General features: G+C 44.4%; 2 protein-coding genes across 7 annotated transcripts in view; both read left to right on the forward strand.

The window, feature by feature from the left end:
- Positions 1–22,791: 22,791 nt before the first annotated feature.
- rnf103 (ring finger protein 103) lies at positions 22,792–43,276 on the forward strand. The gene is made up of 11 exons (XM_080773682.1): positions 22,792–23,337; positions 24,906–25,097; positions 25,610–25,755; positions 30,648–30,802; positions 31,526–31,641; positions 32,916–32,985; positions 33,838–34,196; positions 36,386–36,518; positions 37,707–37,793; positions 38,619–38,821; positions 40,148–43,276. Exons 2-11 carry the CDS (start codon positions 25,018–25,020, stop codon positions 40,995–40,997), a joined length of 2,199 nt encoding a protein of 732 aa, XP_080629808.1. The 5' UTR covers positions 22,792–23,337; positions 24,906–25,017; the 3' UTR covers positions 40,998–43,276.
- A 4,890-nt stretch (positions 43,277–48,166) lies between these two features.
- Positions 48,167–72,089, forward strand: part of immt (inner membrane protein, mitochondrial (mitofilin)) — a 24,683-nt gene continuing 760 nt past the window's right edge. The window contains exons 1-14 of one of the 6 annotated variants that reach the window (XM_080774317.1): positions 48,167–48,350; positions 50,530–50,594; positions 53,102–53,297; positions 53,912–53,999; positions 59,553–59,651; positions 62,068–62,232; positions 63,071–63,204; positions 65,305–65,408; positions 65,822–66,087; positions 66,662–66,885; positions 67,785–67,916; positions 68,081–68,210; positions 68,384–68,712; positions 70,381–72,089. The exon at positions 70,381–72,089 is cut by the window's right edge and continues 760 nt beyond it. In XM_080774317.1, coding sequence (XP_080630443.1) covers positions 48,309–48,350; positions 50,530–50,594; positions 53,102–53,297; positions 53,912–53,999; positions 59,553–59,651; positions 62,068–62,232; positions 63,071–63,204; positions 65,305–65,408; positions 65,822–66,087; positions 66,662–66,885; positions 67,785–67,916; positions 68,081–68,210; positions 68,384–68,712; positions 70,381–70,659 — 2,253 coding nt within the window. In that variant the 5' untranslated portion in view covers positions 48,167–48,308 and the 3' untranslated portion in view covers positions 70,660–72,089. Of the gene's footprint in view, positions 48,351–50,529; positions 50,595–53,101; positions 53,298–53,896; positions 54,000–59,552; positions 59,652–62,067; positions 62,233–63,070; positions 63,205–63,229; positions 63,260–65,304; positions 65,409–65,821; positions 66,088–66,661; positions 66,886–66,958; positions 66,999–67,784; positions 67,917–68,080; positions 68,211–68,383; positions 68,713–70,380 lie in introns of those variants that run through there. The other 5 variants (XM_080774314.1, XM_080774315.1, XM_080774316.1 and 2 more) reach the window with 5 other exon arrangements.

A 72,089-nucleotide genomic window follows, 5' to 3' on the forward strand; every position in this document is an offset into this window, starting at 1 on the left:
TTCGATGAGGCCTGGTCACATATGGAGCACGTCTTGAGTGTACAGGGTTTGATGAGGCCTGGTCACATATGGAGCACGTCTTACAATTTACAATTTACAATTTAGGCATTTAGCAGACGCTCTTAATCGAGAGCGACTTACATTAAGCAAGAACAAAAAGCATGGGAATACATCACATAAAGACATTTATCATGAAACATGCGTAAGCTAAGAAAGTAACAGTGGAATATCTATAATGAAACTATACATATAAGCTATACATCACGTCTTGAGTGTACAGGGTTCGATGAGGCCTGGTCACATATGGAGCACGTCTTGAGTGTACAGGGTTCGATGAGGCCTGGTCACATATGGAGCACGTCTTGAGTGTACAGGGTTCGATGAGGCCTGGTCACATATGGAGCACGTCTTGAGTGTACAGGGTTCGATGAGGCCTGGTCACATATGGAGCACGTCTTGAGTGTACAGGGTTCGATGGGGCCTGGTCACATATGGAGCACGTCTTGAGTGTACAGGGTTCGATGGGGCCTGGTCACATATGGAGCACGTCTTGAGTGTACAGGGTTCGATGAGGCCTGGTCACATATGGAGCACGTCTTGAGTGTACAGGGTTCGATGAGGCCTGGTCACATATGGAGCACGTCTTGAGTGTACAGGGTTCGATGGGGCCTGGTCACATATGGAGCACGTCTTGAGTGTACAGGGTTCGATGGGGCCTGGTCACATATGGAACACGTCTTGAGTGTACAGGGTTCGATGGGGCCTGGTCACATATGGAGCACGTCTTGAGTGTACAGGGTTCGATGGGGCCTGGTCACATATGGAGCACGTCTTGAGTGTACAGGGTTCGATGAGGCCTGGTCACATATGGAGCACGTCTTGAGTGTACAGGGTTCGATGGGGCCTGGTCACATATGGAGCACGTCTTGAGTGTACAGGGTTCGATGGGGCCTGGTCACATATGGAGCACGTCTTGAGTGTACAGGGTTCGACGGGGCCTGGTCACATATGGAGCACGTCTTGAGTGTACAGGGTTCGACGGGGCCTGGTCACATATGGAGCACGTCTTGAGTGTACAGGGTTCGACGGGGCCTGGTCACATATGGAGCACGTCTTGAGTGTACAGGGTTCGGCGGGGCCTGGTCACATATGGAGCACGTCTTGAGTGTACAGGGTTCGACGGGGCCTGGTCACATATGGAGCACGTCTTGAGTGTACAGGGTTCGACGGGGCCTGGTCACATATGGAGCACGTCTTGAGTGTACAGGGTTCGACGAGGCCTGGTCACATATGGAGCACGTCTTGAGTGTACAGGGTTCGACGGGGCCTGGTCACATATGGAGCACGTCTTGAGTGTACAGGGTTCGACGGGGCCTGGTCACATATGGAGCACGTCTTGAGTGTACAGGGTTCGACGGGGCCTGGTCACATATGGACCACGTCTTGAGTGTACAGGGTTCGATGGGGCCTGGTCACATATGGAGCACGTCTTGAGTGTACAGGGTTCGATGAGGCCTGGTCACATATGGAGCACGTCTTGAGTGTACAGGGTTCGATGAGGCCTGGTCACATATGGAGCACGTCTTGAGTGTACAGGGTTCGATGAGGCCTGGTCACATATGGAGCACGTCTTGAGTGTACAGGGTTCGATGAGGCCTGGTCACATATGGAGCACGTCTTGAGTGTACAGGGTTCGATGAGGCCTGGTCACATATGGAGCACGTCTTGAGTGTACAGGGTTCGATGGGGCCTGGTCACATATGGAGCACGTCTTGAGTGTACAGGGTTCGATGGGGCCTGGTCACATATGGAGCACGTCTTGAGTGTACAGGGTTCGATGGGGCCTGGTCACATATGGAGCACGTCTTGAGTGTACAGGGTTCGATGGGGCCTGGTCACATATGGAGCACGTCTTGAGAGTACAGGGTTCGATGGGGCCTGGTCACATATGGAGCACGTCTTGAGTGTACAGGGTTCGACGGGGCCTGGTCACATATGGAGCACGTCTTGAGTGTACAGGGTTCGATGGGGCCTGGTCACATATGGAGCACGTCTTGAGTGTACAGGGTTCGATGGGGCCTGGTCACATATGGAGCACGTCTTGAGTGTACAGGGTTCGATGGGGCCTGGTCACATATGGAGCACGTCTTGAGTGTACAGGGTTCGATGGGGCCTGGTCACATATGGAGCACGTCTTGAGTGTACAGGGTTAGATGAGGCCTGGTCACATATGGAGCACGTCTTGTGTACAGGGTTCGATGGGGCCTGGTCACATATGGAGCACGTCTTGAGTGTACAGGGTTCGATGGGGCCTGGTCACATATGGAGCACGTCTTGAGTGTACAGGGTTCGATGGGGCCTGGTCACATATGGAGCACGTCTTGAGTGTACAGGGTTCGATGGGGCCTGGTCACATATGGAGCACGTCTTGAGTGTACAGGGTTCGATGGGGCCTGGTCACATATGGAGCACGTCTTGAGTGTACAGGGTTCGATGGGGCCTGGTCACATATGGAGCACGTCTTGAGTGTACAGGGTTCGATGGGGCCTGGTCACATATGGAGCACGTCTTGAGTGTACAGGGTTCGATGAGGCCTGGTCACATATGGAGCACGTCTTGAGTGTACAGGGTTCGATGGGGCCTGGTCACATATGGAGCACGTCTTGAGTGTACAGGGTTCGATGGGGCCTGGTCACATATGGAACACGTCTTGAGTGTACAGGGTTCGATGGGGCCTGGTCACATATGGAACACGTCTTGAGTGTACAGGGTTCGATGGGGCCTGTTCACATATGGAGCACGTCTTGAGTGTACAGGGTTCGATGGGGCCTGGTCACATATGGAGCACGTCTTGAGTGTACAGGGTTCGATGAGGCCTGGTCACATATGGAGCACGTCTTGAGTGTACAGGGTTCGATGGGGCCTGGTCACATATGGAGCACGTCTTGAGTGTACAGGGTTCGATGGGGCCTGGTCACATATGGAGCACGTCTTGAGTGTACAGGGTTCGACGGGGCCTGGTCACATATGGAGCACGTCTTGAGTGTACAGGGTTCGACGGGGCCTGGTCACATATGGAGCACGTCTTGAGTGTACAGGGTTCGACGGGGCCTGGTCACATATGAAGCACGTCTTGAGTGTACAGGGTTCGACGGGGCCTGGTCACATATGGAGCACGTCTTGAGTGTACAGGGTTCGACGGGGCCTGGTCACATATGGAGCACGTCTTGAGTGTACAGGGTTCGACGAGGCCTGGTCACATATGGAGCACGTCTTGAGTGTACAGGGTTCGACGGGGCCTGGTCACATATGGAGCACGTCTTGAGTGTACAGGGTTCGACGGGGCCTGGTCACATATGGAGCACGTCTTGAGTGTACAGGGTTCGACGGGGCCTGGTCACATATGGAGCACGTCTTGAGTGTACAGGGTTCGATGGGGCCTGGTCACATATGGAGCACGTCTTGAGTGTACAGGGTTCGATGGGGCCTGGTCACATATGGAGCACGTCTTGAGTGTACAGGGTTCGATGGGGCCTGGTCACATATGGAGCACGTCTTGAGTGTACAGGGTTCGATGGGGCCTGGTCACATATGGAGCACGTCTTGAGTGTACAGGGTTCGATGGGGCCTGGTCACATATGGAGCACGTCTTGAGTGTACAGGGTTCGATGGGGCCTGGTCACATATGGAGCACGTCTTGAGTGTACAGGGTTCGATGGGGCCTGGTCACATATGGAGCACGTCTTGAGTGTACAGGGTTCGATGGGGCCTGGTCACATATGGAGCACGTCTTGAGTGTACAGGGTTCGATGGGGCCTGGTCACATATGGATTGATAGTCAAGGTGAATTTCCCATTTCAAGTTATCTACCACGTACGATCCGCCGAGATCTTTGGCAGTATTCATAAAACACAATGCAGAAGAAAAATAAGAAGTAAGAAGTGGACTTGTCTCGTCAAAGAGAAATGAGAGATAAAGAGAAAAATGGAGAGAGAGGGAGAGAGAGAGGCTACGCTCACGCAGCCAGCCAGCTCCGCCAGTCAGCCAGTGTAGAAAGTCAGGCTGCCAAGCCAGCGCACATCAGCCCTTGCAGTCAACCATTGCAGCCATACCAGCCTTGCTCAGTCAGCTCAGCCAGACCTCTCTCGAGGCCTGGCTCTCTGTCTGCCTGGCCCGGTCTGACCCGCCCTGCCTTGCAGCAACAGAACAAGCCGGAGTGGCAAGCCAGCCAGCTCAGAATAAGAGCTCAGCAAGCTAGCGCAGCTGGCCAGTCTGGGCTGGCTTGCTGAGCTAGCATTCTGAGCTGGCTGGCTTGTCAGCCCGGCTGGTTCTATTGCTGCAAGGCAGGGCGGGTCAGACCGGGCCAGGCAGACAGAGTGCCAGGCCTCGAGTGAGGCCTGGCTGAGCTGACTGAGAAAGGCTGGTATGGCTGCAATGGCTGACTGCAAGGGCTGATGTGCGCTGACTTTGCAGCCTGACTTTCTACACTGGCTGACTTGCGGAGCTGGCTGGCTGCGTGAGCGTAGCCTCTCTCTCTCCCTCTCTCTCCATGTCCAGGAGAGACAATCTCGCCTCTCACTATAGTCCACTACAATGCCATTCTAGCCTTAAAACCTACATTTATGTGTTATTCAACAATTACTTTAGCGCAAAATATAGGCTTCTCTATATATCTTCATTGCTATGATGGCCTGTTCATCGTGATAGCCATTAGCCCAATCATTCTGTTTAAAAAGAAAAAAGAAAATGTCCCGTTCATGATTCCTGACTAGCCTACAAACTACTCACTCAGACTATACTGTATCAGAAGTATACAACGTTCACTGTAAAATGCATTTGCACTATAGACAGACAATCTTACCGTGCTGAGTGCACTGTGCTCAATAAAACAACAGTTTACACGCTATTTTGTGCCGAAAACCATTATTACATGGGCTGAAAGTACTGCTTTGACGTTTGGAAGGGGGGCCCCTCTAGTGGACAGAACGTGCATCGTCAATCTGTGTATTATTATAGGCTAAATATGAGCTAAAATAAACAATGTAAATATTCGAATATTTTCGAAAATTACAAATAATTAAGCAATGAAATTCGAATTGGATTATAGAGGTGAACTGACAGCCCTAACACACACACACACACACAGAGACAAAATGTGTGTGCAAATGAGCCTGAGTCCGTGCGTGTGTGTTTTGGTCTGTGAGAGATGCACATCCATAATCACATCATTCAACACACAGCTTGAATCACATCCAGAATCACAGCATTCAACACAGCTTGAATCACATCCATAATCACAGCATTCAACACAGCTTGAATCACATCCATAATCACAGCATTCAACACACGCAGCTTGAATCACATCCATAATCACAGCATTCAACACACGCAGCTTGAATCGCATCCAGAATCACAGCATTCAACACAGCTTGAATCACATCCATAATCACAGCATTCAACACACGCAGCTTGAATCACATCCATAATCACAGCATTCAACACACGCAGCTTGAATCACATCCATAATCACAGCATTCAACACACGCAGCTTGAATCACATCCATAATCACAGCATTCAACACACGCAGCTTGAATCACATCCATAATCACAGCATTCAACACACGCAGCTTGAATCACATCCAGAATCACAGCATTCAACACACGCAGCTTGAATCACATCCATAATCACAGCATTCAACACACGCAGCTTGAATCACATCCATAATCACAGCATTCAACACACGCAGCTTGAATCACATCCATGATCACAGAATTCACATCCATGATCACAGCATTCAACACAAGCGGCACATAAAATGATAAACGAGCTCCGTACCCTGAGCTGTCTGACACCCACTGATGACAGTGGTGTCAGTGATGACCATCGGAGTTGGAACCGGAGACAACCAGGGGACTTCCAGACGAGATGGCAGGTGTTAAGTAAGGGCCGCGTGCGACAACCAGACAGCGAAGTCCGATCATCACACGCGCGGAAGGGGACCTTCCGGCATGCCTGAGGGAGTGTGTAGGGTCAGCCTAACTAGCCCATCTCCCAAAGGCAGGGTCACCCCTACACACCTGATCACATCTGAACCTCTCCCACCCTGTACCGCTGTCCTTCCAGGATACCAGCCATTATTTTCCTAAAAAAAGGAAAAAAAATACATAAAGGATTAAAAAACAAGTAAACTTCTTTCTTCTTTTTTTTTTGCTTTTTCTGTTTTTATATGCGTCTATGGAGTTAACGTTACTCTTAGTCTAATAGAACACTGCAGGTGTTTTAAGCATTATGTTGTACTTTAGCTATTGAAAAATAGCAGATCTACAACCTCGTAGCATGGCACAGAGTGCCACGCTACGAGCTTGTAGGTCTGCTATTTTTGAAAAATCCTAAAAATGTGGCGCAAATCTTTGAATATATATTCTTTCAGAGCCAAAGTTTTTAACTCAAATCTTTGCTTCTGGGGACTGGGGAGGTCCCTGGAACAACATGTTTTCAGATGGGGATCCACGACCAAATGCAGATAATTCTAGGGGTCCTTGACATGAAATAGTTTGAGAACCACTGATATAGAAACATTGGCACCCGACTAAGTATAATCATTCTTTAGAGAAAGCCAAGACAATTCAAAGAAATAGCCTAAACATACACACCCACAACACCAGAGGGAGTGCAACAAACCATGTACAACCCAGATTCGGCACAAACAAGGGACTAAATTAATTTCACTCCTATGCCAAAATGGGGAACGCCCTACCAACAGTCATTAAGACATGCAAATCACTTGACTCCTTCAAAAAAGGGCACCTATACGGACGGCTGCAATTCGAAACTGGCCCCCGTAAAATCTGAATCCCCCCCCCCCCCCTCACTGTACTGTATGTTTCTTTTCCCTTTTTACCTCCTTTATGATGATTTCCTGTTTTGACTTATATAGTTGTGTATATTCGTACGTCTCTAAATGTTTTGATGAATTGATGGATGCCCTGGGCCACTGGAGGGCCACAGGAGGTCCACTAGGGGCCACAGGAGGGCTACTGGAGGGCCAGCAGCACTAGTTTCCCTGGCTGGAGCGCCATATATGGAGCTCACCTTTCAGGAGTCTCCCGTCAACGAGGTGGATGCGTGCACGTGATCTCGCCCCCAGGCGTCTTATTGGTGGGTGGGGCTCCATTTTCGTCACCGCTAAACCCCTTATCCCCAAACTTTGCCTTTTTGCAAAACATTTTTGAATAGTTCAACTAGCCAATCTACAGAGACACGTTGTGAGCTTGTAGAACTGGCCATTTTAGCTGAGCAGCTAAAATTAACTGGCCATTTTAGCTGAGCTGATGTAGCTGAGCTTGTAGACTGGCCAAGCATGCACGTGCGTGCGTGCGTGCGTGCGTGCGTTGGCTCACCTGTTGTTGAACCGTTTGAAGGCCTTTCTTTCCTCCTCGTCCGGTGGACCTCGTTTCCCATCTTCCCGGGGGGCCCCGGGGCTCATGTTAGGCGTCTCGGCCGTAGGCCTTGTCCTCACAGAAGGCCTAAATGCACATCCAATCCCCCCCGCCAGGGCAGGGGGGACGGCGGACGACAATCTAGCACGCTCGGGGGATGGCCGGGAGCCCTCGTGACAGGAGGGTCCGGCTTCCCCTGATCGAGCACGCCACGGGCTCGATCTGCCCCCTAAGAGAGACGCCCCCGACGTAGCCGGGGGCGTCTGCCCAGAGGGGACGACAGCGTGCTCAGTCACCCCCGCTCCACTTCTTTTCCCCTGACGGGGACTCTCTGGTGGAGCAGGCATGGGGTTGTGAGGGTCCATACGGCCGAAGTTACAGTTCACCCCCGTGCGGTACTGACGACGGGCGAGGGCCGGAGCCCAGACGCCCGCCGGCCAAGCACAGCCCGGGCGGGCCGGAGCCCTAGATTGGTGGTATATTCCCCTCCCAACGGAGGAGCCTTTCTCGAATCGGGTTGCGAGCGTAAGGCGCCCCTGCAGAGCCCAAAGGGTTGCAGTGAACGTTAGGTCCCCGCACTGCCCTCTAAGAGGGTGCGCCACAAACGTTGCCTGCGATCCGAAGATCCTAGCAAACATGCGGACTTCATGCGGGTTGACACCGTGCTCTTCCCCCCGACCGAAACGAGGCGAACTGCCGATCGAACAAGGCGGACGCCCCCGCACCGACCCCCACGCAAGCACATGGGTCCCCCACCCGCCATGGCGGGCAGGCGGATCCATGGACGGCATGCCGGATCAAGCAACGAGAGCGCCCCTCGCATTCATCGACAACCCTTACGGGCAAAGTTCGGAAATACCACCAAGAGGAAGCAGAAAGCCCCGCTCCGCACCCAAAAGAGCACGGGTTGGGGAACTGCTTAAGGGGCCTTGAGCCCACGCGGGCAGGGCAAAGAGAGAATGCAGCACAGGCGGGCGAGGGCCGAAGCCTAAACAACCGACAGCCACATCCAACCAGGTAGGGCCGGAGCCCTGTAAGACCATTCTGCTTCCTAAAAGGACGGCAGTCACGATCACCGAGACAACTGATCAAGCAGGCAGCGTCCACCTGCAAGAGAGGACACATCATTGATTGATTGATTTATTAACAGTTTGCAGAATTACAGTACATTTCAAGTACAACTCAATACAAAAACTGTTAAGCAGTTAACAGTACATACAGATATACAAAAATGGGACCCAATGCCTCCCTGCCTGGCACTCAGCATCAAAGGGTTGGATCGGGGGGGTCAAATCTACTAATCAAATGATTCCCGAGCGCGGCACGGCTGCAGCTCACCGCTCCTTGGCTGCGGCTCACTGCTGCAAGAGATGGGTCAAATGCGGAGAACACATTTCACTGTGGTAACGTGTGTGACAAATCGTATGACTTTGACTTTTTCCGACCAATGTCATAATTTTGAGTCCGATGCCAGTCTCGGTTTTGTCCTAGACCCCCGATTACTGTAAAAAGTGCAACATTAGAGCAATCAATTTGAAAGAAATATTAAATTTGTTTGAGTAAAGATTGTTTTTGACAACATCTAACTAGAATAGCTGATACAGGCTCACAATTGTGAGCTGGAAGAACTGCTATCTTGGAAGCGTTTGAACATTTTCAGACCCGGAGAACGCTTTGTCCATTTTTTTTTACAGTCTATGCTTCCAACAGCAGAAACAACACTATTCACAGACACACTGTAGATCAATCCCAGAGCCACCCCCACTGGGGGTCATACCTATGTTCCCTCAGCCCTATGTTCCCTCAGAAGGAGCATTGGTCCGAGGTGCGCTGGGGGTCGGGAGAGGGTGGGTGGTTAGGTTTAGGTGTCTGCCCCGGGGGAGGTTAGGGTTAGGGTGAGGGTTTGAGGTAGGTTGTCGATCGGACCGTCGGCATATTGACGCGGACCCGAGGGAACATAGGGCTGAGGGAACATAGGTACGGTCCCAAACACTGCATCGGCCCCAATATGACAGAGGTCCTGCTGCTTGAATCACTTTCAGATACACTGCATAGCAGTGTTGTTTTCCTCGACTACTTTTTTTCACTGACAAAAACGAATGGAAACTAAATGAAAATTAAGCTACGATGACTAAAACTAAGACTAAATATACTGACTATTTCGTCGACAAATATAAACTAGACTAAAATGTTAGGAAGGGATTAGTGATAAGGGACAAGAGATAATATACAAGTAATTTTACACGTTGGTTGCATGCTGAAAATAGCCGATCTACAAGCTCACAGCGCGTCGGCTATTTTCAGCAAATGTAAAAACACTTGACGGCATCAAGGCCCGTCAAAACTAGACTAACACTAAGACATTCCAGGTGACTAAAATATGACAAAAACTAAATGAAGTTTCAGTCCAAAGACTATGACTAAACTAAAATAGAAATTTGCTGCCAAAAACAACACTGCTGCATAGATCAGTGGGTTCTCAAACCCTTTTTGGATCTGGTCAGCCCTCTAAATAACGTCTTCTATTCCACGGCACCCCAGAATTATATTGTTACTTTATAGAACCTTACATTTACGTCATGTAAGGTGTATTCATGCGCTACGTAAATATGTAAACATTTTACCTAAATATACAGCCTGTCACGAGGAAAACTGGAGACTGGAGAGAATATCCGTTTCCATTATTAGGACAGACGGAACTATGCAGGGAGTTCAAACTACTTCCCTCTGGGTAGACGGCACAAAGTCTTTTAATTCCTTCATACTGTCTTCAAATGCAGTGACATTTATTAGGGAAATAGCAACGTTTCGGCCTATGCGGCCTTCATCAGGCTGTCTTTTTGAACACAAATGAGAAAGCATCCTTTTTGTAGGCTGTCTGGCCTAAAGGTAAGCCTATCAGAACAAACGAAATGACATGACATCACTCAACTTAAGGTGACAGGTACTCATGTGGTTAAATGAGAACAAAAAGCATTCTGGATCTTCACACTCCAAACATTGGCACCTAGAGGCCTTAACCCATTCTGACCTGAGATCAGATTCATACGAGGTTTCCACTGGACACACAACTGGTCTGATGAACCCATTCTGACATGAGATCAGATTCATACGAGGTTTCCACTGGGACACACACTGGTCTGATTAACCCATTCTGACCTGAGATCAGATTCTAAAAAAATGTCAGTCGTTCTTCGATTTTTCAAAAATAGCAGACCTACAAGCTCGTATCGCGCCACTCGGTGGCGCGATATGAGCTTGTAGATCTGCTATTTTTCAATAGCTAAAGCATAACATGATGCCAACACCAAAATGGGTGCCCGGTCAGAATGGGTTAATGATGAACTTTTATTAAATGTCATGCTGTGATCCTTGATTTTATCCTTTAGTTTGCTCCATATAGTTTTTAACTTATTGTATTGTTGATGATTTGATTTTGCACCTGGTTTTAACCTCTTGTAAACTGTTCCCTTTTCTCTTTCACAGGGACAGTTTTTCATGAGGTTTCAACCTGCAATATGTTTGCTTGATCATGATGTTTGTATACTATATTTAACAATATTACCATTTGTATACCGTCATGATTAATTTGGATTATAATGATTTTTTCTTATTACTTTTCATGGGTGTATTGAGCTCTTTATATGACTTTTTTTGTTCTCATTTAACCACATGAGTACCTGTCACCTTAAGTTGAGTGATGTCATGTCATTTCGTTTGTTCTGATAGGCTTACCTTTAGGCCAGACAGCCTACAAAAAGGATGCTTTCTCATTTGTGTTCAAAAAGACAGCCTGATGAAGGCCGCATAGGCCGAAACGTTGCTATTTCCCTAATAAATGTCACTGCATTTGAAGACAGTGTGCGGTTGTTTTTTCCTTTTTCAATTTTGGGACACCGTACCCTCTCCTACGCACCTGTCGTTTGTAGGTGTGCAAAAGCTTTGCTTTTCATTAATTCCTTCATACCAAATGCCATTAAGGCACTAAATGATACCATTTCTCGCTAGATATGTTTGTTTTTCCAATGTATTTGCCACTGTTGTCCTGCACTTTTTTTGCCATGAAAAAATAATTGTGTTAAGTGTTGTTGCCGTTGTTGTAACCGTTTGTTTTTTACTGTTGAGACCGAAAACGAATTCCCACACGTGGACAATAAATTAAACTAACTAACTAACTAACATCCCACTCGGTGGCGCGCTATGAGCTTGTAGATCTGCTATTTTTTTTTAATCGAAGAACGACTGACAGAAACATAGCTTTTTCAGAAAACTGTCAGGATGTAGAAGACATTTATAGAATCTGATCTCAGGTCAGAATGGGTTAAGGCACCCACTATCCTGGCATAGAACACAAGCTGCAGCAGCAAACAATAATAATAAAAAAACAAGGTTCCTACTTTGAGCCGTCTTCATGAGTGAGTCTCACTTCTTCGGACTGGAACCCAGACAGAGAGATGTGGACGGTTCTTGCTGTCGACTCGCTCCATATGAGGGCCGGGAGAGAAGCCATACGCCTTGAGTATCTGAAAGAAAGAAGTTCATCATAATTTATGTAACATTACAATGAATGTAGGACCCCTGGGGGTCCCCAGAACCCACTTTGAGAAGGATTGGACCCATGTCATAATTTTGTCTCGATTTTGCAGAGTCCTAGACCCCCGATTACTGTAAAAAGTGCAACATTAGCTATAATCAATTTGAAAGAAATCTTAAAATTTGTTTGAGAAAAGATTGTTTTTGACAACATCTAACTAGAATAGCCGATACAGGCTCACAATTGTGAGCTGGAAGAACTGCTATCTTGGAAGTGTTTGAACATATGGACGCAAGTTGAAAGTGGTGCTAAAAACCAACTTTGAACTAAAGACATCAAACCTGTGAGCTACTTAATGCACTTTGTGTCATTTTAATAACACAATGTACCCTGAATTTACCGGGCAGTCATTTCTTCTACTATGGCATTTCCGGGTTTTACCCGCGCCGATCTGGCTGGATTCATTTTATTTAATGATTAAAATAGTGCATTTTAGAGAGAAACTGGGGACCTGAGACGCTTCCCAGCTACGAGAATAGACTTTTACCTTAAGGTCTAGCAGGCTTTATTTCGGTGAGTGGTTACGTCGTTTTGTTTATTTGCTGGTATTAGAAAAACAGCGCACGGGAGTGGAAATATGACCAGAGGGCTGTGGAAGGTACTTCCACAAGGCGTCAGAGAGAGACACTCGCTGTAAGCATTGGACCAGGGCTATGAGCTACTATAGGCTGCCTGCTTCACTGGGGCTTAATGTTGTGTCAGCATGGCATACATCACAACCAAAACACAGCTCAATGCAACAATATGATTCACTTCACAACATCACACAAAAAAGGCCAACCCCACCCCTAGCCGCAGTTTGCAACTCTAGATCCCATTATAAAAAAAATCTAGAGTTGCAAATTGTTGTCATCTGGACACCTCGATGTAAAAAAATGCCTATTTTGTTCAAAATGGTAAAAAATCAAATAGTTGGAAAATGTAAAGTAAAGTAGCCTATATACATGCGTGATATTAAGGTCTAACATTTCTACAATTCCTACAAAACCTGTATATTCGGTCATTTTGGGGCATAAACAAGAATAAAAGGCTAAGATTAATAGTCTGATAATTATGTACCCTGCATGTTCACATACACTTTACATTAATTATAATTTTCCAAATTTCATTTTTTTTTTTTACATTTTGGATAACAGATGCAGTGGTTTAAAGCAGTGCCAAAGACCTTTTTGTCAAACAATATAAAAAAAAACCCCAGAAAATAGCTTGTCTACAAGTATCAATGGATCAGAGTAAAAATAAATATGCATTTTGGCACACTAGAAAGAAACGCCAGTCCTCGAGATGAAATATTGAGCACCACTGATACAGAAAACTGTCAGGATTTTGAAGACATTTTTTTAAATTTCGACACCAGGCCTAAATGGTAAAAACAGTGAAAATGCTCTGGCATAAAGACCACACTTTTTTGTCTTGCGAGCTACTTTCAAAACGACGAGCTCACCAAGATCTACCCACCAAAAAACAGTATTATCCCATTGCTGATATATTTTTAAATGTACCTAGCGGCGCACTTGAGGAATAGATGGGAGGAGGGGAGGAAATGGAACTGGTAGGGTTTTAAAAAATATATACAGTATAACTGTATAATGCTACTGACATCTGCAGCGCAACACACTTGAAAACAAAGACTTTCATTGCATTGTGGGTTTGAGCTGACAGGCACTTTATGTCAATCAATCAAGTCACCTTAATTCAAGTGGCAGGTGCAAAAATACATTTATATATTTTAATTATATATATTTTTAGGGGCTTGTCATGTGGTCTACCTGCACAGCCTTTGTGATCTACTGGTAGATCACGATCTACCTTTTGGGCACCCCTGGCACTCTGGACCAATCATAAAGCAGCCTCATGTTTTGCTTTAGCTATTGAAAAATAGCAGATCTACAAGCTCATAGCGTGCCACCGAGTGGCAGGCTACGAGCTTGTAGGTCTGCTATTTTTGAAAAAAATCTAAGAACGACTGACATTTTTAGAATCTGATCTCAGGTCAGAATGGGTTAATCAGACAAGTGTGTGTCCAGTGGAAACCTCGTATGAATCTGATCTCAGGTCAGAATGGGTTAAATTGACATAAAATGGAAATTCATCTTTGGCACACCGGCAGTCAGTTACAACAATAAAACATTACAAAAAATACACAGGTGCATTAAAATACTATATAAAATGCATTCACATTAACACAGCAACAGTGATCATGAGCAGTGGGGATTAGACTATTTTTTTTTAAATGTCCACAGCAGTTGGCACTAGTGCACAGACATTTGGCCATTTGGCTATTCTGAGTGGCCAAAGAGCATTGATCACGCCTCCAGGTCTTTAGTTTACTCAAGTTAGGGAATAAGACCTGGTCCTTAAGACACGCAAAATACAGCCATATATGACTAAAACTAAAATCTAAATCTGCTGCCAAAAACAACACTGCTTGTTAGCCTGTAGTAGTCATTTTAGAACGTACCATATCCACTTCAGAGATGCTGTCCGAACTCTCCACCTGGACGTCCACTCCTACGGGAATAGCTGGACCTAGAAAGAAGAAAAAGAAAGAAGTTGTGTTTTATTTCATTGTTCATTGTTCAGGCATAAATATACTTAATTAATGTCATAGCCTAAGTCACTGTATTTATGGACATATAAAGGTTATAAACTCAACGTGTTAATGTTGTTATATGCACGAGCTGGCCTCGTGGCGCAGTTACACATTCGCTCGCTGTTGCTGTTGTTCTCCATTCTTCTCAGTGCTTTATGTTAATATGGAGAAAACATATCAAATTAAAAGTTATAATTTTAATAACTCACGTCTGCGGTGTGTGTGTTTCCCCGCTGCATTTCCCCCTCTTCTTTTCTCTTCTCTTCTCTGCTCCTCCTGCAACATCAAACAAATAAACAACTTCACCGAAGGAAAGACGAAAACATCAGAGCTGCAAACCTCTGTGTTTATTAGCCGCGAAAAAAATAGGGGGGCGGGGTGAAATAGGCCTAATTACAAACCACGACCACCTTGCCATGAAAGTAATGTAATAGTTATTATAAATGTTTGTATTTTGTTCTATCCCTCCCAAAGTACACTATTGCGAAGTACTTCACTATATTAATTCATGAACCATGTATGTAATGTACATTAATAAAGTGTTGCCATGTGGTCCGTATAGGCTACTCTGTAGCCTACGCTGATACAATGTCACGGTTCACTTTGTGGAACAATTATGTCGTAGGCTACATGGCTAGCCAAAAATATAGGTTCTTGAAAATGTAAAACCCCCAAAAGGGTTACCGACCGTCCTAGGAGTTGGGCTTAAGGTGTTCAATAGGCCACAGAACATTAAAAAAATAAAAGTTCTTTTTAATACCTCACGTCTTTATCTCCTCCACGGTGTGTGTTTGTAAAAAAAAAAACTACTGCAATAATGTCATAAGTCTCTTCATTTAATTGACATATAAAAACATGTCAACTTGTTAAAACTTATCGAGTGCATGGTGTGTCACTGGTGTGTGTTTTGTTGCGCAGTCTCAATTAAATGTGGCTCTTCGTTGAGTGCTTTATGTTTATGAGAAAACATTTAAAATTAATAACTAATTAATAATTAATAATGTAATAACTCACCTTATCTCCTCCTATATCGCACGGTGTGTGTTTCCCCCCTTCAATCTTCTTTTCTCTTCTCCCGGCTTCATGCGACCAGCATGAAACAGGTACACTTGATGAATGAAAGAAAGCGGTCACAGTGCAGTCGCGCGAGACGAAAATATCAGAGCTACAAGACTACATGCGCAGCACATACAACGTTGCGAGGGCTTGTATGTCTGTGCCTTTTAGGCGCGCGGCCTTAAAACCTCGCGAGCTTTAATATTGTTGCGTATGTGGTCAGGTTAACTGACACACATCAATCAAGGATATTCAATGCAGCTGTGCAGGACCTAAGCGCACCTATAGCACAAGGCAGAGTGGTCTGCCACATAAAGTAGTCCCTGGATTCGAAGCAATACACTACAACTATCTTTGTAAATAAAAAAGGGAAAAAAACGATGTATTTAATAGAATAATTATTTTAAGTCTTTCAGAAAATGCTTTTCTATTTGTGTTTGTTTTATTGTGTAGACCTATATGGTCTACATTTATCATAGGCCTACATTTATTTCTATGCAATATTTAGGTCTAATTATAATATTCATAACAAAAGCTTGCAGGCTTGCAGCTAAAGTTTAAAGCTCAATCTTTTCTGATGTAGCCTAAAAGTTATTATAAATATTTGTTTTTGTTTTTTCTATCCCTCCCAAGATTCAAGATTCAAGACTTTATTGCCAGTGACAAGGCCCCACAAGGGTCCATTTGGTTCCTAACTATCATTTAGCTGGTCCCCCTTGAAAGGGAGGGAGGGAGGCTGTCATTACAAGCCATTATCATAGAGAAGAAATCTTTCCCACTTCAGTGGAACTGGTCTGTTGAGCTGTTGTTCATTCATCATCATGGAACTGGTCTATTGATCTGTTTTGTTCATTCATCATCATGGAACTGGTCTATGTATTGATCATGTATTTTGTAAGTTTGGGTCCCATGATATAGAGACCAAACGTCAGGATGTGTTTTATTTTTTTGTGATATACACGCCCTGTAGTATAGCAGCTATACGGTTAATTAGGATATTAGTTTTTACTTCACTGTTGTGTTCCTTTTATTTTGTAGTATTGTTCCTAGCAGTTTCCTGGTGGCTGCCCTATAGTTACTGTTGCCTGCGTTGTCTCGCCTCCCTGTGATTATTATCAGTTATCTCCACCTGTGTCTGGTTATCCCTGTGTCTCTTAAAAGCCCAGTTCTTTGTGTTCTGTGTTTGCCACTTCTCTGATGTCCTGCTGCAGCTCTGTTCTGTTCTCCGGGTGTCCAGCATTCTCCTGCAAGGTTTTGTTCTCCTATGTGGGGGGATAAAATCTTTGTCGTTTCCAATTCCTGCCGTGGCTCAGACATATATATTTTTTAATTATATATGTGTGAATGCTGGTGTGTCCATGGCATTCTCCTGCAGAGTTTTATTCTCCTATGTGGGGGGGATAAAATCTTTGTTTGCAATTCCTGCCATGGCTCAGACATGTATATATTTTTTAAATTTATATTATTTCACAATTTAATATTTAGAAAATCTCTTTGCAAGGAAGTCCTGTCCTGTACAGTATATGTGTGCAGACAGTGAGTTGTCCAAACAGCCCTTCATTACTTTTTTTTTTTTTTTTTTAAACAGCAATGCTGTTAAAATGAGCCTGTAGCTGTTTTGGGTCCTTATACACTCCTGTCTCACAGACTGAGAGCTGTTTGCTCTCAAACTCAGTGTTGCCACAGAAAGTAAACTAAACCAATCCAAGCCTTCTGTGCCTACATGCAGTGTAAGAAGTGCTGTTTGTCGGCTTTCAAACATTTCAATGACAAACCCACTGATGCGCCCTGCAGTCAATGGGTGTAGGCTTACGCAGGCATGAAGAATTTCAATGTCCACAAGTTGCATTCATTTTGCTTTGCTTTTACTGGAAATAAAGTCCATGATACAAACGTTTACTCGTTCTTCTGTGCTACTGGTAAAAACCATGTATCCATGTACAGTAGGTGCATGAATTCTCTTCCCACACCTGTCCATAATTAAAGCCTAGGCCTGGGCGGCGTGGCCGTTTGTGCCCAAAACAATAAACCAATTATCCAATAATGATATGATATGATATAGTACTTTATTGTCAGTTCACACTGAAATTTGTCTTGCGACACAGCAGCCAAGTATGCAGAAACACATATACAAACACAAAGAACAAGACAATTTACATACATAAAGACATGAGCAATATCCACCGCTTTGATTATCCTGTGGCTACTACATCTCCTGATTAAGCCTCAAGGTCGACTGGTAGACAAAGGACCTCTTTTAGTCTGACCTTATTGTATGCTGGTACACCATATCTCCTTCCTGAAGGTAGCAACCTATATTCTCCATACAACACATGCTTAGTATTAGAGGTGATATTCCTTGCTAACCTTAGGATGCTGTTATCATATGTGGATGTATAAAGTTTCTGAAGTTGTTGTCCAACAATCTTTGAACAAATATTCAGTTGTTGCAGCAGTTGTGACTTTAGGGCTGCAGACAGACATCCATACCAGGTGGTACTACAGTACTGAAGAACACTCATAATAACAGAAGTGAAAAACAAAAGGACGGATTCTCCTTTTGTGTGTTCTTCAGTACTGTAATCAACAGAATATTCTCAAAACTAGGCTAAGGCTAAATAATAACAGAAAGAATAATACAAAACACAGTAAAATGGCTTCTACATGCAGTATACAAAACATGGAAACGTTGCTTGCGTAATTGCAGCAATTATTATTTTTATTTTCTTTAGTAACCGTCTCTGCCCTCACTCAATGGTCTGTTCTCCTGCAATTCTCTGAAACCAGGAAATATCCCAGTGGCAAACATGCCTGCCGTTGTTTTTTGCTATCTTCTAGTATGGAACATTTGTCTTTTTAGCAAACATTTCAAGAAATCACTACACAGATTCGCACAATTGAAAATCTCTCACTTTATATTTAATGTCTGATTTGCACAAAAATCCTTCTGCACGCCTACAATGGACAGGTGCATCGGATAACTGGAGCTGATAAGCAGAGAAGCACACTGTCTTCACTTGAGTTTAGATTTTATTGAGCAACGTTTGGGTCGTCAGACCTTCATCAGACAGATGTCTGAAGTCTCGGTGCGGGAGGCGGTACAATGGGAAGTCAAGGAAGTGAGGTGGTGAAGTGAAATGAAGCTATAGTTTGCAGTGTGTCTAAAGGCTTTTATTATTTAAAGTTTTAAACATCATGGTGAAAAAAAAGGTGGAACAACACAAATCAAAATGCACTTTAAGAATGATACAAAGTGTCATAACAACAAGCATCAAATCACTCCTGATTAACTGATGTCCTCACACGTCTCAACATTTGGCATTGACAATGAATAATAATAATAATAATATAACTTTATTTGTATAGCACCTTTCATGACATGAAATGCAGCTCAAAGTGCTTTACAGAAAAATGGAGAATAAAAGAAAAGCAAGGCAACAACATTAAGAACAAGCAGTAATGCAATACAGTGAGGACATGAATAACAAAAATAAAAAATAAAAGATCAATTAAAGCAATGTTGTAGAAGTGGGTCTTGAGCTGAGCTTTAAAAATTTCTACAGAGGCTGCCTGACGAAGGTGCAGTGGGAGCTTGTTCCATGCCGACGGCCCGTAGAAGCAAAATGCTGCTTCCCCGTATTTTTTAGTTGCCATTTTTTTTGGCAGAGCGAGCAGGCCAGCAGTGGAAGACCTTAGGGCGGTTTGGGACATATTTAGGCAGGCAGTCATGTAGGTAGGAAGGTGCGAGACCATTGAGAGCTTTATAGACAAGGAAAATAATTTTAAAATCAATCCTAAAAACAACCGGAAGCCAGTGCAGTGATGCCAAAACTGGAGTAATATGTTCTCTCATCTTAGTTCTAGTTAAAACTCTGGCTGCTGCATTTTGGACAAGTTGTAATCTGTCAGTTGTTTTCTTAGGCAGTCCTGAAAAAAGTGCATTGCAGTAGTCAAGCCGAGAAAAAACAAAGGCGTGGATTAGCGTTTTTGCATCGTCCAAGGACAAATAGGCTCTGATTCGTGCAATATTTCTAAGGTGAAAAAAGGCAATCTTGGTAACATGATTAATGTGTGAATTAAAATTCCATTCAGAATCAATAATAACGCCCAGGTTCTTTACTGTACTGTTACTTTCTACAGTCAGGTTACCAAGTCTGCTTATTATTGATTCTTTCTGCTCACTAGAACCGATTATGAGAACTTCTGTCTTATCCTCATTTAGCTGGAGAAATTAGGTCATATGTGAGGTACCCATATCGTCCCACCCCTAGTTGATGAGAGCATTAACAACTTGAACAAATATGCAATTGATTTGTGATTAATCAGATTAGCCCATTCAGGACGGGAACCCCTTTTGGTGTTTTAAGCATTATGTTATACTTTAGCTGTTGACAAATAGCAGATCTACAAGCTCATAGCACGGCACACGAAAAATCATGAAAATGTGGCACAAAGCTTTGAATATATATTCTTTCAGAGCGAACGTTGGTGATATAAATCTTTGCTTCTGGGTGGTCTCTGGAACAACATATTTTCAGATGGGGGTCAGCGGCCAATTACATACAGTAATTTTTGGGGTACTTGACATGAAATAGTTATATACTGTATACTGGAACATTGTTTTTTCAGAAAACTGTCTGATTTAGAAGCTTTTTTTAATCGGCCTCAGGTATAAATGGGTTAAATATCAATTGACAGCCCTAGTATTCCATACTCACACGTCAGAAATTTTCAGTAGCACCGAAGAGCCGACTTTTGTGCTCACACAAGTATATGGCATATGCACAGAACACACAAGTATACACAAGCAGCACACACACACATACACAGTGGAAAGGCCCTGATTGCCACAGGTGTTTTGGGTGCTGATCACTCAGCTATTTGACTCTGAAGTTAACTGATCAAAGACTAGTTCCTTAACAGGCTGTATGGCCTTATTGGTCAAAATAGTAATTTAAGCTTGCACACTGCAATCAGAGCCAGTGATTCCAGCTTGATGTGCCACAGAGCTTCTTTTCAGTTCAGTTTGGCCAACAGTAAAGACCTATGCAGTGTGTGTCATTCTTGATATACCATACCATACTGTCACTGTCACTGGTGTCTATTGACACCTCATTGTACCGCCTATCTGGCTAGCTATAGGTGCTATAGCTATGACGGAGCAGATCAGAGGCAGGGACGTAGCCCGCAAAGCCAACCGCACATCGGGAGGCGGTACAATAAACGGTAAATAAACAAGAAGAAATCAAAGCGACATTTTTAATCAAACATGGATTAAAAATACTTAACGGCTTCCGCGACACAGGAGATTTTATCAGAGGTATGTAAGGTACTTATAGTTCGCATATTCGTAAGCAAACACAATAAAAAACGTGGTAATACCGCGCCGATCGACTAAAGGATTAGTTTGTTTATATCCGCGTTCCAACAATCGCATTGGAAAATCTTAGCATGGCCAGGAACCCTATATAAAGCGACAATCAAATTTCATAAAAGCTTTATGTAGGGTTCCGAGAGGGGCTAAGGTGAGACATGACCTCTTTGACACAAGCTGAATATGTCTCAATAGAAGTGCAGGGAGACCAAATATTAAAATTGTCTTAACCTACTCATAAAATAAAAGTTACATAGTTCAGTTTTAATGTAATTTAAATGTAATTAATACGTGCGTGCGACGCACGCGCACGCACACGCACACGCACACGCACACGCACACGCACACACACTGTACTTAAGTAATGTACTTCTTTCCACCACTGGTTTCTACTGACGTGCTGTGCCATCTGGAACCATATTTGACTTTATAATTGGCATCCTGTGGTTCCTTCTGCCATAGTGGCTGGTAGCAGTGTGGATTTCATGACTAAATCAACTAGATTTAGTCGACTAAAGTCATAAACTAAAACTAGACTAACACTAAAACATTCCAGGTGACTAAAATGTGACTAAAACTACATGAAAACTATTCAAGAGACTTATGACTAAAACTCATTTAAATTTGCTGTCACAAGTCACATCAACACTGGCTGGTAGGCTATGCCTCAACGTCCATCCAAATTGTTTTTGGAAAAGAATGAGGACTCCTGGAGGATGGAATTAAGAGACTAAATAATCAAAAATAAATGAAAACAGTAAATGATAAAACAAGCCCCCTCACGTATTGGAAGGAAAATATCAGTCACCAGAAAAACTACCTGGGTGTTAAAAAAGAATGCAACGCCGCCATCCTGTGGAATATTACAGTAATATACTGGTGTAACAGGAAGCACAGTGCTGCTGTGCCGTGACGTCAGTTTGTTATGCACAGCAGCTGATCAGCAGTGTTGCCATGTCTGCCTATTATAAGCGACGTTGGGTTTTTTGGGGCTGTGTGTGGGTCAATGTATTTTTTGTGCTATACTAAATGCATATTAATTGTTTACCCTCCCAAAAAAATAACTTTTATTCCCTACCGATTATTTATTTCAACTGTTTTATTATATTTCGACCATTGCTTTAGCAATGTAAGCGTAAGTTTTCTAATGCCAATAATAAAGCTCCCTTTTTTAAGATTTGTTTTTGGCCTTTATTGATAGTATCAAGAGAAGATGGACAGGAAAGAGGGAGAGAGAGAATTAAGGGGGAGAGACATGCAGCAAAGGTCGTCATGACGGGACTCGAAAGCCCCTTACGACTCCCGTTGATTGAAATATCCCGTTTGATTGATTGAAATATTTATTAACAGTTTGCAGAATTACTAATGATCATGAAGTCAATGGTCGGAATGACGATGCGTCGGAATGCCGCTCTGTTCCCATCATGGTTGGGGAATCCATTTTTGCATATTATGGAAACCATCGTTAATAAAAAAAATCTAAATATATATTTTTAATATTGTTTAAACAAATCTGCCTACCGATGATGTCACTGGTGGACCGGTTTCTGAACTGCCCACAGCCAGAAAATAATTGTGGTATTTTTTTATCATGAACATTAGTGAGGAGTCGAGGACCAATAGATAAAGTTGAAAAGTGGTGCTTTAATAATTGTTTTCTGTTTTCATAGAGTTGCTGGTTTCCTTCTCACACAACAGCAGAACCTGGCAACAGCCCTCACTCCGCACAGAGCAGAGAGCAGGCCTAGGTGAGGTTGGAATGGAATGGAAGCCATCATGAAGATCTAATAACAACAACCAACCACCTCATCCTCACCTCTCTGACTCTATCGACAACGCAACAACCCGGACCACCATCAAAACAACACGAACCAGGACTTTGTTATAAGCTTATTGTCTTCCATCCAGTGCAGACAACAGGCCCTGCAGTCTGGGCTGCCTGCGAGGTGTTTTCTCCCACACGAATCGAGGCCCACTAAAGGCCCATATGCAGTGTGTGTATCTGTGTGTGTTTGCCTGCTAAAAAGCTAATTGTTTTCGAAGCAGGAGGGGACCAACAGACAGACAGACTTTCATGTTGTTGTTGATGGAGAATGGAGATGAACATGTCCCTGATGTGATCGCCGCCTCCTCGGACACAAGATGAAGCGTTATTAGACTTCAATCGTCGGAGGAGCTTATAACGTCGGTTATAAGTTCACACAGTGTTCTGTACTATCTAACTGTGTGCTGGTGTTGTTCGCTCCACACAACGCAGAGGAGGACGAGTCGTTTGGAAGGTAACGAATCGTTTTCATTTCAAGGATGTTGAAATTTATACGGGCTTATATTCGTGACCACAAAGCTTGAAATGTAATTTAGATGCTATGCTGCTATTCGGACAGATGCTAGGTTCATTGTTTACTTGGCTAAATGTAGTTTCAATGTACAGATTTTTTTTTTACACTATTGTTTTTAGACTGATTCATTGGTCAATGTACAGGTTACAATGTACGGAAATATAGAGATCATTTTTTGACAATTAGCATATTGTTTAGTCTGATGTTAGGTTAATTGTTTACACTCTGGTGAAGAGCTTCTGCTAAACGACTACTAACATTGTTCATTGTATACATTATTTATTAGACCAGTCTCAAACCTTTTCATGTCAGAAAGAGCCCCAAATTAATGTTAATATATGGCATAATTTGGCTATAGACCCCCCTCATCTGAAACTATATGTTTTGCCAGTTACACCCCAGGCCCCAGTCAGACGAGATTTGTGTTGTTAAAATGTTTAAAACAAAATGTTCCAGAATGTTCACATACTGGGAGAACACTTTTCAGGGATATTGCGTTGAATTAAAGTTCAGTTGACCAGATGGGCACCTAAGCACCGTGTAGTGCCACATCTTAGCAGAACTCTGAGAGAGACTATAGTGCTGTGTGATTCTCATTTTCTCATTTTGTTGTCTTTAGTCTGTCGTTTGCTGAATATTCAAAATGTGGCTTTAAACAGACGACACCAAAGTGCTCGACTTAAACCTCCCTTGAAGACAGCCAACCAGTGCTGCACCATTCATGCTCAAATTCAGAAATTAGATTGCATTGATGTCTGAATCTGTATAGTATGGATCGCAATCTTTTTTCGATTAATCGTGCAGCACTAAATAGACTTAATAGAGAGAAATGATGGGTAGAATACTAGAATAATGTATTTATTGTTTTGTTATGTTAACCCATTGAGACCTGAGACCAGATTCTACAATATGTATTTGGCCGCCGACCCCATCATTATGTTGTTCAGGGATCCCCAGAAGCAAAGATTTGACTGTGAAAGAATAAGATAATTCAAAGATGTGCACACTTTTTCATGATTTTTCAAAAAATAGCAGATCTATCTACAAGCTTGCACTATGAGCTTGTATACCTGCTATTTTTCAATAGCTAAAGTACGAAATAATGGTTAATGTGGTTAAACGCTAAAGCGACACAGATGTGTTCCAGGACGGGAACCCCTTTTGGTGTTTTAGGCATTATGTTATACTGTAGTGATTGAAAAATAGCAGATCTGCTATTCTTTTTTAGTCGCAAAAATCTTTGAATATATATTCTTTCAGAGCGAACGTTTTTAACTCAAATCTTTGCTTCTGGGGGGGTCCCTGGAACAACATATTTTCAAATGGGGGTCGCCGGCCAATTACATATAATCTTGGGGGTTCCTTGACATGAAAATGTTTGAGAACGACTGACATAGAAACATGGGGTTTTTCAGAAAACTGTCAGGATTCAGAAGACATTTGTAGAAAATCGTTCCCTGGTCTAAATGGGTTAACTAAGCCTTGGTGTTCTTGTCTCGGTACTACAGACCGATGACATCCAGCCACGACATCTGACCGAGACCAGCGTGAATCGGAGTAATCGTCACCCCCCTACAGGCCGCCGCCGCCGCGGGCACATCGGAGAACGGAGACGAGAACATGTGGCTCAAGCTGTTCTTCCTGCTGCTCTACTTCCTGGTCCTGTTCGTGCTGGCGCGCTTCTTCGAGGCGGTCGTCTGGTACGAGGAGAGATGGGATATTTGCAACACGGTTTAGCTATTAACAAAAGCCGTGATTTATTAAAACCTCACAAGTAATTAATGGTAGAGGCTCCGTATAATCGTGACCAAAAAAAAAAACGTCTCATCGGGTTTGATTTAAGTCTTAGTCCTTTTGAATGACACACCATTTAGTCTTAGTCATATTTAGTCTTCTGAAATTGTTTAGTCTTAATCTTAGTCAACAAAATGAACACTGTTTGCACACACGAAGTCCTGCAGCCGACACAAGATGTTTAAACATGTATTTACTTCCAAAGAGATGTACCATCTATAATTTGGCTACTGTATTATTTGTGTTTTAAAAGGCAGCAACTGTTGAGAAAAAAAAGACATTTTGTGGGAAAAAACATATTAAAACCTACCGTAATGTACAAATGCTCACTTTATTTTATGCATCCATAGTTTTGTGGAATAAAATGTGTGCAGAATAACGGTGAAACCGTGACTACGTACGTCTCTCTCTGGAACAGGTACGAGACGGGCCTGTTTGCCACGCAGCTGGTGGACCCGGTCACGCTGAGCTTCAAGAAGCTGCGGACCATCCTGGAGTGCCGCGGCCTGGGCTACTCTGGCCTGGCCGAGAAGAGAGACGTCAGCGAGCTGGTGGAGAAGTCAGGCAAGTAGACCCCGGATCTTAACCCATTCTGACCTGAGATCAGATTCATACGAGGTTTCCACTGGACACACACTGGTCTGATGAACCCATTCTGACCTGAGATCAGATTCTAAAAATGTCAGTCGTTCTTCGAATTCTTCAAAAATAGCAGACCTACAAGCTCGTATCGCGCCACTCGGTGGCGCGATATGAGCTTGTAGATCTGCTATTTTTCAATAGGTAAAGCATAACATGATGCTAACACCAAAATGGGTGCCCGGTCAGAATGGGTTAAAGAAACTGCCAACTGGTTAATATGTGTAACGCCATTTAAAAGTGCCATTTTTTTGTTTATCTTGGCAGTGCTGGTTGGCAAGTATCAATACACTTTTAGACCGACATGTTTGCGCCAGCATGGGCGATTTAGATTTATTTCTTGATCGCCTCTTAATTGTTTAAATATGACGTCATGGGCCCAGGCGGTGGCGTAACCGTCTGGGCACCTGACTGGTAATCCAGTCGCAGTGTGCCGCGGGTTCGACTCCCGAGCCCGACACGGCCTTTACTGCATGTCTTCCCCCATCTCTCTCCCGTTTCCTGTCAGCCTACTGTCTGTCCCTTCAAAAAACCAATAAAAGGCGTAAGCCACAAAAAAAAAATCTTTAAAATATGACGTCACGGGCCGCTATGCTTGATAAATCTTATTGATAAAGGGTACTCAATAAGCTTGTTATCGGATTTGTTCGGGTATCGGGTATCAAGCTTCATCCCTACTAAAAAAAACTCAGCCTGATGGCCTAAACATCTAACATCCCCCCCCCAGCCATAGGGATATCCCTTTCGGCTTAGTGGTTAAAATGTAGGGGGCGGCAATGGATCAGGGGTAGTGTGGCCGGTAGAACGGCCGCATGGGAATTTTCACGTCTGCCCTGGCTTTTGTGTGCCCCCCAGGCAGTTTCTAAGTTGCTTTGTTCATCAGAAACCTCCCCCTAACTATCTAAACTAGGGTTGGGACAGTTCAACGGTTTACCGTTTAAGAGCCCTGTGCAGATGTCTCGCATACCATTCATGCCAGTGTCAACATCACAGGTCATAGAATCCTCTCTTAGCGTTAAATAGTTTCCCCCCCCAGGCACTAAAGTCCTGTGTCTATGACTATTATAGATTAGTAGATTACCTTGTTATCCAGGTGTATTTTTGGACTCTATACGTTTTTGTTGCGCACATTTTCGTGGTTCACACAAATTCTCCCTGGTCACTTGCAATGCACGTGCTCTGCATGTGTATATGCGCGTGTGATGTCGTATAGCAGCTGGTTTCTTTCTTTCGCGGTCGTCTTTCCTCTAAAATTCCCACGAGCTGTTTTGAGAATGCATCCATCTACCTGAAAAGCAGGTTTCCTGACTGTTTGGATGATGGAGGCTTTTTTTTCACGCGTCGGGCACAGCAGAAGCACCCAAAACAACCCTGTGTGCCAGAAGGATATAATGATTAAAATAAGGAAGAGATTTTCCATTTCATACTAAACAAGCAAGCTTGTGGCTTTTTGTTCTGAGCAACTTGTGCGCAACCTGTTCAGCTGATATGCCACTCCCCCGGGACACAAACCTACACAAATACATTACGACTTGATCGTCAGAAGTAGGTACTACTTAATAATGAAAATAGTCAGTCTACATACAGTCTACGAGCTCTCAAGGCAAACGTGACACATTGTGAGCTTGTAGATCAGCTATTTTCCGCTGTTTGAAGTACGTCAAAGCAAAGCATGTAAGGTTTGAGTGGTTAACGGGATGTATTGGAAATATAGAAAGGTCAGTGCTGCTTCAAGCACATCCCAAGTGCCAAGGACAAACTTACAAATGTTTGGGTCACACAAGAAGCTTATCTAGCCTGTGGGCTGACTTTATTTATATGTTATGACCTGTAATAGTCTATGCTATATCTATGACAAGTTGACAACAGAGTTACTATAAACCGGATCTGTAGGCACTTTGTAAACAAACTACAATGCAGGGTTAGTGGGTCACACTGACATGGAAATGGCCCTGGGTTCAAATAACCTCTTCTCTTCTCTTCTCTTCTCTTCTCTTCTCTTCTCTTCTCTTCTCTTCTCTTCTCTTCTCTTCTCTTCTCTTCTCTTCTCTTCTCATCCAACACTCTTCTAGGGACTGCAACTTTTACTTTATCAATTAATTGAATAATCGAGAAGTGTACAACTGTACATATACTGTGCCCATTTTAATGTCAACAAATTGAATAACCACTTAAGTGTTGTTTTATACGTTGTCGTTGCACAGCAGTGTCCGTCATGCCAACCAAACTTGTGAAAATAGCAGATCAGCGATGAGACTGGTAGTAGTAGATGAGTGTTGTGAACTGGTAGTTTCATTCTTCTTTGTTGCTTCGTGTTCTGAAAAACCTTTCACCTATAATGACATGCCCACAATACGGATTGATTACCATATTAATGGGTTACTTTTATTAAACTTCCTCACTCTCCTCTCTCTACACTTGTTTCACGTGTGCCAGCCTTTTTTTCTAGAACCTCTGGCTTCCAGGCTGACCACTGATCCTTTCCTCTCTCGTGTAGGTTGGTTTCTGTCCTGTGCTTTGCGTTGTCATCGTCTTTCGTTTGGGGAGAATGAATGAATTCAGTCTGGGATGCTGGCGGCTGTGTGACACTGTGTGTCTGTGTTCATTCATTGCATTGTTGTAGCGTTCCCTCGACACCGCACTCCTAGTGTACGCCAGGTTCAGCCTACTATCACCTAAAACATACAGCACAAAAAAAAAAAAAAATGCACAAACTACACATTCTTTACAAACGTAAAAATAAAATCCTGTACAAACGTCTCTAATCCAACCACAGGTCACCTTGGACGTGTACACACGTCTTAGAGCTTTTTTTTATTGATATCAAACAAAACATTTAAATTCAGATTATAATTTATTTGGCCTCTCCTTCGTCACCATACACCAAACTTCGCCGTTCACTTCCTTGTTTACGGCTCAGAAAGAATGCCTCGTATCTCCTAATCTAGAGAACTATCCATGGTTTAGACCATAATTCTGTCTTCATTTCTGACTTCAGCATGCCTCTCGTTTGGAATATTAATGCTTCTAGAGAGACTTTAGCATGCATGAGGTAACAATGGAACATTATGCCTACCGGTTTTGGTGGGGAACGGAAGTGGGGGACCTTTCAGAGTGAAATCCTAGCACTCGATTAAAGGACTCTCAGCAGGATCTAAAAATACTTGTCCATGCATTCATCTTCAGTAGACTTGACTACTGTAATGGTGTCTCTTTACAGGTCTCCCGAATCAGACGACTCAGTTGATTCATTATTCCTTAATCCTTACTAATACGAAGAAAGTGGAGCATATCATCACTCCAGTTCTTAAATCCTTAAGCTCCCTGTGTGTCAAATAATTGATTTCAAAAGAACAATTTTGAATGTTCTTTTGGAAATCTTCTATAGTGTCCCTGGCAAAAACCTTTTCAAATGGCGGGCGGGTGTCCGCGGGGAAAATACATATCAATTTGGGGGTCCTTGACATGAAAAGGGTTGAGAGGAACTTCTGTACACGGCACATTCTTACCATGCCAAAGATTGCAGAAAACGTTTGACACTCGCAGTCGGATCATTATGTATGCATGATAATGGCACAAACTGTCTCACTTGTTCTTGCACTCTTGCAATAGCAAGACTGTAGAATGAGATACAGTAAACTGGCAAATGAACGCCATACTTCATAACAACATACTACAGCGTCACACTCTGAGCTTCTAATTTAGCAGCACATAAAGAGTTTTAGACTTGGTAATATGTCTTTCTCAGTATGGGTATCAGTTTTGACTTGCATGCACCAGAAGCGTTGATACCACAGTAGGTGGGGGCCTCTCTGGCCCCACCTAAGTCCAAAGTCTACAAGCACTACCTGCTAGATAGCCCGATTGATTGAATACTTTTATTAGTCACAAGTGTAAACAGCATGAGGTTGTTTAAGGTTAACAACACAATCCATCCCAGCCCTCCAGGGGAAATCATGGCGCCAGTGCCAGAAAAATGTGTGAAAAACCAAAGAAGAAGGGCCCCCTGACTAACCAGGACGTGTAGCCCCCGCCATAGCCGTTGTTGTAGGAGGAACAGCATCGCCCGGCATCATTAGCTTAGCTTGTTTTCAAGTTTTATAAGGTCCTAAACATCCTAGATTGTCTCATTTTGAGCAGTAAAGGGACAAATAAGTGTGCGCGCGGCCGCGTGCATGTCGGATCCGTATGTAGGCTGTCTAACGTGAGTAAAACATTTAAAAAATATGTTTAGTTACTGGATTAAATTACATTAATCAAAGACGAGTTTCCTCGTTCTGAGAAAGGCGGGTTGTGGAGAGAAAAACGAGGTCCCGCATTCTTGGCAAAGATTGTGTTAAATGGATGACACAGAAAGGTCCTGGGGACATTGTGGTCCTAGAGGCCGTTTGATCACAGAACCACAAAGCACTGGTGCCAGTGACACTCAACGCATCACGTCGCCACGCCATTGTGAGCTTGTGGAAAGTGTAGTATAAAATGATGGTTTATGTGCTTAAATGCTAAAGTGTGTTTCTACAAGAGAGCTGATGAAGTGGTTTGAAGTCATATATTGTGTTGTTTCTACAAGAGAGCTGATGCAGGGAGAGCTCTACTCGGCCATAAAGAGAGAGAAGTGGTTTGAAGTCATGTTGTGTTGTTGTTTCTACAGGAGAGCTGATGCAGGGAGAGCTCTACTCGGCCTTACAGAGAGAGAAGTGTTTTAAGTCATGTTGTGTTGTTGTTTCTACAGGAGAGCTGATGCAGGGAGAGCTGTACTCGCCCTAACAGAGAGAGAAGTGGTACTTTTAAGTCATGTTGTGTTGTTGTTTCTACAGGAGAGCTGATGCAGGGAGAGCTCTACTCGGCCATAAAGAGGGAGAAGGAGCAGTCGGAGGCCGGGGGAGATGCGGGCAGCAGCACCTCCTTCAGTGGAGAGATGCACTTCTATGAGCTGGTGGAGGACACCAAGGACGGAATCTGGCTGGTGCAGGTAGTTAGTTACTTTATTGACACAAATGTATAAAACATTGGGTCCAAACAATAATAAAAAGCCCATGAATCAAAAACTTTAAAATGGTACAATACATTAAAATATACAATACACAATACAGAATCCCTTTACAACAGGAGCTTTCTATTGCTCCACAAGTGACAGGCAGGCATGTAGCATAATTATGCAAAGTCTCTCTGTTAGTGCCCACAAAGAGTGAGCTCAAATCAATACCCTCATGTCCTATATTTCTCTCTGATGTCTTGTGTGAGAGGACAAACCAGTATGTGCTGTTCGTTTTGTATACCAGTCTCACATTGGCAAAACCGCACATCATATTCATAATGACCATGATGATGCCAAAACATGGATATATATATATCAGTGCTGTTGTTGTGCAGAAACCTTAACCCATTCTGACCGGGAACCCGTTTTGGTGTTAGCATCATGTTATGCTTTATCTATTGAAAAATAGCAGATCTACAAGCTCATAGCGCGCCACCGAGTGGCGCGCTACGAGCTTGTAGGTCTGCTATTTTTGAAAAATCGAAGAACGACTGACATTTTTTAGAATCTGATCTCAGGTCAGAATGGGTTCATCAGACCAGTGTGTGTCCAGTGGAAACCTCGTACGAATCTGATCTCAGGTCAGAATGGGTTAAATTCGCACCCCACTCCCGATGATCCTACCCGTCCTAATCTAGTTGAATCCCCCTGCTGTAGGTGATAGCCCAGGACCGAGGTCCGTTGCTCAGTAAGTCCAACTGGGGGAAGATGGTGCAGAAGGTGTCTCAGTTTGGGATCCGGACGGGAACCTTCAACTGTTCCCACGACTACAGGTGAGAAAACCGTTCATGGTCCTTTAGTCCCTGCTGCCCACGTTTTAAATTGGGGGTCGTTTTCTGTCACTGTGTATCGGCCAGACTGATATATTGGTTTCAGTCTGTGTTCGTTTTTTTAGTGAGTGTTATAAATTTATTGAAAATATCAGACCTACAAGCTCTGCTATTTTCAAAGAATCTGATTTTCTTTTAAAGGTGGAATGTTTTATTAAACGTTTTAACAACACAAATCTTGTATGGGGTCTCCCTGGCACAAAATATCTCCAGGGGTCAAACAAAAAATGTGTTTTGGGGGGTCCTTGACATGAAAATGTTTGAGAACCACTGGTTTAAACAATATTAGGAAGCAAGACCAAGTAGACAAATGCTGTACACTTTAGAAACTAACCTAAATGAACGCGACCCGCAACTACCGATATTTATTTGTGACTTTAGAGAAAAACGAGCCAAAAGTCGCTTATAATAAGCAGACATGGCAACCACTGGTTCGGGCCCTACTTTTTTAGATGCACCTTTTTGTTTACACACACGATATTAGTCACTTTCTCCCTCCTCCACAATACCATGTGAACAATAGATGTGGGCCATGGTGTACAGTCACGTACGTGCACACACGGCACACTAGTTAATGTTTCCCTCTGGGACACTGACTGGTGTCTTTTTACCGTAAAGAATGTAACACACCTGCATGTGCTAAGCTAATTGTCATATTATGGCCCCATTTCCTGTTGTCTGACAATGGCTGCAACACTCGTGACCTAAAGTGCAGTTGCGTTCATGCAACGTTTGTCTGTGAATGACATTGACATGACATTAATAGGCTGTAATGTAATATCTTCATCAAGTTGGAGTTTATAATCGGTCGGTGTCAAAGTAGTGCTCCGGTCATAAATGTAAACCATTGGTTGATGGCCATCAATTGCAATGATGATGATGAAAACAACGGGAGGTTTTATTTTTATTTTTAGTGCCAGTGGGCCACTTTCCTTTTCAGAGCATGCTTATTTTAACCCATTCTGACCTGAGATCAGATTCTAACTCTGGGGGATCCCTGTGGGCTTCCCCCAGAGTTAGTGTCGAAGTGTCCTTGAGCAAGACTCTGAGTCTGAACCCCTAATTGCTGACCGATGTGCAAGTTGGTGCCTCGCATGGTTTCCTCTGCCATCGGTGTATGAATGTGTGTGTGTGTGTGTGTGAATGGGTGAATGTAGTGCACGCGCTTTGGATTAAAACCGCTATATAAATACACCATTTACCATTTATTCCATCAGGTCGTGTGCCAAGCGTGGCTGGCAGCGCTCCACCCTCATCATGTCCGTTCCACAGACGTCAGCCTCCAAGGTAGGAACGGGGAGGGGAAAGTAATTTTATGTAATTGATTTATGTAATGTAATTATTATTTAACATTTTCTGTTCCTCACACAAACATGCCATCTCATTGTACAATAAATGTTTGATTAAGGCATATGTCATTGCATTTTGTATCTATCTGTAATATCATAATCATAAGCATAGTTCGATTTCTGATCAAATCGTCTCTGTCGGGTGGAAACCTCACGTGTCCAAAACTGTAACGCCGCATTTCCAGCTTGTGGATCTGCTACGTTTGATGCTTTTGCGTGACACTGAAGTGTGATCAAGTAGGACGTTAATTTCCCCAAAAAGGTTTCTAATATGGCGAGTCATCTAGCCACTATATTACGTCTATGGTCTATATACCACTGGTGTCTGGCACAAGCCCCACGCACCACTCTTATTTTGGCTTTTCTTCTGACTGCTGGTTTCATCTCTCTGCTATAATTGACAGCTGTCATCCTGGAGAGAACCTTTGATGGGGACCAGCCCGTACCGCCATACGGACATCAGACGTTTTAAATTACCCCTCATCTTTCAATTCTTCAAACTACTTTAACCCATTCTGACCTGAGATCAGATTCTAAAAATGTCTTCTACATCCTGACAGTTTTCTGAAAAAGCTATGTTTCTATGTCAGTCGTTCTTCGATTTTGCAAAAAGTAGGCTACGAGCTTGTATGTCGGTGACATGCAGCAAAGGCCGTCAGGATCGGGAGTCGAACCCGCGGCACACTGCCAGACTGGATTTACCAGCCAAGGTGCCTGGACCGCTGAGCCACGGCCCAGGCCCCGATCACCGATTTTAAAAGTTCCTTCCCACTCCGCCCCGACCAATCAGGGCAAGGTGATGCTGAAGGAGTACGACGGGCGGCGCATCGAGACGGAGCACATCTTCCGCTGGATGACGTCTCACGTGTCCCAGCGAATCAAGACGCTGCGCCGCGCCGAGCAGCTGGCGGAGGAGTGGCGGCCCGACCCCGCCCACCCCGTCAAGATGTTCCTGTTCGCCCGGCTGCCGCAGCCGCCCGCCTTCTTCTCCTCGCTGTCCGTCAAGTTCACGGGCCGCATCGAGTTCATCTTCGTGGACGTGCGCGGCTGGGACGTCAACAACCACAGCGGGCTGGCGGAGATCGGCGTGACGCAGGACCCCGCCTACATCCTCAAGATGCCCGAGGGCATCTACCGCTACGGCAACAGGTAGGGGAGAGAGAGAGAGGGGTGCACATACACACACACACACACACACACACACACACAGTAACGTCCAGTCCCTGACACCCTGCATCCACGTCACCCTCCTCACTTTAGGTCTTAACTATTACTCAGAGTATCATTTTAACACCATAGACAGAGCACCACCACCGTAGAACACATTGATAATGTTCCCTGCTGTGGTTGACACAGCACAGTGTGAACGGTAAATCTATGCAACACGTTCTCATCTTGTAGATCTGCTATTTCCACCATTGTTTTTTTAAATGTATTAGCATTTTTTGAACGTGGAAAAAATTAATGTGATTGTCTCAAATCATTGTGATTAAGTAATAATTGTGACGGGCCTAATACGCCATTTAATAGGAGCTTCGTGTCTTTCATGGTGACACGGAGGCAGAACCAGTTTGACCAAACACACTTTCACTCACAGTGATCCCTTGTTGGGGAGTCAACAGGAATAGCATGGACAAATAAAACCTTGTAAGGTTTCTAAATGCTATCTTAACCCATTCTGAACGGGAACCCGTTTTGGTGTCAGCATCATGTCATGCTTTAGCTATTGAAAAATAGCAGATCTACAAGCTCATAGCGCGCCACCGAGTGGCGCGCTACGAGCTTGTAGGTCTGCTATTTTAGAAAAATCGAAGAACGACTGACATTTTTTAAAATCTGATCTCGGGTCAGAATGGGTTCATCAGACCAGTGTGTGTCCAGTGGAAACCTCGTATGAATCTGATCTCAGGTCAGAATGGGTTAATGCACACAACACCAACACATTTGAAACTGACATGATACATACAGGTGAGAGTGAGACTAGGTGACACATGAGGATCAGCTGTTTACTGACTCCGCATGGGGGGAGTGGTACAGTACGGCCATTACATTCCTGGAAAAAAGTTTGAAAGTAATTAAATGTTTTGGCAAATATTTGGATAAACGTTGTTTTTAGATATTGATCTTGTTCATAAAAACAAAACAAAAGTGTAATTTTGTGTATATGCAACATATGTTCAAATGTAGGACTAATTTATACTGGATGTGTAAAGAATAGATCTACCAGTTGACGACACAATGCACTGTGATTGTGAAGCTTGTGGAGCCGACATTATTTTTGTCATGCGACACCTTTGCTCAAGTCTGTCTTGTGGCTTCGTATGGTCGCTACAGGCCTGGAAACGGGGTGAAATACTTTGGCAAAGTGTGTGGGAGGGAACGCCGTTTTAATATGACAAGGAACAGGTGAGACTAAAGGCCTATTCTTACTCCAGCGTTTGGTGATGAGGTGACCACCTTTTCGGTGTATGAATAGGCCTTAAGGTGACATGAGTGTCAGCTGTTCACCGACTGGCCAGTCAGGATGGGGGTGTTTGTTTGTGACAGTACTGTCATGTGTGTGTGAACCAAACAGTCGTAAATAGAATGAAAGAACAGCTGACAAAGCGGTAACGCGACGCCACAGTGACGTGATGCTGTGAACTTTCTTGCCACCACAGTTTGACTGCATAAAGAATTTAGGTTTTGAGTAGAAGCATAAGCATCATTTTATAGTTATATCTCATAATGTCTACATCGCGGCAAAGAAAGAAACAAAACATATACTTCAATTACAATATCGGTGGATCTCAAACTGTTTTAATTTCAAGGACCACCATAAATAACTCTCCTATAACCTGCATGGGGACCCCCTATACTAGGAATCGTTAAAGGGAACTGTCAAGGAATCATTTAAAATCCTAAAGGATCCTAAAGAATCCCCCCCCCCCCCCCGGTCACCCGGGGCGCCTGATGAAGGGGAAAGAAACTGGTCGGAATAACGTGTTCCTTCCACGTGCCACGTCCGGCCCACGTGAAACTCTCCCCTGTCAGGTGAAAAGAAGAAGCTTGGACTCCTCATGTATAGAAGGAAGCATGAGGTCAGTCCGCTGCCCCCCTCAGGTTGGTGGTGGAAGTGTAGCGCCCAGGATTACATTATTAGATCATTGACACTGGTTGAAAAAAATTGAATGAAAAATCGTGGGTTAATGATTTAGATTTAAAAAAAAAGAAAGTAGTGCAAAACAATATGAATTAGTATGAATTAGTCACCTCTAATATTGATCAGAATGATACCACTGTGTGTGTGTGTGTGTGTGTGTGTGTGTGTGTGTGCGCGCTGTGCGTGTGTGTTGCAGCACCGGGGAGTTCCTGTCTCTGGCGGCCATGGACACGTTTCTGCGCTCGGTGCAGCCGGAGGTCAACGACCTGTTTGTCCTCAGTCTGCTGCTGGTCAACCTGCTGGCCTGGATGGACCTCTTCATCACACAGGTCTGACCCCTGACCCTCACACAGCTCTGTGACCCCTCTGACCCTCACACGGCTCTGTGACCGCTATAGCTGTATACATCCTCCTCGTTGTCCTCTGTCCCCTCACCTCAATGGGCTCTGTGCACACACACGCCATTTTGGAAAGAACTTGGGGCCCCTTCTCTCTACTTCCTTCACGGGTGTTACCACTGATACTAAATGAAGGCTCTGTTCCGTTAATGGTCAAACGGAGTCAGGGTGCTGCTGTTGTGCATGTCGGCTCTACGCTGGGAACACTCTGACTCTGCTACACCTAGTGGGGCTCAAAGTGTCTTTGAGAGTGGGTTCCAAATGGCCCTGTACGGGTGTGTACACTCTCAGAGTTATGGGGGTCCTTCACTAAATGAAACGGAGCCTTAACCCATTCTGACCTGAGATCAGATTCATACGAGGTTTCCACTGGACACACACTGGTCTGATTAACCCATTCTGACCTGAGATCAGATTCTAAAAATGTCAGTCGTTCTTCGATTTTTCAAAAATAGCAGACCTACAAGCTCGTAGCGCGCCACTCGGTGGCGCGCTATGAGCTTGTAGATCTGCTATTTTTCAATAGCTAAAGCATAACATGATGCTAACACCAAAACGGGTTCCCGGTCAGAATGGGTTAATTAGTATCATTGGTAACACCTGTGAAGGAAGTAGGGAAGCAGCCCAGAAGCAAGGACTGTCTAAAGAGGACGAGACGCGAAGACCGTGCGGGCGACGCCATGTTGCTCCATGGAAGGAAAGAAAGAAACATGTGCAGTTGAGACCAAGGAAGCTGAACGAGGAAGTGTTGGCTGCATAAAGCCCCACTGCGCATGTTTGTTTCTTTCCTTCCATGGAGCAACATGGCGTCGCCCTTACGGTCTTCGCGTCTCGTCCTCTTTAGACAGTCCTTGCCCGGAAGTAGGAAGAGTTTTCTGCTGTCCTCAATGGCCGTGCAGAGCGAAACACCCGGGCAGATCTATTCAATTTGGCCAATTTTCAACCGGTTGCAGATCGGCTATTTACACCGGGTTAAAAGGTGGTTAAAGGGGAAAATCACAACAGATATTCATTGGATTGCTAGTGCTGTTTTGTCGTTATAAAATAATGTGTAATAACATAAGGTGCGTACTGTATCTAATGTGTTGTTGTTTTCTGCATGTATTGGTTGTTTGTCAGGGAGCGACGGTGAAGCGCTTCGTGGTGTTGATCCGAACACTTGGAACGTACAACTCCTTGCTGCTGGTGTCCTGGCTGCCAGTGCTGGTAAGTACATTATGTTGGGTTTCTCTTCAGAAATAAACCATGTAGGAAGGTTCCTGTGATACATCTAACCTGACCGCTCTCAGGATCTGTCTGAAAAACGTTGGTCTACATACAAGATTCGCTACACCACTAAGATACCTGTCAAAATACTTCACAACACAACAATCACAACACCAGAGGGTAGTTCAACAAACCACGTGCAACCTAGATTCGGCTCAAACAAGGGGTTTAATTCATTTCGCTCCTATATGCCTCTAAAATGTGAAACGCACTTCCAACAGCCGTTACGGAATGTGAATCCCTAGAATCCTTCAAAACCGCTCTCAAAGAGCACTTACGGCAAGTTACGGATGGCTTCATTTCGAAACTGGCCCCTGTAATAGAGTAAAAGTCCCCCCCACCCTCTATTTTTCTATACTGTACACGATTTTCAATCAATCCAGTCCACTGTCCTCTCCACCAGGCCCTTCTCCAGCTGCCCTACCTGGACTCCCTGTACTAAATTAACTCTAGTTCCACCACTGTCTTCTCCACCAGGCCCTGCTCCAGCTGCCCCACCTGGACTCTGTACTAAATTAACACTAGTTCCACCACTGTCCTCTCCACCAGGCCCTGCTCCAGCTGCCCCACCTGGACTCTGTACTAAATTAACTCTAGTTCCACCACTGTCCTCTCCACCAGGCCCTGCTCCAGCTGCCCCACCTGGACTCTGTACTAAATTAACTCTAGTTCCACCACTGTCCTGTCCATCAGGCCCTGCTCCAGCTGCCCCACCTGGACTCTGTACTAACTTAACTCTAGTTCCACCACTGTTCTCTCCACCAGGCCCTGCTCCAGCTGCCCTACCTGGACTCCCTGTACGGCTACAGCCTGAAGCTGCTGCGCTACGCAGACACCACGTCTCTGGCCAGCGTGGTGCGAGCCGACTGGACCTTCTACTCCACCCACCCCGCCCTCTTCCTCTCCACCTACCTGGCCCACGGCCTGCTGGTCGACTACTTCGAGAAGAAGAGGCGCTGCGCCGCCAGGTACGGAGTATTATGATTAACCCATTCTGACCTGAGATCAGATTCATACGAGGTTTCCACTGGACACACACTGGTCTGATGAACCCATTCTGACCTGAGATCAGATTCTAAAAAATGTCAGTCGTTCTTCGATTTTTCAAAAATAGCAGACCTACAAGCTCGTAGCGCGCCACTCGGTGGCGCGCTATGAGCTTGTAGATCTGCTATTTTTCAATAGCTAAAGCATAACATGATGCTAACACCAAAATGGGTTCCCGGTCAGAATGGGTTAAGAAAGAATTTTCTCGCCAAACAAATAAACAAGTGGATTAAAATAACAGGGAGGCGATTAGTGCAGAGGAGTTCCAGTAGAACTAAAAGACGAGTCATTCTATGCTCTGACAATAGCAGCTCAGCATGCAACCCAGTGTCAAATCAGGCATTACGACGCCACCCAGGCCCAACTAAGTGAACTGTAGATTTTAGTCGACTAAAATCGTATGCTATTTAGTCAAATAAAACTAGACTAAAACATGTAGTGGTCAGACTAGCAATAGAGTCCACGTTCAATCTTCCAGCCATTGGCCAAAACATTTTTTTTTTTTTTTTAAAGATATCTTTTTTGCGGCTTACGCCTTTTATTGGTTTTTTGAAGGGACAGACAGTAGGCTGACAGCAAACGGGAGAGAGATGGGGGGGATGACATGCAGTAAAGGCTGTGTCGGGCACACTGCGACTGGATTACCAGTCGGGTGCCCAGACGGTTACGCCACCGCCTGGGCCTAGCCAAAACATTATTGTGATATAACTGAGCTACAGCTGTGTAACTTCCCTTCTTCACTGTTACTCATTTTGACTGGCAGCTCTTTGAACTGTTACTGTATCTCACTAGCTCTCACAATTTACCCGATCTGTTGAAACTAATTAACTTATACCATTAAAGTGGTATAAAAGTCAATCAGATATTTAGGGCTATATCTTGCCACCCCTTAACCCTTATCCCTAAACTAATTTGCCATTTTTTACTATTTAAAAAAACCTTAAAATAAAATCAAAATGGCAAATGTGTTTTGGGATAAGGGTGGCGCAAGATGAAGCCCATAGTATAATATTGCTTTGTGACTAAACATTGTCCCCCACACACAAAGGAACAGTTTAGACGTATTATAATAATTTTGGAAATATTCTAATTTTCCCCTTAACGCACAAGATCGGTATCGGCCAATCGGTATCGGGCGATTCGAGAAAACTAATTGGTGATGGGTGGTCTGTGTGTGAATGCAATGCACGCTGCCTTGGATAAAGGCGCTACTATATAAATGCACCGTTACCATGTCCTCCCTGTAGGGTGGAGGAGGAGAGCGCCACCAACCTGGAGTGGCTGAGCAGCCTGTGGGACTGGTACGCCTCCTACCTGATGCACCCCGTGGCCGCCTCGCTGCAGCCTGAAGGGGGCGCCAACAACGACCAGTCCGACTGGGGCGGCGGCGACGACGACGACCCCAACTTCCTGCTGGAGCGCCTGGCCTTCCCCGACCTCTGGCTGCGCCCCCTGGTGGACGTGGAGTACATGAAGGCGCTGCCCACCTGGCGCTTCCGAGCCGTGGGGGGAGGCGGCGAGGAGGCGGAGTCGGGGGACAGCAGCGGGACGGATAAGAGGGACGACGATGTCGTCGTGGACAGTGCGGACAGCGATGGTTCCCTCGTGGACCGCGGCGGTCGCCTCGCGCAACAACCCGCCGCCGATAATATTCAGACGAGCGAAGAACGTGACGATCCGTCGCCGAGCCAGAGCGTCGGTTCTTTGGTCAGCGACGATGACGAGGACCGTCCCGTCTCCTCCTCCTCCGAAGCCTGCCGTCGCCACGGGAACGGAACGCCGCAGCGCGAGGAGGAGGGACCCGTATCGTCGTGTGACCACGATCACCACCACCCGCCCTCCTCCGCTGCCCCTGATTGGTCGGCTTGGCCGGCGGCCGTGCTGCACTGCTCGGAGTGCGTGGTCTGCCTGGAGAACTTTGGTAGCGAGGAGCTGCTGATGGCGCTGCCGTGCGGCCACGCCTTCCACCAGCAGTGCATCGTGGTGTGGCTGGAGAACGGACGCCACTGCTGCCCCGTGTGCCGCTGGCCCAGCTACAAGAAGAAACGCAGCCCCCCCCCAGCCCCCCCCAACCAAAACACTACGGACCGGGACTGACCACACAGCCCCCACTCAGAGTGCTGTTTGTCTGTCTGTCTGTCCCCCGCTTAACCACCTCGACTCCTCTGTCCTTGTCTCCTCTGTCCTTGTCTCCTCTGTCCTTGTCTCCTCTCTCCTTTGACGTCTGTCCTCCCCTCTCCTGCGGTCTCTTTGTCGTCTGACCGTGCACTTTTGATGACGTCGAGAGGTTTGATCTGTGTCGATCCCTAGCCGAGGCTCCTGCAGCGTTAGACATGTTGAGAATATCCTGAAATCAACTAGGGCTGTAACTACCCTTTGTTGTCTCAGTGACACTCCTATTGATTATTCTTACCATATATTTATTTATTAATGTGTCAACATTAAACAATTGTATACTGTAATTAAGTAATTGACAACCCCTGTTTAATGCTTTGTTGGACAACAGTGTAACACAGAATAGCATGTCTACATGCTCACAGATGGGCTATTTTCGCAATTTTCCCCAGTAAATATTGATTATTTTCTATTAAAATCGATTGATTAAAAAATAAATAAATACATAATCGATTCGTTTGATTAACCCTTAAAGGAAGCTCCTCTATTAGTGATCTATAAGATCCACAGATTCTCCGTGAAATCACAAAAGTCCTCGATCAACGACAAAAGCCATGTTTCTTTTCCTCGTCTTCTGTTGTTGTAACAACTGAACTCCCTCTCTGGAACTCTGTTCATTTTACTTAGTGCATCTCTCCATCTCTGAGCTCCTCTGTAAACGTTTTCAAGGAAAAAAACTGAATCCTTCTGCCCCAGTTCTCTTGAATTGAATGTCTCCGTTCCCCAAACCGATGTCTCTGTTCCCTGTCTCTCCGTGACCCCGTGGGCGTTTTTGTTGCAGCGTGTCTTCATGAGGGGAGAAAACGTTCATCTTCTGGGCCGTACTAAAAGGATTGTTAGCATTGTTTACGACAGAATGTTACTGTGGGCTGCCTGGCTTGTTAACGCTTGTTGTGCTTGACCCCACCCCCTCCTCCTCCTCCTCCTCCCTTGGAAGTGTGTATTGAGTTTAGCGAAGACAGCTAGCAAGTTTTCATTTTTTTTGTCATAAGAAGAAGAAAATGTGCAAATGTGAAACATTTTTCCCCCCGACACTTGGTGAGGACAATGATATCTCTTGGAACTTTGGGACACCAGTGGGAGAGGACAAGAGTAAGATAAATATTTATTTCCTTCCTGAAACGTCAACGTAAGGAGGCGCGAGGATGAAGAAAAACACTACACTACAGGTGGAAAGAAAGCTATTATCGTCCTGCTACATCATCATTATCACGAAAGGAAGGAAAAAAAAGGCAAGACTCTGACATGGTCAATGGAAGAGTTCTGCCGGTACAAGTACTGAGACCGGTCGGTTGCAGGTGATTTGTCAAAATAAAGGAACCTCCTCATTTGCACGAGGCATACATTTGAAAGCATCTTTAAAGCGGAGGCTTTTCCCTTTTTTTCTGCCGTTTGGTCAAAAATAAATAACACTATGATTTAATTATAAAGAAATAATACTATGATTTAATTATAAAGAAATAACACTATGATTTTCCAGCATGCTGTCTTGTTTGGCCCTGCTGTTGAATGCGGTCTCATTGTCTGTGAAGTGCTTCTCAACCGTGGTAATTATAAGGACCCCCAGAGCTCTTAAGAGTATGGAACGGGTCCATTTGGTTCTAGTTTTAGTTAAAATACCTGTAAGGGCCTATTTGTGGTTGCTGGACCCCCACATTGAGAGCCACTGACCTATGATAAGACAACGGGGGTACATGTGGCGGTGGAACAAAATGTTCCACTTTGGAAACATTACAAAATCCAACCTGAATAATGAGCTAAATTCCGCCAGGTCAGACAAATCCTCTTCTGTTTTCGGCAGGTAAGGAACGATCATACTGGTCTTTCCTGCACGACGAGAAGCCTATTGTCTTCCCTGACCCAGAATCACAACAAACCCGCTGTGTACAATTGCATGGCATCACTCTCGCTGCTCATGGCCTGCGGTGGTTCCATTATACTGTACATGTCAGGTACCTGTATTTTGTTGTTACTGTACTTACATGTAGTTCAGTAAAAGTTCAGTAAGGCCTAACTTCTATCGTTCATAATGAAGACATTCTGAAACAAAAGATATATATATATTTCATGTCATGTATTTTTTTTCCCCTGTCAAATGCAGCTATTTGACTTATTGGTTGAGAGAGCCACAAAGTGCTAATATGTGATGTCATATTGAATTATTGTTCCCCAAGACGAGAGACTAAAGTTTTGAGTTTGGACCCTGAACTGTAAAATGGAAACAAAACCAACTCTGATCATGTGCTTCTTTGTGTGTCGCCCGAACTTGACTAATTCTAGACTCAGGAAGTAAAAGTCATAACAAGGTTTCCGTAGGTGAACCTGCGGAAGGATCATTACCGTCGGTCACAGCGGCCTGCGAGGACCGTGGCGAACCGTGTGCGATTCAAACCTTCATTTATTTATTCTCGAAAGACCACTCGTCGTATGAATGAAGTCAAGATGTGGAGCGCGTGTGTGTGTCGCCAGCAAATGTCACAAACCACATCTGTGACCTTTAAATCAAGTGAGGTGCACGTGGTTTGTGAGATTTGCGTGTCGCTTCGATTGATTACTTTTATCACTTTGATTACCACTTTTTTTAGAATACTGAATTGTAAACGGCATGTGGGGACTTGTTTCCATTGTGGAGCTATGTATTCAATTCATCAACATAGGATAAAAGAATTACACAAATACATGTCATCAACACATACAATTACAAACACTGTCAGCCCTATCCCATACCTCTTATGCAGGCACGTACACACAGACGTCAAAGGGGGCTTCAACCCCTGCCCCTTTTCCCGTCTGTAAAACAACTGCCCTCTCCAGACCATGAATGCAGCAAATACTATGGTGAAAGAAATGCAAATGCCCTCCTCTCCTTTCCATGCCATACCCAAGAATAGTTTTTTTCCCGAACTCTCCTGATCTTGAATGCAGCATTTTGCACTGAAAGAATTTGTTTAGAAATCCATGTCATCGCCACATCTCCAGTAGCCAATGAGTGGGAAAATAGCAGATCTACAAAAAAAACTGCAAAAGTAGGCTAAGGATATTTTTTCATTTATTTTAAGATTGGGGCATTGGTCGAACTATTGCAATATTATGTTCAGAAGCATCTTCCATAAAATCTTAATAGTCTCGGAAATGTCATATGAAAGCAAAGGTTAAAGACTCAATCTGTGATTTATTCACATGGTTGGCAGTATGAAGAACAGTGTTGGGGGGGGGGCCTCCTTTCATAATGTTTCACAAATTGCAGGTTAGGACTTGGCCATAGAAACATTTGCAGGCGTACTTTGCTCATACTTGATACTTCCATAGAGCGTTTCAGAAAGTATTTATAGCCTCGAACAAAGCAAACTCGGATGGTGACAACTCATGACGATAAAAATTTTTTATAATGAGCCGAATAAATTATTACAAGATAAAAAAGAGCAGGGTACAACACTTGTTGTTCGGCCCAAACAAATTGTGTTTATTGTCATGATTTGTCAGGAGCCGAGTTGGCTTTGTCCGAGGCTTACAGCCTACAGGTCATTAAATTAAAATAAATACTGAAACGTCTATGGGAAAAATTAATTGTACATTCTCTTCAGATGAGCATGACTTGGCTGTTGGTGCTGTGCTTCCCTCATCCTCAGCTTGTTTAGTTCCAGGTAGCAGGCCTACTCAAAGCTTTCAAATAGTTTAGAGTATAATGTGCAATATTTGCCTCGGAGGTGATGATGTGGAGTAGAAGTAAAAGTACTGAAAAGTAAAAAAAATTAAAACCTCAACATTATTCTAAACCTACCGTACTTCATGAGTGAATGTACGATAAAACCTATACATACATTATATCTTGCATTAACATGTATCTCCTACTGTCCACATTGCACTCATCACATGTATACTACCGGTCTTTCGTCTTTGTACATCCTTTAAAAGGGGGGGTTAACACCAAAATCAGTGTTAAGCACTTTAAGCCCATGCACATCGGCTATTTGAAATGAGCCAATCTTCAACCTCCCAATTAATCTGCAACGTGGTTTATAGACTCCCTGGTACAAACACCTAATACATATTAATGTTTTGGTACTGTACCTGGCATGAAAAACCTTTAGGAGCACTATTTAATGGAATCCAGGTTAGGTAGTGGTACAGTATATGATTAGAAATTAGATAGATATGCATTAGGCCACAATTTGACACAATCTTTTAATCTCTGGGACCTGAATCTAACAATATACAATCCAGCTGACAATGTACAAATAGACCCTTATGATTCCATTTGTACACTTCAGAGTTGTAGACATGTGTTAACCCATTCTGAACGGGAACCCATTTTGGTGTTTAGCATCACGTTATGCTTTAGCTATTGAAAAATAGCAGATCTACAAGCTCATAGCGCGCCACCGAGTGGCGCGCTACGAGCTTGTAGGTCTGCTATTTTTGAAAAATCAAAGAACGACTGACATTTTCAGAATCTGATCTCAGGTCAGAATGGGTTAATCAGACCAGTGTGTGTCCAGTGGAAACCTCGTATATGAATCTGATCTCAGGTCAGAATGGGTTAAGGCTCCATTTGGATCATATCAATCAATTGTTTAGCTATATCCTCCCGCAATTGTCCCCATGTGGGCCATGTTCATATCTTATCAACGTTTTGTGGAAAATGTTAGGAAGATATACTGTGGCATTCTGAATTTCCGTAAGTTTTTATTCACCAGACATGTGGCTACAGAACCTCAGCATTGCCTCCTGCTCTTCCAAACTCATGGGCACTGGGCAGCACCTGCTATGAGCTTATAGCGCCATCTACTGGGGAAATGCAAAACACAAGATGGAAAGTCATGTAACCAACCATTCCTTACATTATTATTATTATGTCAGTAATATGCAATGACACAATATAGATACAACTTTTGAAATGTCACAGCATCTCCGTAGCTTTATTTATGACAATAGGTGTTTGAATCTAATTGTTCAGCCCATTCCCTGGCGTCCTCTGTGTCGAGGACAGGTACTGGAGAAGTCCTGTGGTAACATCACATCCAATCATGCAAATAAATAAAAGCAGAGTTTTTGAACATCAACTTAATGTTGAGTCAGTATTGTTTTTGTCGATAACACATTATGGAGTTCAAGTAGCTATTGGGGTCTTGTTCTATCTTGAGTGAGTGGACTTTGTTAGGGTGAATTGATCTTTTAGACCAGGGGTTGGCTGTTGACCCCCGAAAATGCTTTGGCCATGTCTCGCAAACCCCCGCCTCGCCGCCCTCCCCACCACCAATACAAATTGACCGCTACAATAGCCTTAATAATAGAGACAATACATCATAAATAAATGCTGAAACCAGATAGGCCTATAATCATTAAGTAAAGTTTGTGTACTATGCGAACTCTAAATTTCCATTTTCATGTGCAATTTTTTTTAGCTTTTAGACAATATTAGTGATGTAATTGACTTGAATTGTAAATTCTCTACAACACTGGCACAAATGCTAATGCTATTCCATGCATACATCATAGATCCATGGAAATATATACATATTGAGTTGGTGTGGAAGAAAAAAAACTGATTCATCTTGCGAAAGTAGCAGGGGTTCTAAATGTCTGTAACTCTGAGTGTACGAATGGAACCAAATGGACCCTTACAGCCAGGTCTGTTACTCTTACTCTTAGTGTACTGTAACTAACTCTGAGATTGTACCACCAGCATTTGTACATTCAGTTCTATGAACACTGAGGATTTGACTAAATGCAGCGGCAGCAGCATCATGGACAGCCTGACTCACTACTTACTTGTGGAAAGAATTTGAGGAGCCAGCCACTCCCTTCAAGCTGCAGATGCTGACAGTGACAACCACTGTCTGGCTTACATGGAAAAGACTCACAGTCCCATTTATCCCAAGTTAATTTGTAGCAGATCAGCTTTTAACGTTGTGTGTGCGTGTGTGTGTGTGTGTGTGTGTGTGTGTGTGTGTGTGTGTGTGTGTGTGTGTGTGTGTGTGTGTGTGTGTGTAGTCTGGTGTAGCCCGGCCGTGAGTGACAAAATGTGTCCTTTTGCCTGCCTATTCATACTCCAGTTTTAGGTTATGAGGTGACCACCTTTTCGGTGGTCATGCACCTCAGAGTCATCACCGAAAACTGGAGGACGTACCCTGAAACTGACCTTACTATACTTCCTTGGCCTGGCTAACAGAAGTTGTTGCTGATTGGTCCTGCAGACAGACAGTAGATCTGTGATTTCGACAAAGAGGTTCGGTGTAGAGGGGAAAAAGTCAAAGTCGTTACGATTTGTCACATGCACGTCACCGCAGTGAAATTTGTCTTGGAGCGGTGAGCTGCAGCCGTGCCGTGCTCGGGAATCCTTTGATTTAATAAAAATAGCAGATATTGCAAGTATACAGACTGAGCCAACAGCCACGTTTACTAGTTCAAGGCTTAACCTTACATTTCTGAAAATACACATTAACACAAACACATTACACATAAAAAGATGTGTCTAGACATCCATTTCTAGGCAACAGACATTTTTTTTAAATTATTATTATCTCCACACAATTTACAATTAATTTTAGATGGTTCTCAAGGGCCCCTTTTCCAGATCCCTAAAATACTTTTAGGGATCTGGAAAAGCTTAGGGCCAAAAATACTTCTTCAATCTTGCCCTGAAGTGGGAACCAACCAAAGTGGGCGTGTCACTATTCAGGTTGGAAAAGGAAGATGATGTGATATAATAAACCATCATAAAAATAACGGGACCAGTTCTAGAAGACTAGAACCAAAGTAATTACGGTGGAAAAGGGGCCAAAGTAGTGGGGTTCTGATGAATTGAAAATGGTGGACCCAGCTGTTATACAAGTGTAGCCTATGCTTTATCAGTGTGTCCACAGTAACAGTCTTTGTATTGAGTTGTGCTTTCATGTGAAATGTAATGTAGTAAATGTAGGCCTACCCATTATGCAAACTGTTAATAAATACTTCAGTCAATGAATCCGTCCAGTGGGGATTATTGAACCACTGTATGGTTTATTTGACCTTTTGTCATAGGGAGGGTGTTTGTGTGCGTGTGCGGCTGCGCGTGCGTACACACCTCCTCTCGGTGGCTGTCATTTAGTGTTATCAGTGTGTGTGTGTTGGTGTGTGTGTGAGAGAGAGACTCTGAATAAGAGGTGACACTAGCTTTTAGAATGATTTACTGATCCCAATCCGCATCGAATAAAACAACAATAATCCTCTAAAAAAAACACCAAAGCAACGATGCTGCGTGTGTGTCTGAAAGGGGCGAACTCTGCAGCACGGGTAAGCTAACCGACATGGCTTCTATAATGGTCTGGTAGCATGCTAACAGAGCAGTCTAATGTAAGCAGCAGACCGTGTAGCCTGCTAGCAGGCTAACAGTGCAGTCTGTCTATCAGGCGACCAGCAGTAGCCCCGTTAGCATGCTAACTGTGGCTGTCATTTATCATTGTTATGTATTCGCAGCACCCGATTGGCCACAATGGGGGTTGGTTATATAGCTGCACTGGTCGGCTAGCTAGCCTGTTAGCATGCTAACAGGCTAGTTGTCATTTTGTTTTACCCCGTTCGCCTCAGTGGCTGCACTGCTCTGCTAGCATGCTAACAGGCTAGTTGTCATTCAATGACCCACAGCAGCACAGGCTTGCACAACAGGGGCCTCGGGGGGTTTTGCTTTAAACTTATAAGCAGCAGCTAAACTGCATCTGAGAGCTTGGTTGTGTTAACGTGATGCCTCACACCTGGACACTTTGGTGTGCATTTAAAGAGGAGAATGACATTGTTAGCTATAGCCACTATTTGGCTAAAATACACACACAGATATGGAGGAGGGAGGGTGCAAAGAAAACCCACCACACACACATGCTTGTGGAAAAGAGGCGTTGTTCCCATCCAATCAAAAGGCAAAGATTTATAGATTGACATGTATAAAAGCAAATCAAGTGTGTGTGGAGAGCATAGGCGGGTCTGAGTGTCTTGGTCATTGCTGGTGCTGTCCAAAGACAGTAAAAGACAAACTTTAATAACTGCTGACAGTCTTATACCTGACAAGACGAGAGAGAGATCAGACAGTCAGTGGCTGGGTTGGTTCTCAAGTGGCTGGAGCGTACACAGCCTGGGTTCTGAGAAGACATTAGAGAGAAAGGAGTTATGATTATGGCTAATAAAGAGCGTGTGACCTGACCTTGCCGGCCACTGTGATTCAGAATGTACCACGTCTATGTGGACTTGTGTTTGAGTGGTGTTAATACTCCTGTTAGCAGCCAGGGGAACAGCATGCCACATGTTGTAGGCTATACATGTCATTGTGTCAAAGTGTGGATAGGACAGGCTACATGCCTTGTTGTACATTGTGTACATTTGAGTGTTATGCTTGATGCGTTGCTGTAATTCGATGCAGCGGTTTCCTCAAACGTTCTTCATTCCATGGACCCTCAGTTCTGTATAATGCAAGACCACGGACCCCCTTAACTGTCCATGTGTACACTGTCAGAGTTACTGCCCCATAAGAGTCCCATGATCCCATCCCTGAGTCCGTTTTAGTTCCTAATTATCTGTTATGTTGCTGGGGACCCCCTGAAAGGAACCACCTGAAGGACCCTTGGGGGTCCCCCACCTCAAGGAACACTTCATTAATGATATGTGATTGGCAGTAGTCACAGACTATAGTTCTGCCTTTTCCTCACAATTTGTAGATTGTGTCCATTTATGTAAAGGTTGCAGGGAGAGGCTTATATAATACCGCAATCTATTTAATATTTCGTTAAACCATCGTATATTAAACGTGGTCTTAACAGCGACATTATATTCACATTCCACATGAGGCAAAGCACCAGCCACAACGCACGTTGCATTGCAAAATCTGAGATTGGATTTGAAACTTTATAATGTTCATTTTCTTTTTTTGATTAATAACCCAAACATGCAAGTTATGATTCTGTGCAATATGCTTGAAAATGTTTCACTTCCTCCAAACAAACAGACGAGGCCTGAATCAGAATCGGCTTTATTGTCACCTCACGGTTTCAAGTAAAAAAGTGGGTGAAATAGTTTTTGTGCATAATTCCCATTGTGTTTTTTTTTCCAAGAAAGGGAAGAAGAGAGGGGGGGAGTTAAAGGCAGGAAAAAAAGAAAGTTTGAGCGTTTTTACCACAAAAAGTACAAGTAAAGGGTTTCAGATATGATCCCCTCCTCCCCAAGGGGAGCCCGGATCAACCCAGGTTGGAAAAGACTTGGGTGGATCTGCATGCATGCTTTATTGTCATCAATACTCATTCCTTTCTCTTGTTCCCCCTCTCTCTCTCTGTCTACACATCTCTCGCTCTGACCTTGTCCTCGTCTCTTGTTCTCTCTCTGTCTCTTGTCTCCGTGTCTCTGTCTCTCTTGTCTCTGTGTGTCTCTGTACCTCTCACTCTCTCTCTCTCCCTCTCTGTCTCTCTCTCTCTCTCTCGTCTCCCTGCAGAAGTGTGGTAAAGGACCCTCTCATCCTCTGCAGCAGTGTCGACGATACACGGCAGGGGAGTCTGGGTAAGGTCCCTCTGTACCGTCGGCCCCTACCAACTACCAAGTGGTAGTTGATAGATAGATAGATAGATAGAGTCTGGGTAAGGTCCCTCTGTACCGTCGGCCCCTACCAACTACCAAGTGGTAGTTGATAGATAGATAGATAGATAGATAGAGTCTGGGTAAGGTCCCTCTGTACTGTCGGCCTCTACCAACTACCAAGTGGTAGTTGATAGATAGATAGATAGATAGAGTCTGGGTAAGGTCCCTCTGTACCGTCGGCCTCTACCAACTACCAAGTGGTAGTTGATAGATAGATAGATAGATAGATAGAGTCTGGGTAAGGTCCCTCTGTACTGTCGGCCTCTACCAACTACCAAGTGGTAGTTGATAGATAGATAGATAGATAGAGTCTGGGTAAGGTCCCTCTGTACCGTCGGCCTCTACCAACTACCAACTGGTAGTTGATAGATAGATAGATACAGATAGAGTCGGCCTCTACCAACTACCAAGTGCACACAGCTGACACACGCATGCCATGCACGCACACAGGGCTGTCAGTCGTCATTCTGACTTCTGAACAAGGCGGTCGCATCTCCTTTCTCTCTCTCTCTCCCTCCCTCTCTGTCAATACCCCCACCCCAACTCTGCCTTCCCCCCCAATGCCCCCTATCCTTCTTTTTCCTCTCTCTTCTTTGTTTTTCTGATGTAAGGAGAAGTTAGTGGCGGCGCGACCCATGTTGCTGCGGCCCGTGCACTCAGCACATCGCAATTTCGTTGTACTTCATTGAACAATGACAATAAACTTGATTCTGATTCCGATTACGGCATTTTACTTTTCTTTGTCCCTTGAAATTATTGGGATTAACGATTTAATAGCGTTTGATTATAAGATGGTAATTGTTGGTGTGACATGTGACCTGCTGAGCGGGCATATATCTGAGTGGAGCACGGAGCGGGAGCGCTCGATGCGTAAATGAAGGTGAGCGCTGAGCAAGCGTAGAGCGGCGTGGGGGGTCGAATCGACACGAGCGAATGAGAGCGGAACTAAAGCCGTCCAGAGCGAAGAGCGGATTTATCGGCCGCTCCGCTCCGCTCACATGCTCTGACACACACACACACACACACACACACACACACACACGCACACAATAAACCTCTTAAAACCCTCTTGGAAAACAAGTGAAACATGCGTTTGTTTATGTTATGATTTTTCTGGATCATGGACATTTGGGAACGTCAGGCAATTAAAGCTATAGATCAGCAATTTCCAATGTGTGCTGTGAGGTTATTATTGCCAAGTGGGCCCAAAGTAATTGACACAATTGTGTGTGTCTGTGTCGCATTCCTGAATTGTTGGTTCAAGAATGTGACAAAAAAATGTAATGGCTCCATGATTTCATTTTGGTGAGTAATTGATGGAAGATAAGTCATGTTTTGGGCCAACTACTCCCTGAGACCTGATACCAGATTCTACAAATCAGTCTTCTAAATCATGACAGTTTTCTTAAAATCCTTTGATTCTAAATCAGTGGTTCTCAAACTATTTCATGTATTTGGCCCCCATCTGAAAATTAAATATGTTGTTCCAGGGACCCCACAGAAGCAAATATTTGAGTCAAAACGCTGTGAAAGAATTCATTCAAAGATTTGCACACATTTCTTTATGATTTTAAAATAGCAGATCTACAAGCTCATATGAGCTTGTACTGTAGATCTGCTATTTTTCAACAGCTAAAGTTTAAAAATAAAGGTTAAAGTGGTTAAAAGGTGACCCAGATGTCTAAATGGGTTAAAAGGGAACAGTCATGCCTGACAGACATTGAGTGAATTAAATCAAATGCCATCCTGTTTCCACCAGAGATAAACAGACCATCACTTGGTCCTGCTGGTCTTGTCAGTCGAGTTCAGTGGAAACACCATTAAGGCTCAATAATTCATACCATTTCCTGTTCCCTTCTTTGCTGTGTCATTCTTTCTGCAAACTTTAAAATGAAGTCGGCTCTGTGCACTGGCCATCACTCAGTCACTGGCCTACTGTATTTTTCCTTGCCATGTAATGCTTTTCTGCCTCCCAAAGAGATTTAATTAAAAATGTAATTGTTTCCAATCGGATTCTGTACGGTAGAGCTAATGTTAATGAAATATAACTTACTGTATAATGATGAAATGATGCCTCCTTTCGATGGGAGACCTTGTGGTCTCCTGATTTTCCAGGCTAGTTTAGAAAGAAATCAGTTATTTACCCCTTTTAACACCATCTTCTTTCTCCATCTTGGTCCCCCTCCTCTCCTCTCCTCTCCTCTCCTCTCTTCCCTGTGTCTAACCTGAATCTCCTCTCCTCTCCTCTCCTCTCCTCTCCTCTCCTCTCCTCTCCTCTCCTCTCCTCTCCTCTCCTCTCCTCTCCTCTCCTCTCCTCTCCTCTCCTCTCCTCTCTTCCCTGTGTCTAACCTGAATCTCCTCTCCTCTCCTCTCCTCTCCTCTCCTCTCCTCTCCTCTCCTCTCCTCTCCTCTCCTCTCCTCCCCTCCAGGGGCTCAGCCGGTAAGATAGCAGCGGCGGCCGTGGTCACGCTAGGCGGTGGCGTCGGCGGGACGGTGCTCTACGCCAACTGGGACCCCAAGTTCCGCACGTCGGTGGAGCAGAATGTGCCGTACTCCGCCAGCCTGTTTGGCATGGCGCTGGGGCCCATTCCAGCTACCGTCGCACCCGTCAAAAAACAGGTCAGTGTGAACGACGATGCAGCACTTTGCACTATTAGGACAGCTTAGCATAGCATTGATGGGTCAAGAACCCCACCTTTGAGAAAGGTTAAAGGTGTTTATTGAATGAAAAGAAAGGACGAGGGGGAGAACAAGGGGCGTATGTTCCGCGAGGGTTGCTGAGCCAGGAGTGTTTGGCGAGGTGATTTGGGCGTAGGGCGGGGTAAAGGTGTAGTTCTCCTCCTGACCTGAACATCTGTTGTCTCAACTCCATGTTAACTCCACTTTTCGTGCTTCTCCCTCTGTCGTTGGTGTGCAGGTATTTAATCACAAGTCAAGAGCCTATTGCATATGAACTTCACTTCTGTTGCTGTAGTGTTTGAGGATAGGTCTTTTCTATTCTATTGTGATTATTATACACAAAAAAGCAAAACAATTAAATTGAGGAAAGCATGGTAACTGGTGCATTTTAGCATCTTTGTCATTTTACTTAAATGACAGTGTAAGAAGAACTAGTGATTTAGAAGGCCTTGGGTCTTAAATTGAACGGCTTACGGGCGACACTATGCCTGCTTATCTACATGGTTCAAGTGGTTAAACTGGACGACGTTGTTGTTGTTTCCAAGTTGGAGCTGTCCCAGCTGCCCTCTCTGATGTTTGACGAGAAGAAGAAGAAGAAGGAGGAGAGCCCCGCCCCCGAGACGAGTCCCACAACACAGACCCTAGAACGTAAGAGAGAGAGAGAGAGAGAGAGAGAGAGGAGGGGATTTACTAAACTGTTATCGTCTTGGAAGATCGGCTACTTTCGGTGCCCGACACCTGCTCACAAATGAGTGTAACTCCGGCTTACCTGTTATTGTCTTTGTTCCATCTTTGAACATCTCTGAATGTTACGATGTTAGTCTGGAACTACAGTACACCTCCCTGGAAGCCGAGAAAGGAAGCTGTGTGTCATCTGTTTGTCACGAAAACATGTTTTTGGAATTCTCATTTTCCGCTAAGCAGCACCAAGCTACAGTACATAATGCTTTGACTAATTGTATTTACACTAGTTTTCAGAGCTTCCTTTTGCACAAGAATGAAAGTACAGTAGGCCAGGTGTGTGGGCCAGGGTTAGGGTTCATTCAAATCTGCGTCTTTAATGTTCACCGTGTTGCTTTCCACTGCAGCAGCACCAGAGGTCACAGAGGGTAAGACTGAAGTGTAGCTTTTAGTTTTTACTGTAGCGTCTATATATGGTGTAGACTTCACCACAGCTTTTAGTTTCACTGTAGAGTCTATATATGGTGTAGACTTCACCACAGCTTTTAGTTTGACTGTAGCGTCTATATATGGTGTAGAATGGTGCCGTGTTGGTGTAGAACAGTGTTTCCCAAACAGTGGGTCGGGATCCATTTGTGGGTCGAGGGCCAATTTGTAAGGGTCACGACTCGAGTAAACATCCCATTTCCTTTTCCTATGACGTCGAAATTTAAAAAGAATGTCTTCTAAATCATGACAAATGAGTGTAACTCCGGCTTACCTGTTATTGTCTTTGTTCCATCTTTAATTGGTTTTTTTAATGTTCACTGTGTTGATTTCCCCTGCAGCAGCCCCAGAGGCCCCTGAGGGTAAGACTGTAGTCAGTGTAGCTTTTAGTTTTACTGTAGACTGTAGTCTCTCGTAGCCAGAACGACTATTGCACAATCTCTGAATGTTACGACGTTAGTCTGGAACTACAGTACACCTCCCTGGAAGCCGAGAAAGGAAGCTGTGTCATCTGTTTGTCACGAAAAACATGTTTTTTGAATTCTCATTTTCCACTAAGCAGCACCAAGCTACAGTACATAATGCTTTGACTAATTGTATTTACACTAGTTTTCAGAGCTTCCCTTTGCACAAGAATGACACCACTTTAGAATGGTTACAGTAGTGTGGTTACAGTAGTGTGGGCCAGGGTTAGGGTTCATTCAAATCTGCGTCTTTAATGATCACTGTGTTGATTTCCCCTGCAGCAGCACCAGAGGTCACAGAGGGTAAGACTGAAGTGTAGCTTTTAGTTTTTACTGTAGCGTCTATATATGGTGTAGACTTCACCACAGCTTTTAGTTTCACTGTAGCGTCTATATATGGTGTAGACTTCACCACAGCTTTTAGTTTTTACTGTAGCGTCTATATATGGTGTAGAATGGTGCCGTGTTGGTGTAGAACAGTGTTTCCCAAACAGTGGGTCGGGATCCATTTGTGGGTCGAGGGCCAATTTGTAAGGGTCACGACTCGAGTGAACATCCCATTTCCTTTTCCTATGACGTCGAAAAAAAAAAAAGTCTTCTAAATCATGACAGTTTTCTGAAATAGCTATGTTTCTATGTCAGTGGTGCTCAATATTTCATGTCAAGGAACCCCAAAGATTATATGTAATTGGCCACCAACCCCCATCTGAAAATATGTTATTCCAGGAACCCCTCAGAAGCAAAGATTTGAGTTAAAAACGTTTGCTCTGAAAGAATGTACATTCAAAGATTTGCGCCACATTTTCAAGATTTTTCAAAAATAGCAAATCTACAACCTTGTAGCGCGGCACTTGGTACCGCACTATGAGGTTGTAGATCTGCTATTTTCAATAGCTTAAGTATAACATAATGCTCAAAACACCAAAAAGGGTTCCCCTCCTGAATTGGTTAACCCTCTAGCACCCAGAGTTGCTTTTTAGCTACAATTTTATTTTAATTAATTACTAAATTATTATTATTTTTTTCTGTTCTTTTTTCACCTAAATGTCATCAGTGATGTTCATTGCAATGCCAATTCAATGCCATTAGTCATGATATTTGCATATAAATACCCCCCACAGAGGCTGAAATTCACACAAATAAAAAATGTTTGGACTCTGTGCAATTTTGAACATTTTTTAACCTAAAACTTTTGACCTTTACCCTAATAAAAGTAGGTAAAATAATTGTAATATATGTTTTTTTGTGATCATTAGAATGTCTAGAACATGTTTTATTCATTATTGTGAAAGATATCCCCCAAATGTAAATTATTAATTTATTATTTTATTATATAATTATTATAATTTTTTCATCAAACTTTATGTTTTTATTTTTTTTAACATCTTTTTTAGTGTCAGTGCTAGTAGTACAAAGTAGTAGTAAGGTTGAAATCTATTTTTTGCAAGTAGAAATTAATGCGGGTGTTAGAGGGTTAAACAAAAAAAAAACAATTAACTTATTTTTTAATAAAGACATTTTAAATAATTGTATACATTTTAAAAACACATCTAAGACATTCCATGAAATACAAGTTAAAATAAGTAGTGAAAATCGCCGATCGACAATCTCGTGGTGCGAGGCGTTTTCACTAGTTTGGGTCCCGGACAAAATGTATGTGTAGTGTCTCTTGTGGGTATCGATCGGAAAAGTTTGGGAATCACTGGTGTAGACGGTAGCTCAATGCCAGTGATTCTCTATGACATGTACAGGGCATCTGCCCGGTGGGCTGCCCATTGAATGAGCCAGCCATGCCGGCTGTTTTTCAGTATAAAAGTGGTGGTATTAGGGGGGCTTGTTTGTGTGTGCCTCGACAAAGCGGGGCGGTAGACCGGGTATAGTATCTTCTATCTGTTTGCCAGTTGTGGCGGGCCGGTCTGGGCCAAATGTCAGGGCCGAAGTTTTGACCCAGTCCAGCCCTGATTGGTTTCAACACCGAAATCACAGGTTTATGTCAACCAATCAAAGAGCTGATCTAATCTACATGCTCTCAACGCATCAAATCGCATGCTTGGAAGATCGGCTACTTTCAGTGCCCGACACCTGCTCACAAATGAGTGTAACTCCGGCTTACCTGTTATTGTCTTTGTTCCATCTTTAATTGGTTTTTTTAATGTTCACTGTGTTGATTTCCCCTGCAGCAGCCCCAGAGGCCCCTGAGGGTAAGACTGTAGTCAGTGTAGCTTTTAGTTTTACTGTAGACTGTAGTCTCTCGTAGCCAGAACGACTATTGCACAATCTCTGAATGTTACGATGTTAGTCTGGAACTACAGTACACCTCCCTGGAAGCCGAGAAAGGAAGCTGTTTGTCATCTGTTTGTCACGAAAACATGTTTTTTGAATTCTCATTTTCCGCTAAGCAGCACCAAGCTACAGTACATAATGCTTTGACTAATTGTATTTACACTAGTTTTCAGAGCTTCCCTTTGCACAAGAATGACACCACTTTAGAATGGTTACAGTAGTGTGGTTACAGTAGTGTGGTTACAGTAGTGTGGGCCAGGGTTAGGGTTCATTCGTAATGTTCACCGTGTTGATTTCCCCTGCAGCAGCACCAGAGGTCACAGAGGGTAAGACTGTAGTGTAGCTTTTAGTTTTGACTGTAGTGTCTATATAAAAAAGAATCCCCCGCAGAAATCCCCATCTGAAAACGTCTGGACGATGTTAGGAGCTCAATAAAATTAGAGTCACTGACTCTAATGGCTCCACTGACTCCAGAGCACTGACTCTAATGGCGGGATGACATTGGTTATTATTCTAGGTGTGGTCAGACACAATGCACGTATGTCTGCAGTGCAAACATTCCCAAGGCTGATAAGACCCCGTTGCCTCCATTCTTCTGTGGTGTATGAATGGAAAGAAAGCAGCTCGCTCTGTCTTATCAGCTGCAGACGTGGCTGTGCTTCCAACAATGTCTGCTTCACTAATAGCGTTGGAATCCTTTAGGATTTAATGATTCCCGTTCCCTTAACGACTCCCTTCCAGGTCTGAGTTATGGTGGTCCTTGAAATAAAACAAAAGAAATGTTTGATAACCACTGCTAGCACACATGAAGTCCACATACTGTACCAGCGCTGACAGTGTGACAACAATCCTTTTTCCTAAAAATAATTGAGATTGACGACGGATTTAATTGTGTCTGTTTTTGGCTTCGTAATCAAAAATTGCAAAGGGATGAATAACTGAAATATGCAAAGAAAAATATGAATTATGAATACTTGCCGGCTATAAAAAGCGATAGACGGCAATTTCTGCTTTTTATATATATATTTGAAAATGTGTTTTTCAACATGGAAATGTTATTTGATGATTATGCAAAACAATTGCGTTTATGTAAATATTGTGACAGGCCTAATCCAAACCTAATCGATTCTGGCTCCTTTGGTTCCTCTGGATCCCAAACCTATTATTCACTGTACTGTACTGTACTGTGATGTATTTACATGAACTGTGTTGTATTCAATAGGATACATTATTGATGGCTTGAGTGGTTTCATTTTTGAGTAAAGCACGCACACACAGTGAATAACGCTGAGTGACCAAATTATGCATTTTGGGTCTTGTTGGAAGTGTGAGACTCCGATGCTGCCACCAGCATTTTGTTTTGAGACACTGTCACCGAACCGAATCTGAGCTGTTTTTTAAAGTAATGTTCTTCTGATATTGGATATTGAGTCCAAAGTCAAATATTGATGTTAGAAGACAGTCAAGACACAGAAACAAATCGTTTATTTAGAAAGCTTGACATGTTTCAACATCTGTGTCTGTCAAAGCCTTATTACTTAACCCATTTAGGCCTGACGTTGAAATTTAAAAAGAAAAAAGTCTTCTGAAAGAATATATGTTCAAAGATTTTTGCCACATTTTCACGACTTTTCAAAAATAGCAGACCTATAACCTCATAGCGCGCCACCGAGTGTGCTTGTAGATCTGCTATTTTTCAATAGCTAAAGTATAACATAATAACACCAAAAGGTGTTCCCACCCGAGAATGGGTTTTAATAGTATTTACTCCGACTTTTCACTTTGTTAGTCTCTCTGGATAAGAGCGTCTGCTAACATGCCTAAATTGTGACATGCCCAGAATCGACACATGGTTAAATGTGACGGTTGGGGTCTCAGTAAAAGGTGGCGTTATGGAAGGCGTAACTGTCAACTGTGTCTCCTCCAGAGCCCTCCAGAAAGACTCTGTCCCGTCTCTTCAGAGAACATGACCTAGATATGACGACTATGCAGACAAATCCTTGGTCATTTAATTTGTTCTAATGTTTCCGTTGCTTGTTTTTGTTTTCTTGACCAAAATGTTGTAATTTAAATAACATATGCTTTGTTCATCGTTTACCTGGTATCCTATAGATTCAATGTACAGGTTAAGTTAGTGTATATATTGTTTAGACTGATGCTAAGGTTCTTGGTTTTACCTGTGATCCTAGTTTACTACACTGTGTCTCTCTGCATTTGATGTTATGTCCTTATAGCTTATTGTACGTCGCTCTGTGTAAGTCTCACAAATTGTACATTGTAATTGTAGAGTCGTCGCTCGAGGCGTCTTTCGTCATCTCTGGGTTGAGCGAGGTCCCTTGTGTTCCCGCGCCACACGACACCGAAATCACCTCCACGCCACCTGCAGGTGACCCCCCCCCCCTCCCTCCGATCCGCCTAACATGCATGTCTGCAGGTGCATGTCTGTCTGCTGCGTGTTGTTCATTCCACTAAAACGGGCTTCATCGTGCATGTGTCTTTGGTTGTGGTGGTTGTCGTCACGGGTGCAGGCATGTGTTTCCGACATACCAAGACTGCGACAGTCATTAGTCCGACCCCCGACCCAAACGGTACTAACCTAACCCTAAACAGTACTAACCTAACCCTAACCAGTACTAACCTAACCCTAACCCTAAACAGTACTAACCTAACCCTAAACAGTACTAACCTAACCCTAAACGGTACTAACCTAACCCTAACCGCACACAGAGTGCTACATGTGCATGTGGCCCTGCTCTGCGGCGACACGGGGCCCTTGGGTTCCAAGACAAATAAAGAAACCTCAAAACCTTGTGACGGTGTTGTCGGACTAATGACTGTCAGATTTTTCGGATGGTTTGTCAAGACGTGCATGTGTGTGTTTGGTTGTGGTGGTTTGTCACGTGCATGTATATATGGGACTAACTTCCACTTTGTTCTCTTGGTGTGCCGACTGTACTGATGGTTGTTGTGTGTACTTGCTTACTGTAAATCGCTCTGGATTAAGAGCGGTATTGTCTTCTTGCTAAAGCTGCACTCCATAACCTTTTTATAGTTCTGTTATTTAAGAAAATTAAATAGCAGGCTACAATGCTACCGCAGTGCTTCTCAACCATGGCCCATGAGTAAACATGTTAAGTGGTCCTTAATATTTGGAAAAAAACTAATTATGTAATAATAATAATAATAGCAAAGTGAGTTTAATGTTGTTTAATGCAATCAGATAGGACTGTCCTGCTTGGATGTAGTTTTTTGCCACTCAGTAAGCTGCCGCATAGCCTCGATACCAGGCTTTCATTTTTGTTGGTGCAAAAATTGAAAGCCTGGAGGAACGCATTGGCCGCTCTGGTCTAAAAGTGGGAGTCAACCCTTCCGGGTGGGCGTCGCTCCAAATGATGTGACGTAGCGATGCACTAGGGGGGTAGAGGAGGGGCCGGGGGTGACGGACAGATCGATGAGATCCAATCAGGGCGTGCGCAAATCTCAGCCGCGACCCGCCCCTCTAGACCAGAAACCTAACACGTTAGCTCAGGCTAGCTGCCGCATAACTTCCGGGGGATGTCATGTCACGTGCATAGTGCATACCCTCTCTATTGATTGATCATTTCAATTAAACATGTGTTTGCGGCCCACCCATCTGAACACTTATGGGTGGGCCACAAATGCCAGTGGGCCCTGATACAGGGAAGGTCGAGAAGCACTGTACTAGAAGTGTGTCTGTCTGCTGCTGAGACCTTTGGATCCTATGGTCAGGTAGGACACCTACTGGTTGTCAAGAGGTATTACATGAAGCTCAATGCACTTTGACTCAGCAGTTAGAAATGATGGCACTGTCATCAGGGGTAGGACATAACACTTAAAGATTGCAACTATGTGTATGTTTGCTTGAAACTAATTCACTCTACTGTCTTTTCTTTGCATCCATTTTTATCAATTGTATCATTGATGTCGAGCAGAAACCTGAGTACGGTTGCTTTTTCACGGTCTAAATTCAAACATGGCAGATCTACAATCTCAAAACGCATTGAGCGTGTACAGTAGATGTTTGCTCCTTTTGTGTGACGGTGTAGAATGACAACGTATAGGACATTAATTCATCAAAACACATAGAAAGTACATAAAATATGGAGATAACAAGGTTTCTGCCCGACAGAAAAGTTGCATAATGGTAAAATTGTGGTGTTATGGCATGATTAAGTCTTGTCTTTTTTTCCTGGTTTTATTGATACTTTCAACAATAGCAAAAATAGTCGATCTACAAGACATGTGAGTGGTGGTAACTAAATAAGTAACTATTACTTAAGTACAAAAATAAATGGTCAAAATAGCCACTTACAGATCAGCTTGTTTTTACATTTTCACACAACATTCAGTACGTCAGGTCTGGCAGGTTGAAAGAAGTTAAACCCTCCAGTCTTAATGAAACGGACTTCGGTTACAACATCCGTGCTTTCTTTCCCGGCTACACAACATAGGGCTGTATTTTGCGCGTCTTAAGTACCAGGTCTTATTCCCTAACTTGAGTAAACTAAAGACCTGGAGGCATGATCAATGCTCTTTGGCCACTCAGAATAGCCAAATGGCATTGATCACGCCTCCAGGTCTTTAGTTTACTCAAGTTATAGGGAATAAGACCTGGTACTTAAGACACGCAAAATACAGCCCCAAGTCTCTCGTTGTAGAGCTTGTAGATCGGCTATTGTCGCTGAACGTTCTCCCCTACGATAGGCATGCTGCTGAGCTTCAAGCGCTGAAGTAAGTGTGTGTGTGTGTGTGTGTGTGTGTTGTGTGTGTGTGTGTTCCAGTTCCAGTTCCAGAGGAGTGCCATCACCACGAGGCCCCAGCGGAGCCTCTGGTCCTTGAAGCCCCGCCCCCACCGGCGGGGGAGGAGCCTCTGAAGGAGCGTCCCGTGGAGGAGGTGTCGGCCAGACTGGCTCAGCAAGACCTGGCGGAGCAGGACAGCCTGACAGGTAGGGGGCGCTCCTCCAGCTTCATGGTGCTTTTATCCTAACGTGTACCAGTAGGACGGTGGGATGTTTAACCCATTTAGAACTGATTCTACATAATGTCTTCTAAATCATGACAGTTGTCTGAAAAATCAGTGGTTCTCAAACTATTCCCCAAAAATTATGTTATGTATTTGGCCGCCGACCCCCATCTGAAAATAGCGTCATACACACCTACCATCAGCTCCCAGTAGTTGCCGCAGCCGAGCCGTGCTACCGGGATCGAACCCATGACCTTTTTGGTCCAAAGGCAAGAGCTCTATCAAACCGAGCTAATTGGACACGACTCATCCCTATAGCATCCCTTCGCCCTAAAATAGCAGATCTACCAAGCTAAACATGTAGCTGGGGTGAGGAGTAGGTCGTCCTCCCGGTGGGGGCTCCTCACTGGCAGGTGAGTCAGTAGGATACAACACTTTAAATGTATATAGGGTTAAACTGATTTATTTGTGTGTGTGTGTGTGTGTGTGTGTGTGTGTGTGTGTGTGTGTGTGTGTGTGTGTGTGTGTGTGTGTGTGTGTGTGTGTGTGTGTGTGTGTGTGTGTGTGTGTGTGTGTGTGTGTGTGTGTGTGTGTGTGTGTGTGTGTGTGTGTGTGTGTGTGTGTGTGTGTGTGTGTGTGTGTGTGTGTGTGTGTGTGTGTGTGTGTGTGTGTGTGTGTGTGTGTGTGTGTGTGTGTGTGTGTGTGTGTGTGTGTGTGTGTGTGTGTGTGTGTGTGTGTGTGTGTGTGTGTGTGTGTGTGTGTGTGTGTGTGTGTGTGTGTGTGTGTGTGTGTGTGTGTGTGTGTGTGTGTGTGGTGTCCAGCGCTGTCTGCCAGTCTTGAGGACAAACTTGCCGCGTCGGCCAAAGCTGCTCTGCACGCCATCGGAGCTCAGGAGGCCGCCCTGCTGGCCATCGCCGTGCACACATCCAAACTGAAGGAGGCCATGGAAGCAGAGGTATTGTACCACGTTGTTACACACATCCAAACTGAAGGAGGCCATGGAAGCAGAGGTATTGTACCACGTTGTTACAGGCCATGGAAGCAGAGGTATTGTTGTAACACGTCGTTACACACATCCAAACTGAACGATGTCCTCCTGTAACTATTTTTGAGATGCTCAATGTCTTCAGCTACTGTACTAGGGCTGTGTGCACTAGTGATATGATTAACGTCTTCAGCTCCTGTACTAGGGCTGTGTGCACTAGTGATATGATTAACGTCTTAAGCTCCTGTACTAGGGCTGTGTGTACTAGTGATATGATTAACGTCTTAAGCTCCTGTACTTGGGCTGTGTGCACTAGTGATATGATTAACGTCTTAAGCTCCTGTACTAGGGCTGTGTGCACTAGTGATATTATTAATGTCTTCAGCCCCTGTACTAGGGCTGTGTTCACTAGTGATATGATTAACGTTTTCAGCCCCTGTACTAGGGCTGTGTGCACTAGTGCTATTATTAACGTCTTCAGCCCCTGTACTAGGGCTCTGTGCACTAGTGATATTATTAATGTCTTCAGCCCCTGTACTAGGGCTGTGTTCACTAGTGATATGATTAACGTCTTCAGCTCCTGTACTAGGGCTGTGTTCACTAGTGATATGATTAACGTCTTCAGCTCCTGTACTAGGGCTGTGTGCACTAGTGATATTATTAACGTCTTCAGCTCCTGTACTAGGGCTGTGTGCACTAGTGATATTATTAACGTCTTCAGCTCCTGTACTAGGGCTGTGTGCACTAGTGATATTATTAACATCTTCAGCTCCTGTACTAGGGCTGTGTGCACTAGTGATATGATTAACGTCTTCAGCTCCTGTACTAGGGCTGTGTGCACTAGTGATATTATTAACGTCTTCAGCTCCTGTACTAGGGCTGTGTGCACTAGTGATATGATTAACGTCTTCAGCTCCTGTACTAGGGCTGTGTGCACTAGTGATATGATTAACGTCTTCAGCTCCTGTACTAGGGCTGTGTGTACTAGTGTTATTATTAACGTCTTCAGCTCCTGTACTAGGGCTGTGTGCACTAGTGATATTATTAACGTCTTCAGCTCCTGTACTAGGGCTGTGTGCACTAGTGATATTAACGTCTTCAGCTCCTGTACTAGGGCTGTGTGCACTAGTGATATTATTAACGTCTTCAGCCCCTGCTAGCTTGGGCTGTGTGCGGCAGTGATGTTATTTATAGCTTGCCATGTCAGCGGTGTGTGTTCATGCCATGTTGCCTCACTCGAAATAACCACATGCCTGTGGACTCTGTCACAGTTAGAAGTCACACAACGTCACCAAAGCATTCTCAACCTTTAGAATTTCCAAGGACACCAAACCCCCTTTTTAACTCTGTATTTTATCTATACTGTAAAATCATTCCTTTAACTTCCGTCATACAGTCTGGAGAACGGAAGAGCAGAAGTGAAGCCTCCTCCCCACTTCCGTTTCGTCTACACAGTGCGTTTTGTCTTTACAATCGCAAAAATCTATCCTAATATAAATCGAAATCATCTAAGCTAAGGCTGCACGATTATGAAAGTATGACCGATATCCGATCCCCGATTATTTGCAGGGTCATATTCTGCCGATACCGATTCTGACCAATTCCGATATTATACAGAGGACCACAATGGAAACAAGCCCAAAAGCCTGTTAATAAAGTATTCAATTAATCAATAAATAGCATAACACAAGTGTCTGTTTTCACAACTGAATGACTACTGAATGAGATGAGTACACAAATTAAATGTAGATTCATTTTAAATTATATTAAATTTTTTTCTGTTGAAAACCGATTAAGTAATCTGTATTATTTTTGAATAAAAAAATAAGGTCTAAATATATTTAAAAATATATTTTTGTGAACGGAAATGACAAACCGATTACTCGGAATTTGGGGATGTGTAGTTCCAGATAGCAGATATAGTGACATAAAACACATCCTCATTCAATGGACTTTATTCAATAGCTAAACTCCTACAATCTTACACAGTTGTACTTGGAAGTTGGAACGTTAGGACGTGTGGCTGGACTTGCCATTAACGATGTTGATGATGATGTAATTTGTCCTCAGAGCCCTCCTGACCAGAAGTCGGCTCAGTGGAAGGATCTGGAAGCAGCACTGAACGATAGAAGTCACTCTGTGGACGAGGCTGGAGCTGCTCTGCTCAAAGCCAAGTGAGAGACGCACACACACACACACACACACACACCTTGTTGTGAGCTTGTAGATCTGCTATTTTGTTCGCCCCCAAAGTAGGGACACTATAACGTTGAAGTGGTTAAAACTAACAATTTTATTTGGCTAAATCTACAATTGATCATGTCGACGACAATGCATTTTGGCGGGCCTTGATGGCATCGTGATGCCTGATTTTTACACTTGGTTGCATGCTGAAAATAGCCGATCTACAAGCTCACAACACGTTGCAGCGCGACATGCTGTGAGCGTGTAGATCTGCTATTTTCAGAGTGCAACCGAGCATAAAATGACTTGTCTTTATAGTTCCACTGGAGACCCTTCGGTCAGTGATCGACCAGGGCAAGGCCTCCAAGGTGCTTTAGGGTCTAATGTCATGTCTACCCCACAGGGAGGCTCTGGAGACCCTTCGGTCAGTGATCGACCAGGGCAAGGCCTCCAAGGTGGACGCCGTCCGGCCTCTGGTGCTGGCGGCCGAGGAGAACCTCCACAGCATGGTGGTGGACCTGGACCACGTGGTCACCAAGGTGCAGTCGGCCCAGTCGGAGGCCAAGATCGTCTCCCAGTACAGTGACCTGGTCAACGAGGCCAAGCAGCAGTTCCAGAAGGAGCTCAGCAGCATCACACCGGAGGTCCAGGCCAACTGGAAAGGACTCAGTGAGAACGCACGCACGCACGCACGCACGCACGCACGCACGCACGCACGCACGCACGCACGCACGCACACACACACACACACACACGCATGCACACACGCATGCACACACGCACACACACGCACACGTGCGTGTGTGTGTGTGTGCGTGCGCTCTCAAGAGTTAAATTCTTGTTAAACATCTGCATTACTTAATTTACAAGATGTCTATTATCTAATAATAGTTAAATCAAATATTCTTTAGTTTTGGCTAAATGTGGCTAAATGTCATCAAATGGTGCTCCGTGGCTCAAATGCAGAATAAATAATGGACCTTGATATGAAAAAGGTTGAAAACCGCTGGTGTAAACAATATACCGTCAAAATAATAATCTGTGCATAGAAACTATAGGACGGCAGGTAAAACATGAACCTAGAATCAGTCTAAAAAAATATAACCTTCTTATCTAATTCTTTAACGTTGCGGGCAAGAACAAAAACCAAAATGTCCTCCCCGCCTCCTCCCCTCCCCCTCCTCCTCCTCCTCCCCCTCCCCCTCCTCCCCCCCCCCCTCCCCCTCCTCCTCCTCCCTGGCAGCAGGCAAGCTGACGCCGGACGACCTGAACTCGCTGATCGCCCACGCCCACCGCCGCATCGACCAGCTGAACCGGGAGATGGCGGAGCAGCGCGTGCGTGCTCAGATCCACATGGAGACGGCCCTGGAGCAGCAGAGGCTGGAGGACCAGAAGATGCTGGAGCAGGCCGTGGGCACGGCCCTGGAGCACAGCCGCGAGGAGGCCCGGCTGGAGCAGGAGAGGAAGGTATATATATGTACCACATGCCTGGGACTGGGAGGACTGGGAGGACTGGGAGGGAGGGGTAGCTAACCCTGGAGCACAGCCGCGAGAAGGCCAGGCTGGAGCAGGAGAGGAAGGTATATATATGGACCACATGCCTGGGACTGGGAGGACTGGGAGGACTGGGAGGACTGGGAGGACTGGGAGGGAGGGGTAGCTAACCCTGACGCTGGACGCAGGAGAGGAAGGTATACCACATGCACAGATTCAAGTTCTCAGTCACCACCACTAGTACTGCACGATTCTTGCTCAAAATGTGAATCTCGATTATTATTATTTTCTCCACACGATTCTCATTTTGTCCATACATATTTATTGTCTTTAGTCTGTTGTTGCCGACGATACTGCGTTCAAAATGTGGCACCTGGAGCCAACTACTGTGGCTTTAAACAGACGACATCAAACTCAACGTCTCTCTCTTGTAGCAAAAGAAAACATAAGAGTAACTAAAATGTATTGCACAGCCAGCTAGTGCTGCACGATTCTTGCTCAAATTTAGAAATGAGATCGCATAGGTGTCTGAATCTAGATCGCGATCTTTTTTCGATTTATATGGTGCAGCACTAGCCTCATTATATTACATCATATTTCATAAGCAAAGCTAAACGCCTTTAACTTCTTCAAATGGTTGGCTGTATGTAGAACAGTGAGAAGTAGAACATACATTTAGACAGATAATATGTAAATTATGTAATTTTGCATAGCGTGCTAGAAATTGCATAGCTCAATAAGAGTTTAGTCTGATTTGCCTCTGTCTAATTCTCTCTCTCTCTCTCTCTCTCTTTCCCTCCCTGTGTCTCTCTCTCTCTCTCTCTTTATCTCTCTCTCTCTCCCTCCCTGTGTCTCTCTCTCTCCGTCTCTAGCTGGTAGAGTTGAGGGAGGTGATGGAAGCAGAGATGAGGACCCAGCTCAGGCGTCAGGCTGCAGCTCACACCGACCACCTCAGAGACGTCCTCAAAGTCCAGGAGCAGGAGCTGAGAGCTGAGGCTGAGGAGGTGTGTGTGTGTGTGTGTGTGACTGTGTGTGTGTGTGTGTGTGTGTGTGTGTGTGTGTGTCCCTTTTTGTCAGACTGTCTTGTCTCATCTGTCCGACTGTGTCTAAGTTGGTGACAAGCCATGTCTCTGTACGTGTTAACGGCTGACCTGGGCTCTGTGTTTAGGTGCTGAGCGGTAAGCTGTTGGAACAGGAGACAGTGTACCGCCGGCTGACCCAGGAACAGCTAGACAACTTCACCCTGGACATGAACGCAGCCTACGCCAGGCTGAAGGGCATGGAGGAGGCCATCGACAGTAAGAACCAATCATCCTCCTCAGTGTTTTTCAGTTCACTAACCCTAACTAGGGATGGAGCTCGATAACTGATACTCGATTACCCATTATCAATAAGCCTTGGGCTCATCAAGCCTGTTATGGAGCATAGCGGACCATGACCTCATGTTCATGTTCATGTGTGTTTCCCGCAGGTCACGTGATCGCTGAGGAGGAGGCCCGCAAGGCCCACATGCTGTGGCTGTCCGTGGAGGGCCTGAACTTTGCCCTGAGGACGTCGGGCGCCGACACCCCCACCGAGCCTCTGGACGGGGCGGCGGCGGCCGTGCGCGACAGCTGCGCCGCGGACGAGTTCGCGGCGGCGCTGGCCGGCGCGCTGCCCGAAGAGGCGGTGCGCCGCGGCGTCTACAGCGAGGCCTCGCTGCGCGCGCGCTTCTACGCGCTGCGCGCGCTGACGCGCCGCGTGGCCCTCATCGACGAGACGCACAACTCCCTGTTCCAGTACTTCCTGTCCTACCTGCAGGTACAGTAGGCCCGTCACCATCGTTACTTCCTGTCCTACCTGCAGGTACAGTAGGCCGTCACCATCGTTACGTAGTACGTTTAGTTTAGTTTCAGGTAACCGCAATTATTTTTTGCATAATGGTCAATATCGTTTCCATGTTGGAAAATGTTCATGCATTTCCAAACATTTTCTTGTAGATCGGGTATTTCCGCTATTTTTGGAAAATGTTCTTTCCTATTGCTGTTTTCGCTATTTAAGTGTAGCAGTATCTTTGTATATTTAGGTTATTAGTCATATCTGCCCTGTGCAATTTTTGTTTATGAATCCTAAAAGGGAAACAGAAATTACATTCATGTTCCAATGTTCAATGCCAAAAGCACATTTCATTTAATTGATTTATTTGTGGCAAACATAATTGTGATTTATGATATTATCGCGATAATCAAAATGTGATTAAAACTACAAATTGTGTGTGTGTGTGGCCGGGGTGTTAGCCAAACATAGCTGATCTACAAGCTCACAACGGTAGATCTGCTATTTTTGGCAAATCAAGTTGTGCAGAGTGAAATGAGAGCGAACCAAATGTGATCATTACAGGTTTGTTTTATCAAGTACAGAGGGTTTAAATGGTACTGAATCTGCAGCCCCTAATGAACGACAGAACACAATCTCACAATAAATTGAAATCTCCACGATACTGTGTTTTTGTTATCACGATAAACGATAATTTACAAAAGAGCGACTTACAGTAAGCAAGAGCAACACACGGTAATACATCAAATACATAAAAAAAATGTCATCAAGAATCATAAAGAAGCTAAGAACCTAGCAGCAGAACATTTCTACATACAATGCTATCTAAATGACATAAATGTAGCCTTTGCATACGCCTGTAAGGTCGGCGAGGCTAGTGCAAGGGCTACGGGGCTAAGATGGAGTCTGAAGAGGTGGGTTTTAAGACCATGGCGGAAGATTGGGAGTGAGTCTGCAGTTCTGATTGTTCTGATAGTTCACTCCATAGTTCTGATTGTTCTGATAGTTCACTCCATAGTTCTGATTGTTCTGATAGTTCACTCCATAGTTCTGATTGTTCTGATAGTTCACTCCATAGTTCTGATTGTTCTGATAGTTCACTCTATAGTTCTGATTGTTCTGATAGTTCACTCCATAGTTCTGATTGTTCTGATAGTTCACTCTATAGTTCTGATTGTTCTGATAGTTCACTCCATAGTTCTGATTGTTCTGATAGTTCACTCTATAGTTCTGATTGTTCTGATAGTTCACTCTATAGTTCTGATTGTTCTGATAGTTCACTCTATAGTTCTGATTGTTCTGATAGTTCACTCTATAGTTCTGATTGTTCTGATAGTTCACTCTATAGTTCTGATTGTTCTGATAGTTCACTCTATAGTTCTGATTGTTCTGATAGTTCACTCTATAGTTCTGATTGTTCTGATAGTTCACTCTATAGTTCTGATTGTTCTGATAGTTCACTCCATAGTTCTGATTGTTCTGATAGTTCACTCTATAGTTCTGATTGTTCTGATAGTTCACTCTATAGTTCTGATTGTTCTGATAGTTCACTCCATAGTTCTGATTGTTCTGATAGTTCACTCCATAGTTTTGGAGCCAGAAGGGAGAAGATAAGTTAAGATAATAACGAGCGTCCCCCTCCCCACCCTACAGGCGGCGCTGCTGTTTGAGGAGTTGGAGCTGCCGCCCCCGGCCCAGCTGACCGGCGAGGACCTGGACCCCTTCAAGATCCTGTCGTACGCCACCTACTCCCTGGAGCGAGGAGACCTGGAGCTGGCCGCCAAGCTGGTGAACCAGCTGAGAGGGGAGGCCAGGCGAGTAGTCGGGGACTGGCTGGCCGAGGCCCGTCTCACCCTGGAGACCAGGCAGGTGGTGGGCCTGCTGTCAGCCTACGCCAACGCTGTGGGCCTGGGGACCACTCAGGCGCCGTAGACAGGCGGTGGGTGGGCCTGGGGACCACTCAGGCGCCGTAGACAGGCGGTGGGTGGGCCTGGGGACCACTCAGGCGCCGTAGAGTCGACACCACAGGCAGGAGCTGCTCTTTATAGAACCTGTTAACCTTTTACCCCAATTACCCTCCTTCTATTCCCCCTTAAAGCAGTGGTTCTTTATTTAACCCATTCTGACCTGAGATCAGATTCATACGAGGTTTCCACGGGACACACACTGGTCTGATTAACCCATTCTGACCTGAGATCAGATTCTAAAAATGTCAGTCGTTCTTCGAATTTTTCAAAAATAGCAGACCTACAAGCTCGTATCGCGCCACTCGGTGGCGCGCTATGAGCTTGTAGATCTGCTATTTTTCAATAGCTAAAGCATAACATAGTGCTAACACCAAAATGGGTGCCCGGTCAGAATGGGTTAAAGCAGTGGTTCTTTATTTAATGTCTTACGGCCCCGTAAGAGTGTACAAAGGGAAACCAGTAACTAAGAGCGTACAAATAAAACCGAACGGATCCTCACAGGTCCGTAACTCTCCGAGTTACAGACCTCTAAGGGTCCTTTTGGGAACCCCTTCGGGACCCACTTTGAGAGTCACTGCTTTAAAGCAAAAAGAACACTTTTGGTAGAGTTTTATTTCGTTTTTTGTGGTTGTGTAGTTTACCTTGTCATGACGTAACGCCAAAATATTGGTGACTCTCGTTTCCCGCTTTTTAGCATTACTACTTTTAGTATATCAGTGGAGCAACTATTGGAAGATATCTCGCACAATAGTTGGACTTTCGTCATGGCACAGGTAAGGTAACCACTAACCACACAACCCAAAGTAACCACCTAAAACCCATACGTACCGGTACCGGTAGTTGTATGATCAAATTGGGGAAATAGCCAATCTTTATGCCGACTGCTATTACGGCATGCATGGAAATGAGGACGGCAGGGTTCAATGTGGTTAAATCACACCCCCTTCTACCTGCTCTGCTCTCCCCATCTCTCCCTTCTTTCATTCTGCCCCCAACCCTCCCTCTGCTCTCCCCATCTCTCCCCTCTTTCATTCTGCCCCCAACCCTCCTCCCTCTGCTCTCCCCTGTTTCATTCTGCCCCCAACCCTCCCTTTGGTTGACCCTCCTCCCTACAGTATGTCCCAGGAAGGGAGCTGGCCTCTGGGCCACTGGCATTACAACATACAGTAGACTTAGGCTGCTGTAGATGCACTGTTTCTGTCGCCACTATCGGACAACCAAGAGAGCGTCGACTGTACACATTTAACGCAGTGGTTTGCAAATGTTTTAAATTGAATTTCAAGTGAACCTTGAACCATATGACTTTCAGACCTCCCCATAACTCCACTTCCATTCATACACTTGTCAGTAGTTGCATTATGTCGCCCATTTGTACACTATATCAGAGTTACAGAC

The sequence above is a fragment of the Protomyctophum bolini genome (genome assembly GCF_963924005.1).
Source record: "Protomyctophum bolini genome assembly, chromosome: 10".
Lineage (NCBI taxonomy): Eukaryota > Metazoa > Chordata > Actinopteri > Myctophiformes > Myctophidae > Protomyctophum > Protomyctophum bolini.

Coding starts and splice junctions, on each gene's coding strand:
- rnf103 (XM_080773682.1), top strand. CDS start 25,018: ATGTGGCTCAAGCTGTTCTTCCTGCTGCTCTACTTCCTGGTCCTGTTC. Junction 31,642..32,915: donor AACTGTTCCCACGACTACAG/GTGAGAAAACCG, acceptor TTATTCCATCAG/GTCGTGTGCCAAGCGTGGCT. Junction 38,822..40,147: donor AAGAGGCGCTGCGCCGCCAG/GTACGGAGTATT, acceptor TCCTCCCTGTAG/GGTGGAGGAGGAGAGCGCCA.